Source organism: Silene latifolia, chromosome 1 (genome assembly GCF_048544455.1).
Source record: "Silene latifolia isolate original U9 population chromosome 1, ASM4854445v1, whole genome shotgun sequence".
Taxonomy (NCBI): domain Eukaryota; kingdom Viridiplantae; phylum Streptophyta; class Magnoliopsida; order Caryophyllales; family Caryophyllaceae; genus Silene; species Silene latifolia.
In genome coordinates this window covers 144,367,520-144,439,608 of record NC_133526.1, presented here as the reverse complement: position 1 = coordinate 144,439,608, position 72,089 = coordinate 144,367,520, and the positions used below count along the sequence as shown (strand labels likewise).

The window sequence follows — 72,089 nt, the reverse complement described above, 5'->3', positions numbered from 1 at the left end:
ATACAAATTAGGCATGAAAGAGTCGGATTAGACCCCTACCAACCAAGGTGTTCGCGCATATGATGGTACACGAGAAAAGTGGTAGGACTAGTTAACCTTACCATAGCCACATGGCCAATTGAACGAAAGGTTAACTTCCAAATAGTGGACATTGAAGCATCCTTTAATATACTTCTGGGAAGACCTTGGATTCACGCGTCCAAAGCGGTAACATCCACCCTCCACCAGAAAATCAAGATCCCACTAGATGGTAAAGTGGTGATGATCACTTCGTCACCCATCAAAGCGGTAATAGAAAAGAGGTCAAGTAACCAAGTACTCGCGGATCCAGTATATGAGCTTGGGGGCTTCCATAACATAAACGTCATAGAAAGCGAGTTGGCACCCTTGTACCTCAATCCCTACTCTAATTTAGTGGTCAACCACATACTGAAATCTCAGGAATACTTCCCGGAAATGCCTTTGAATCCTATCGGAAGAAACACCTTTGCACCTTACAAAGAAGGCAACTCACAAAGGATACCACTAAGACTAGGATACAAACCCACCAAGGAGGAAGCCCTAGAAATGCTCACTTAATTCCAAAACCGCAGGAATGTGGGAATCTAAATGCGGCCCTACCTCCCTACCCTAAATGGATACTTCGTTAGAGAAGGGAGTCAAGAACTCTTCCATGGGTTTCCCGAGCCTTGGCACTACATAGGAAAGCAACTGGCTGGAATCGAGATCTTTCACGATTGCTACTTTATTCCCACAGAAACGGTTCCTACCGTTAAAACTCGTCAAGCACCCTGTTTAGACGAACAAGCAGTTAGCTTACTGTTTGGGGAAGATCGATTTGTTAGAGCCGCGCAGGATGAGATCATTACCATGATACTTCAAGACGGTCACTTCAACCCTCCGCATTGATCACAGAAACCAGCTCGAATCAACAGAAAGGATGGAGAAAGTCGATCAAGTGGACAAACAACCAAGGAAGACTCTTCAAGCTCACGACTGGAGAAGGAGAGATGTTCAAAGGAGAACCAGAAGAAAATCAATTCGAGTCAGAGTCAGAGTCGGAGTCAGAGTCGGAGTCTAGAGAAGTCCCTAGAGAGTCTCCTCCTGTCGTCACTCCCACTCCCCTTGTTTCTCCTAGCTTAGCATCAAATAGTAACAGTAGTTCGGGAAATGTCCCAACAGCTGTCCCTTTACCGCCACTGACTACCAAACATATGGCTTCTTTGTTTCAACTTTTCTCAACTTTTAATATGAATAAATCAGGTTCTACTTACTCTTTGTGTTATTCTGAATGCAATTATGTCTACGATGATAATGAGGATGACCCAGACCCAGACTCAATCGAAATACCTCCCTACATAGCCAAAGAAATACTACAAGAGGGGGAAAGGGGACCAATTATAGAAAACACCGAACCCATCAATGTAGGAACCGAACTAGAACCCCAAGAACTTAGGATATGGACGACCTTGAGCCCCGCCGAGAGGGCCAGTTTTATAGACCTCCTACACGAGTTCAAGGACATTTTTGCTTGATCCTACAAAGATATGCCAGGGATCGACATGGATATTACAGAGCACAAAATCCCAATAAAACCAGGTTTCAAGCCCGTAAAACAGAAGCTTCGTCGAATGAGGACAGAATGGGCTCTTAAGATCAAAGAAGAAGTCGATAAGCAGTTCAAAGCCGGGTTCATCAAAGTTTCGGAGTATTCAGACTAGGTAGCCAACATAGTACCCGTACCCAAAAAGGATGGGAGAATCCGTGTTTGTGTTGATTTTAGAGACTTAAACAAAGCAAGTCCCAAGGATGACTTTCCTCTACCACATATTGACATATTGGTGGATAATACAACGGATGACGCGTTGCTATCCTTCATGGACGGATATGCAGGGTATAACCAAATCAAAATGGCCATAGAAGATATGCACAAGACCGCCTTCGTAACTCAATGGGGTACCTATTGCTACACGGTTATGCCGTTTGGGTTAATCAATGCCGGAGCTACATATCAACGCACCGCAGCTACACTCTTATATGACATGATGCATAAAGAAGTTGAGGTATACGTAGATGATATGATTGTCAAGTCCAAGGACAGAGAGGGGCACATTGGGCGTTCGCAAATTCTTCTCCAGATTATGAAAGTACAACATGAGGCTCAATCCTCAGAAGTGTGCATTTGGGGTAACATCCGGCAAACTCCTGGGATATGTCGTCAGCCAACGAGGTATAGAAATAGACCCTTCAAAGATCAAAACTTTAATCGAAATGCCGCAACCTCAAACAGAGAAGGAAGTTAGAGGATTCTTGGGTAAGGTGCAGTACATAAGTCGATTCATATCGAAACTAACCATGATCTGTGAACCTATCTTCAAAAAACTAAAGAAAATGGATCACACCATATGGGATGATGACTGTCAAAAGGCATTCAACCGAATTAAGGAGATACTAGCCAAACCACCAGTGCTCATGCCACCCCAACGAGATCAACCTCTTGGTCTATATCTCATGGTAACTGAAACAACCATGGGAGCTATGCTAGCCCAAATGGTAGGAAAAGAAGAAAGGGCTATCTACTACCTTAGTAAGATGTTCTTGGAGTATGAGTGCAAATACACACCACTCGAGAAGACATGCCTCGCTCTTGTGTGGGCAACGAAGAAGCTACGCCTTTACATGCTTAGGTACTCTGTCAAAATATACTCCAAAATGGATCCTATCAAATACCTCTTTGAGAAACCCGTCCTCAACGGACGCCTAGCAAGATGGACTTTGATGCTCTCAGAGTTCGATCTCAAGTATGTACCTCTGAAAGTTATAAAAGGGCGCGCCGTTGCCGAGTTTTTCGTAGAAAATCCCATCAATGATGCACAAACAATAGAGGCCTGGTCGTTCCGGATGAGGATATACTCCAAACAGATGTAGACTCCTGGGACCTCTATTTTGATGGAACATCGAACTTAAGAGGATTCGGAATAGGAGTGTTGTTCATTTCTCGTGAAGGCGAGCATACACCATTCTCTATCAAACTCGAATTCGAGGTGACAAATAATGCGGCATAATATAAGGCTTGCCTCATTGGACTACAAGCAGCAATAGGTTTAGGCATCAAGAATCTTTGGGTACATGGAGATTCATCTTTGATCATCAACCAAATTACGGGATCTTGGAAAATTCGAAGTGAAAGCCTAGCACCGTATCAAGCCAGGATAAACTAAGTTGCCCAATTCTTCGATCAAGTAACCTACCTACACCTACCTCGAGAAGAGAATCAATTTGCAGATGCTCTTGCAAAACTTGCATCTTTGATTAATATGCCGGATAATATGGTAGAAATGCCTTTATGCATCGAACGACGGTCAAAACCGGCTTATGTGCACCAAATTACAGATGAAGAAGAAAACCCAGAGGAACCTTGGTTCCAAGTGATCTTGAACTTCAAACTCAACGGCACCTATCCACCGGATATGGACAAGAAGGGACAACATGCCATACGCCTACTAGCTTCCCAATACGTCCTCATGCAAGGAGAATTATATAAAAGAATGCCTCTTGGCGTAATCTTGCATTGCCTTGATCATTCACAGGCACGGAAAATGATGGAAGAAGTCCATGATGGAGAATGTGGCCCTCACATGAGTGGACCAATTATGGCAAAGAAAATCACGCGTTTGGGATATTATTGGATCACAATGGAATTCGATTGCATCAAGTATGTCAGACATTGTCATAACTGCCAATTCTTCGGGAATGTACAACATGTCCCTCCTTCATTACTCTACACCATGACATCTCCTTGGCCATTTTCTACTTGGGTAATCGACATCATCGGAAAAATCACCCCATCCGGAACAGGAGGTCACTGTTTCATTTTGGTGGCTATCGACTATTTCACCAAATGGGTAGAAGAGGCTTCTTATACTAGTCTCACAGCCAAGAACGTGGCAAAATTCATACAAATCAATATCATCTGTCGATACGGTTGCCCACATGAGATCATCAGTGACAATGGATCCCATTTCCAAGCTGAGACCGAGCAATTGCTAGCCAAGTACAAAATCAAGCATCACCATTTCTCGCCAAATAGACCGCAAACTAATGGTGCAGTAGAGGGAGCAAACAAAAATGTTGTCACAATCCTCAAGAAAATGATTGACAACTATAGAGATTGGCGAAGCAAGATACCATTTGCCTTATGGGGATATCGCACATCTGTTAGGATGCCCACTGGGGCCACCCCTTTCTATTTGACCTACGGCATGGAAGCCGTGCAACCAGTCGAGCTCGAAATACCATCCTTGCATATTTTACTCGTAAGTCAAATCCCAGAAGTCGATTGGAAGAGGGATAGGTATGAAGAAATCATCCTCCTGGATGAACGTAGATTGCGCACGTTGCAGAATATGCAAACGTATCAGGCACGTATCAAACGAGCCTTCAACAAAAGGGTTAAGCCAAGGAATATCAAAGAAGGAGGCTTGGTTCTCAAATCAGTTAGAGCTCTTTTACCTGTCGATCCGCGAGGAAAGTTTAAACCCAACTGGGTCGGACCGTTTCTGATCAAATCCATACTCCTGGGGGGTGCAGTTAGGATCACAGACTTAGATGGGAATGAATTTTACAACCCAACAAACCTCGACCAGCTAAAACGTTACTATGCCTAGAATAGGAACAAAACGTGCCTCGCGTAACCTCACGTGTCGCTCCTGTGGCACGGAATATAAACGGCCCCTAGCCAGCTGAAATAAGCTAATGCCACCTTGCTCTTGCATTTTGACAAATCGTCATCCTCATATCATCAAATAAACTGAATTGTGCTTTAAGAGTAAGTAAAGCTCATGCTTATTTTCTAGTTCATTATAAGCTCTTGCTTAGAACAATTATTCTTTTACATTTACTTGAACTACACACAAGGGTTTGATTTCATTTTTAAAATGAATAGTAGGCAATCCTTCATAGGATACAACCCATTATTTTTTAAATGTAAATAGAAGGACATTTGCATATGCATTTGGAATTCGACAAGAATAATAAAAGAAAAATCACAACGGTTTCATAACCAATTAACCTTTTTATTTCATTTCTTTCCATAATAATAATAATACGCTACATAATAAAATAAATGCTAAAATAAATAGGCTAGGATTCTAAAAACCCCACCATATTGCAAATAATAATAATAATAATAATAATAAATAATATCAAAGACTTAGGCTATTATTCCATTTTCTCTTTGCCTTTGTCATTTTATCATATTTCTTGTCTCGACCACGAGCCGGACGCTCTTGCGCTATCTCAGACCTAATCACCAACGGTATCTCTCGTGGTCTAGCCTTGCCATTCTTATCTACCACCTTTTCCATCACAGGAGAAGTCTTCGGTTTCTTCGATGGATGAACAACTCGAAATCCGGCTTCTTCATTTCCCTCGGTCAAGTGCTTCTCTTTCTCCTTCTCTACATCACGAACCTTGTAGTCAACAGGCTCGCGTTTCTTTAGTCTCTCGCGCTCCTCAGGAGTAGTAACTTTCCTCCACTGTAAGTAGGAATCTGATACCCATAGTGCACTAACAAAAGAGTTCAGGAACCACATGTTTCTTTGAGCCCATTTGATGGCCCACTCTCTTCGGCTCTCAGTAGTAAGCGCCATGGCAGTCTGAGGAACAATATCAAGCTTTGGAATCGTCTGCTTCAATCGAACCTGCCTCATCAGCCTCTCTGGGAAGATGCATATCATGAATTCCAAGCCAGGAATGTGCACCGATCGGGTAGGATCCAAGAACGATACTCCAGTAACAGACTTGAGATGCCACCATGGTACGATCCATCTAATCAAGGGACCATCCTCGCTCTTCAGCTTGTTCTCCCAGGAGTTGCAGACTCGAGTAAAGTCCACCATGTAAAGCCTAGTCCTCATTGCAATTGAGCGAGCATGATAAGCAGGAACATTAACTGGGGGCTCGATCAATCGTAAGCGCTCCATAAGCCAAACCTACCAAAAGCAGGTATTAGTATCCGAAAAAAAAAACAACGAAAAAAAAAAAACGAAAAAAAAGAGAAAGAAAAGTTGTGTTCTTTTACCTGCAAAATGATGGGACTTCCCAAATAAGAAAGGTCGCGGTTGGCTTTCCTGTTATCTAACCCCAACAGGATCTCTCCTGAACATAGGCAAGCCGAGCTCCTGCGCAGCTCCATCTGCTCAACTAGGCTCAAATAGCGAGGGTCACCTCTCATATCCTCATCAACATGCCCTTGATGGACATAAACATGCAATAGGCAAAACCAGAATGCCCTACGCCCCGCAACATAGGAGATAGTAGGATCTGCCCTATTTATGAATCGATCAATGAAATGCAACATTCAGACTCCTTTTGAGGTCACAATACGGTCAACCTCAGCTCTTGTCAATCCAAGCAAATCCATAAATTTGTTTTTATACCCTTGAGAAGTAGAGGGTATAACAGGTAAATGTTCCGGGTCCCAACCACCAATTGCAGCAATTTCTTCAGGGAATGGGCAGATATCGCCTCCAGGAAAGGCAAATACGTGATAGTTCGGGTCCCAATACTCAAGACAAGCATCCAAGAATGGTTTGACAACCTTGATTAGCTTCAAGCTCAAAATTGATCCAAAGTTGTAGGCACCCATATCATGTTTCTCTACATTTGAGAACTCGTTTGTCCATTCTTTGAGACGGATTTCTAAAGTATTCATGAGGTATGATTAATTAGAGAGTTTTATGTAATAAGACGGAGAAAGACGGAAGAATTATGTGAATAAAACCTCCATCGACGTCTATATTTATACTAAAAGCTGTTTCCTAAAATCTGTCAGGACGGACACACTTAGGAAAGGCGCAAAGACTTGTCGCGCCTCTTCAAAGAGACGCAGCTCCTGCTGCGCCTCTTCCTCAGCTGTATTTCTGTGATTTTCCGCATTGGATATTTCCTAATTCCTTAAAGCATAATTTCCTATTCGCATGGGTTATTATTTTTGGTAATTCCGTCGAATTACTATATTTCGAGTTTCTTAATCTTACGGGCACACATTTCGAGGCGACATCGGCATTCTCGTCATTTCAGCACGCTTATCCATTTCTTTTTAATTTTCTTTTTTTGGGAATCATTTCACTAATTTAATTACTTGTTTTCAAACTTACCCGTTTCTTTTTATTTTTTTTCTTTTTTGGGGAATCATTTCACTCCCGTTTCATTTCAAACTTATATGTTTATGTTTTCATCTTTTTTTAGGAGATAACCCTCCCTACCGTCCGGTCATTTTCGATAAATTTTTTGCATTTTCTCGAGTCTTTGTCTTGCGCTAATTTAGGCCATGTGTACAAATATGTGCTTTATGTGCAATTTCTGTGTAAATGTCGGCAGCATGACGGCATAAACCGTTGTCTACCAAACCTGTTCAAAGCTAACCTATAGGTACAAACATACAACCCAACAGCAAAGGCACTCAGGCCATCATATATACAACCAAAAGGAATATGTACACCAAACTGGGGGCTCGAGCCCGAAACAAAGTGTATAAAGTGCAAAATGAAGGTCCTAAAATGTACAAAAGTGTGTGAAGTACAGCCAACAACAAAAACAACAAAAAGCAACAAACTACTGCTGGTCGCCGCCTAACTCGGTAACTCTCGCCTCGAGAGCAGCGATCTCGGTGTCGCGGGCCTCTAGCTCCCTCAGCAGGCGAGCCGTCTCCTCTCGAGACTGGGCTAGCTCTCGCTCCAAGTCACGCTCCCTCTGCAAACGACAATAATTGGCTCATGGCAATCATTTCAAACATAAAGAAAGTTAGAAAATTCAAAAATGAAGTAAACAGAAGGTTTATATCTGACGTCCTCGACCGCCAGCAATTGCCTCGATGGCAGTAGCCCGTAGCCGGTTGGCTAACTCCACAAAGCCACGAACCGGGATGTCGCAACCTACATTTTAATAAACAAGGATTCTCAATGATTGGATAAGTTTAAACAAATGTGTTCTTATACAAAAATTAAACAAATTGGGGAACATACCCTCCGAATCAGATGCTGCCACTCGTCCAGGCCGGCATCTTTCACCGTCGCGTCAAAGTCGCGAAGCTCGGAGATCGTCGTCATGCCCGTCGTATCGGTGTACTCGAGGGTCTCGGGGTACACTGGGGGCTCAATGCCCGCCACCTCAACCTCCTGCAAAATTCAAATGGTTTCCATTAATTGATGATCATTCATCATGTTTTCAAGACAATCGAAAGAAGAATAAAGCACTTACCACAACTGGCCAGTACGCCGAGTAGTCCTCACCAGGAAGAAGGAGGGCGTCGCCACCAATGTCTGCCAAGTCTGCCTCCCTCTCAGCATCGGAAGGCTTCCTGAACATCGTCTGAGGAGGATCGGCGGGGACCGTTAGGACATCACGAGAGCACTGACGAGTCAAACGCTCGCCCAAGTACCACACGGGACCCATCGACGTCCTCAGGAGCAACCGGCTCGAGCTCCTGGGTCGAAGGACCTCAGCTACAAAAGAAGGGACGCCAGTGTAGTCCGCCCAAGGCCTGGGCACCCACTATGAAAAGCAAACAAGAGGTCATTCTTATGATCAGTTATAAAAGAAAGCAATAAAGAAGTAAACAAAGAAGGGTGAGTCTAAGGTACTCACGCCCTCCAACTACAGAGCGTTCACGTCCCGTCGACAGACGTCGTGAAATGAACGCTGGCTCTTCGTGCGACACATCACCCAATCCCTCATAACGGGATAGGCTCTCTCCACTGGCTCCGTCCTCTTGGGCGCGAGACTCGGGAAGTAGGAGTATATCCACGCCTGCAAGACAAGATAATCAATAACGATCTTTCGTGATTCGATAAGAAAAGGAAATGATCTTTCATGATACAAAATGAAGGTTCATACCTCCAGTAACAGTCCAGGGCCAACGGTGGCAGGAGAAGTCCCCTTCTCTATCAGCTCCGGACGAACCATGACCCTCATATAGCGAATGAGGACCGCAAAACCAGCAGTGACCCAGTCCCAACGGCCTAGGCCACTCAGGTTAGAAAGGAAGGGAAGAAGCTTCATCGACAGCCTCTTTCCCTTGTCTTCGAGGTAGATCGAAGACAAGAACCACCAGAGCCACAAACGAGCTCTCTGCTCTGCGGTGCAAGGAGGAGGAGCCGTCTCCCTCCCATCGATCACCACCATCGCCGGTTTCTTCCCAGCAAAGTAATCCCGGACATAGGAACTAGGCACCAACCCGGGAACCGCAGCAGCCTTCGGCATCAGGTTCCAACCGATCAAGGTCCTAGCCTCAGCCGAGTCCACCCTCATGGCTGTCTCCGGCCACACCACAACCTCAGTCGCGCACGGTGGTCGGTTATTTTCTCACTCAGAGCTTTACTTTTCGGTTACTTGTCGTTAGGAGCACCTAGACCAAAACAATATTTATAACTTCACAAACAACTCTACTATTAGTAAAGAGGCAAGTAAAGGTCGGATCCCAAGGGACGGGTATTGATGTAGGATTTTCGATTGCAAGTAATGGTGTCTAGGGGTGTCACGATTTGGGGTTGAGATGAGAAGATCACTAAACTAAATAGCAATAAAAGTAAACAAGCAAGATGATTAAAAGGGATGTAAACAATTGATTAAAAACACTAGAGTGTCATGGGGTCATAGGGGATTCATGGGAATTGATCATACAAACATATTCTCAAATTATAAGCAAGCAATTATTGTTGTGATGGATCGAGTTGGTTTATATCTTACAATTCTAGGAAGGTTTGGGTCCCGGAGCCGAATCGATTAGATTGTACAACACCTATAAGTCGACTTAATCCTCCCTACTCAACTATATGCATGGTCTAATGAGACTCGAGTTGGTTTATATCTTACACGTATCATTGAAAAGGTAAGTGATCGGTAAAAAATGCAAGGATTCATAGGCTCGCATTTCATCAAACATAACATGGGCATAAGTTGAGATCACAACAAGCAAGCAAATAAACTATGAAAACATATTAAATTAAGCATGAATCATTCCCCATGTTGGTTTCCCCTAATTACCCATTAACCCTAGTTAAGGAAACTACTCACTCATTATCAAGTTTGACATGTTAACAACGTTGTCAATCATATTAACAAAGCAAAACATGATGAATAAATGAAGATGATTAACAATAATTAAAAAGGGATTAAAAGGATTATACCTACTAATGATTCCAATAATAAAGCAAAGAATAATAGAAGTACTTGATGATTGATTGGAAGGTTGTCAATCTCCCAATAATAACCTAAATAATTTTCAATTACTCAAAATAAAAGATGAACAAAAGAGAAATTAAGGAAATGAGATTTGTATTAATATTTGATTAGAAGTTGATTACAAGATTAAGAAGAGATTAGAATGATATAAACTGCACTAAGGATTGATAAGAAGAACATGATTATCTAATTAGACTAATGGGGTATTTTTAGTGGGGATTAGGTACACAAATTAGGGTTTACTAAGGGCTTAAATGGCGATTAAGTCCTTGAGGAATCGCTCCTCTCAAAAGAGATGCCGGTCTCCTTTTTGCCGGTCTTTCATTAATATGCACATCTTTCATGGAGCATGAAGAAGGGACGTATGGGCCTGTAAGGGAATCCGAGCGTCCAAGGTGTCGGGACGGGCGGATTTCCTGGTGGCTGGACGGGCGGATTGTTGGGCAGGACGAGCGGATTCTGGCGTTGCTGGACGGGCGTCCCTTCTTCAAAGGCGCTCAGATTCTCCTCGTGTTGGACGGGCGTCTTCTTGGTTGGACGGGCGGATTGTCTCACAGCTCCCTTTTCTTCTTTTCTTCTTCCAATAATCCTCCGGGATTTAGTCGGGGATGCAAGGATTTCTTCATCATTGCCCATCTACTATAATATGTACAAAGGCCTTCTAGTCTTGTCTTCTCTTTGATGCTTGGTCATTAGATTCGATCAATTTAGCTCCATTTTGCCATGAAAATGCAAGGTTTGCACTCCTCTCCTACCAAGGAAACAAAACCTCAAAGAATATGCAAAACAAAGGACTAAAGATAGTAAATGACCCAATTATGCACTAAAAAGGATAGGAACGAGGCTAATTCGGGGACTAAATATGCTCAAATAATGGTCACATCACACGGCAAACCAGAAATCATGCCGTAATCCTCCAATGTGACCCCAACCTCACCAAAAGGCATGTGAAAAGTAGAGGTCGTGTCCCAAAACCGATCAAGGAAAGCTCGAACCAGGCTAAGGTTAGCCCAAATCTTCCTTCCCTTGATGTCCCTCCAAGCTCGTACCAAGGCACCAAACGCTCCCCGCTCGATGATGGTCCGCTCCTCCGGCGACAACCTCCTGTAAAACTCCATCATCGTCGTGTAGCCCGAGAAAGACCTGATGTTCCCGGCCTCCTATTTTGATTCGAAGCAAGAGCTATCTTTAGCTCGAATGAAAGAGAAAAGGAATAGCGAATAAGAAAAAAAGAAGATAAATGAAAGAGTGATGAGTTCAAATTACCAAGCTCTTCACCGTCCTGTAGGACAAGTGACCCTCCACAGCCCAGATGTGGTGTCTGCTGTCCCAACTCTCAGCCCACTCGGGTGCTCCCCTTAGCTGATGACTACCTCGTCCGACGTTGGCCCGCCTCGGGGCCTCCTCTTCCTCGACAACCTCCTCCTCGACGACCTCGTCCTCAACAGCATACGAGAAGGGTTAAGAGCCGTGTCCACATCCATGAGACCCCTCCCTGATGTAGAAGCCTCGTCACCTACAAAATTAAAGTGAATTTAGGTCGCGTCAAATGACGACAAGCCTTAGTTAAGGGATTTTCGAGCTTTCAAAGCTACGAAATCGCTATTTTCTCGCCATCCTTGGCAATTTCTCCCAAAAACCCGACCGCTCATGTGGTAATATGGGCCAGGTCAAGTCTAAATTGAAGCCTAGTCATGGGTTCGAGTTGGAATTTCGACAGCATTCCGTTATAACGATGATTATGCCCTAGAAAAGTATCCTGAAAAAGCCGTCATAAATCAAAATTCTGAAATGGTAGGAAGTTTACCCATCGTACAAGGATTCTAAATATCAAGTTTCATCACAAATGGGCAATCCTAAGGCTATTTTCAAAGCAATTTACGGTTCAGCTGTGAGACCGTCTCAATTTCACTCAAATACTCAAAACTCAATGAAAATTCGAAATGAACATATGGTTATGATCCTTATATTGCCAATTATCCATCTACCAAGTCAATTTTGCAAGGCAAAATCGTTTGGGGGAAAAGCCCCAAATTTTCGACATTTTTAGGGTTGGAAACCCTAATGTGTCGATCCATATTGATCAAATATGGAAGATTAATCCAAAGATAATACACATACCTCGGTTAGTCATGGAAAATGCAAGCTTTTGATTAAATTTTGGCGAGAAATGGTTGGAATTTGAGAGATTATTAGACGGAATTATGTTTCGAAATTATGAATAAAACACGACTTTTATCGGGTTTTTACACAGACGAAGCCACACTCAGGAAAGGACGCAGCAGGTGCTGCGCCTCTTCCAAGAGACGCAGCTCTTGCTGCGCCTCTTCCTCAGTTTCCTTCCAAATTAGTTTTCGAAGATTCGTTATAAGTTCGTTATTTGTGGGCCCATCTTTGGTGCGCCTCTTCCTCAATACCATATACCATATATTTGGTCCGTTTGATGTTTATTCTTCGCCTGGACCCGCATTTTCAAACCAACTGCGAACTGTTGCGGTACGCTATCAAGACCTCGCTTGCCACAACAAGCGAGTACCCTCTGACAGGTGTTTCGACACACCTATATTACATTCCCCACGAGAGTTCGGGATGACAATTGTCCCTCTCAAGACGCGGAGGTCAGTCTCAATTATGTTCCCCCAACGAGAGTTCAAGACAGCCAATTGTCCCTCTCAACACGTGGAGATCAACATCAACCTCAAGTTTTGCCGAAGTTTGTTTGAAAACCGACCCGAGCAGATTTCCCCAGCAGTTCTTGCCGACGTCCTGCTGCCTCTTCGATTTCACGTTGTGCCTTCCTTTGGAGTCTCAAGGAATCTTAGGTATGGTCTCTTCTTATGGCTGGCGAGCCTCCTTACGTAGTCTAACGGACTTTAAATGACCCTCCTCGATAGTCGACAGACTCTAAAATGTTCCCGACGATAGGTCCTTGGCTCAGACCCCTTGAGCCGCCTCGCGTCGCCATAGTCGTCAGGTTGTAATCTTCGATTGACCTGATGGCTATACTTTGACTTTCGCCTTGTCCAAGCCTCAGTCAAAGTGGGGGCTCTGTAGATACCTTATTTCTGCACCTCCCGCAAACCACCCGGTGATGATTGGGCCGCATGTTTGGTACACGGAACGATTTATGACAGTTCGTAAGTTTATTGTCAAGTGATATCTCAAACACTCGTGTCTACCTCATAGTTGTCATCTACGCGCTGATACGGTCGTTTTCACATTAATTAGAGTACATTTGGAGTCCGGGTCAAAAGCCGTCTTCATTTTCTAATAACCGTTTTAAAATGCCGAGTCAGAATATTCTGGAATGTTCCGGATACTTCTATTCCATATTTTCAATCTTTTAATCTCTTTGGCAAATTATATCCCGGAAATATTATATAAAATATTAAGGAAATTGAGATCAAACCGCAATTCCATAATAGAAACGCAGAAATATTTCTTCCGCAGGAGGAAACCACTTGGGAAAGGACGCAGCAGGTGCTGCGCCTCTTCCAAGAGACGCAGTGGCTGCTACGGCTCTTCCCCAATTCCTTTCTGCGTATTTTCAAATCTTTTCGAGATTCACTTCCAAAGTTTCTCCGAAACCCTAATGCCTCCGTGTGATTAGTATAAATAGAGACATTCATTCCTCATATTTCTCACGCGAGTGTCCGCCCTTCTCTTCTCCCTTTGCATTCTAAGACAACGCTCTTGCTTTTTGGCGTCTACGTGTTTGAACTTTCGACCACGTAAGCTCGGATCCTTCTGAGTACCAGCCTCGTTTAGCATGCCGACCAATTTGACCAACTCCACCTCAATTAACTTTGTTTAATTTCCTCTTAGAGGGCACTTTCGTCGTATATTCGAGTCGAGCATCACTAAATTTAAACTTAGTCAATCTTGTTTCGTTAAACATGTAAGTCCGAGGGTGTAAATCCCATATTTTATTATTGTACTTTATTTTTGTAATCATTATTGTAAGGTTTACGTCGAAAACACATTCAAAACCGATTTATAAGACCTTGTTTCAAACCCTTTTTGCGGATTAACAGGAGACAGACGTCGAGAAAGGACGCAGCAACTGCTGCGCCTCTTCGAAGGGACGCAACATCTGCTGCGCCTCTTCCTGAGGTTGCCGCAGTTCCTGCTTCCTTTCTTCTTCCTTCGTCTTTTGTTCGTCTGTTTGTTTTGTTTTCAATTGTTCATGTTTTATTGACACGATAATTATAGTATAATATCTTTAACATGTAAATCATTAATAATTAATTCATCATTAAATTCCCCACTTAAATCCCTTATAATTCATATTTGCGGTTTTCGTCATAAAATCAATTCGGGTTTTTAGAGGTTCGATTCATCAATATTGAGTCTCTGGAATTCATCATTGATATATTTTCATCTGTTTATTATCATTGCTATCATTAGTTTAGCATTAATAACCTAATTAATTTGATTAGTTTGTTAATTTGTATCATTAATCCCGTAATTAACCTAATTGATTTGTCCTAATTAATTTTATCCATGTTTTATTGTTTTTATGACCAATTCATATGTAAATAACCTGCTAAATCACTTCTACTCGAGTCAAATATCAATAATCGATTATTAAAATCACCAACGAACATTAACAAACCGCGAGTCTGACTTTCACAGTCAGAATCCAACTGGAGAACAGACGCGGGAAGTGCTGCGCCTCTTCCAGAGGACGCGGCAGATGCTGCGCCTGTTCTGAGTTGGCTTCTGCCTCTGAACTCTTCTCGTCTTGACGTAGGGTTTCTAATTAGGATTCTAATCGACTATTATTCTTATTATTACCATAGTTTGACATATTGCCATATTATTTATTTCCATATTATTTATTTCCTTATTATTTATTTTCCTTATTTTTCAAATTTTCCTTATTTTCCAAATTTTCCTTATTTTCCGATTTTCCTTAATTTCCAATTTCCTTAATTTCTAATTTTCCTTATTTCATTTATTCTTTTATTTTATTTCTAACACTCTTTTGAACATGTTTATGACGTAAATTCAAATATCATTGTAATTTATTTCTTTATTTACTTATTGTATTTTATCATGGATGTTTACTTGTTTTCACATGTAATTAATCTAACCCCTAATTCGACTTAATGTATGCTAAATTACGTGTTAACCGACTTAGTTAATTCTCACATGCTAGGATTAATCTAATGGATGTTGCATTGCATGCATATAACCGACAACATATCAAATATAGACGATTTTTCCTAATCATTAGTAGAGGCCGCTATCGAGGCGGGCGGGATTAGGTGTTCGATCAAAAGAGCTTCCTAATACGTACCCTCACCCCTTACTCCAGATCTCTGTGAACATCCGTGTTCATTGGCATCCACGAGAGTTATTCTAGACATAGAATGCTAAGGGTAACGAGTTCTTAGTGTTCATGTCACTTCTTTGTGTCTTGACATGACACGAGGTATTCGAACGGTTTCCACTTTTCCACAATAAATTGGTGGCGACTCCACAAATGCAAAGCTTGCTCGCTTTTCCTCCCGATCGACCCCTGTGGGCCCACATCCACAAATAGTAAATTAATAAATATTAAAATGAAACATTAATATAATAATAACAATAGTAAATAAATTAATGTAATAACAATGGTAACAATAAGAATATAAAATAAGAATAAGAATATTAATCTTGAAATAAACTTATCTGAATTGAACTGAACTGAAATGAACTGATCTGAACTAAACTGAACTTAATAGAGCGGAATTTAATAGAGCTGAATCTATTAGAACTGAAATTAAGTTTAAAAGAATAGAGCCTTAGTCGTTAAGAATGGAGTAAGTGATTAAGAACAATTTTGGAAATTTAATTCTTCGAAAAAGGTGTTTTCATGTAACTTACATCTTTCATGATGAAAAGTTTTTGGCATGAGAATTGTGCATGCATGTCAAATAAAATTTTATCAATAAATTGCATGGTTACGCACTTTGACAGTGTTTATCACGTTTAAGGAACAAGTAAAATAAAATCCTATGTAGTCAATTTTTTAATCAATTTTTACTTAAATGACAAATGAATCTTTCAATTAAATTGTTTGATAAGAACTTTACTCTTAACACATTTAATATCATAAGTCGTTTGGATGATTCATTTTTTTAAAATTATTTTAAGAAGATTGAGAGTTTATTTATCATTCCCATTTTTATTAAATTCCATGAAATGAACAAGAATAGTACATACTCCGCAGTTAAATACAATCATTAGAAACACAATCACAAAATTAAAGAAGACCGTCTTATAGACCTGGTAAATAGATCGGGCCATATCGTGTTCGTGTTCGTGTCACATGTAAACGAGTCACAAATCCTTCAACCCAAACCAGACCCATTTAAATCTCGTGTCGTGTTCATGTCGACCCACTTACACAAATGGGTCATCAAGGCTCAACCCTAACCCGTTAATTTCGTGTCAGGTTTTCGTATCAAGTCAATATTTGGAAAGTATAAATACATGTATGTGAAAGATGATAAAAAAAATTAGGATTAATTTAGTAAACCAGTTATTTGTGTCGGGTTCGTGTTTAGAGAACTCAGCCCAAACCCGACCCAATTAATTATCGTGTCGTGTTCGTGTCGACTCACTTACATAAATGGGTCATTTAGATTCAACCCAAACCCGTTAATTTCGTGCCGGGTTCGTGTTATGTTTTCGTTTCGTGTCAATGTTTGCCAGCTCCACATGCGTCTTAGGTCCTGTTCTTTTGGACTGAAATTGTCTGAACTGAACTGAACTGAACTTAATGGAGCTGAATTGAATTGAACTCAATAGAGTTGAACTGAACTGAACTGAAATGAAATAATAATAAAAGGATTATAATAATAATAATAACAATAAATTTTATAATAACAATAATACTAATAAATATTATAAAAATATTATTCATTGTCAATATAATATATTAATATAATATAATAGTAATCTAATAAGATATATAAAAAATAAAATAGTAATATAATAATAATAATATATTAATAATATAAATGATAATATTATTAATAATAATAATAACAATAATAATAGGTCTAATATAATAATTTATTAATATAATCTTATAATAATAATAATAATAATAATAATAATAATAATAATAAATATGTTATTAATAATGTTCATAATAATGAATATATTAATAAATAATAATAATAATAATAATAATAATAAATATTAATACTACTAATATTGCCATTAATCATAATAATATAATAATAATTAAATATATTAAATATAAATATAATAATATAAACAATAATAATAGTAATAATAAATATAATAGTAATATAATAAATATAAAAAAAATATTTATATAATAATAATAATAATAATAGTTATTAAATTAATATAATAGTAATGATAAAAATAAGAATAATAATATTAATGTTGAAATAAACTAAACTAAACTAAACTAAACTGATCTGATTTGAACTGAACTGAACTGAACTGAATGGAGCTGAACTGAACTGAACTGAACTTATAAGAATTGAAATTAAGTTTAAAAGAACAGGACCTTACTCCCTTAGACGGCCCTATAAGTAATTAACACTCATTTCTTACCGTAACTGTATGAGATTTTTGATTTACAAAACCATATATGCCGTCGTAAAAAATAGTTACCGAAAACACCGAAACACATTACAAATAGTTCTAGTTTTGTTAAGATTATAGAGGGGGAGAGAATTGCATAAATGATTTGTATTGATAATCGTTGTATTATTGATATGAGTAGAATGATCGGTATTTATAATACCTTACATGAAACCCTAAGCATACCCTAGAGACAGCCAGACGTAGCCGTCACTACTAAACCCTAATGGGCCTAATATCATCCTAATACCCTCCCGCAATCGTAAAGGCAGTAAGTAGTACGAACTTTACGATTGGAGAAACACAAAGAAAATATAAAAAGAAAAAATGAAATCTTCATCTTTTTCGATCTTCATCAATCATCTTCGTCTTCGAAAAGTGGTAAGATAAACGAGTATAAAGACTCGCTAGAAATTTATTCGAACAAGAACGTTAATTTTTTTCGGACTTGTCGAAAATATGAGTTAATTTGCAGGAACCCTAATCGAACCTGACAAATTTCAATAAAACGGAAAATTATCCGTCAATTTTAAGATCTGGAGAACGTTGATTTTTTCGGACTCCAAATAAATCAAGTACCACCTTAAACACGACGTTGAATGATTTTAATAGAATTTCAAATAAGAGTAGATTATCACTTTTCTTGATCTCAGCAAGCAACATGGCAGTATTCATGTCCATGGATCTATCGTTAGTTTGGAAATTTCCAAACTCCATGAGATGCACACTTCAAACGTATAAGAAAATAGGGGAAAGTTTTTATTTTTTATTTTATTTTTTTTTGAACTAAAATAATTTGTGTAAACAATTGACAACGAAAATCCTGCCGGTGAGCGTCATAATTTCACCCACCGGCAAGATAGCGGAAGCGTATTTAGAGACCTCAAGAACGAGGCTCTGATACCATGTTAGATTTTATAAGGGGAGAGTCTTTCATAAACGTACTTTGTATTATTATCATAAACGACAATGGTTTTGCTGCAAGAATGACAGAAAACGAGTACGAAATTCTCAAGAGTAAGAACTTTATACATTTCCGCTGTCAAAATTAAATAAATTTTCATATACTTAAAATTTTGCAACGTAATGTTGGTAAATATTCGATGTTTTTTGTTTTTTGAATATAATGAAATAAAACAAAACGACTTACTACCTTACTTATTTTATACACGGGTTACGTTGTTGTGTACATCTAACCCGTCTAAGGCGAAACCTTTCAATGGTAGGTAAAAAGGAAGTGGTGTCGATCTTCCCAAGCAGAACACTAAAGCTTCAAACGACGAGATCATGGGATTTCTTGGGACTTCCATTACCGAATCATAAACAGCAAATTGCCGAAAGCAATGTTATTATTGGTGTTCTTGACACCGGGATTTGGCCTGAATCACCTAGTTTTTACGACGATGGTTTTAGTCCTGTCCCTAGGAAATGGAAAGGTGTTTGTCATGGCGGAAAGGATTTCACCTGCAACAGGTAAATAATCCTTCCTTTTATTTTCCAAAATCGTTTTAATCTTTATTCTCAATTTAAATTCTAAGTTTTTATAAAAGAAATCTGGACTTCGATTTTAAAACCTTAAGTTTACATTCTTTTGTATTATGTTTCAGTCCCTTTTTTGTTTTCCACTTTTTCTTTTCTTTATTTTCGCATTTTGAGTTGTGCGTTTACCCATAGACGGTTTTTCGTAAACCTGGCAAAAGCAACCCAACCCGAAAAAGCTGACCCGAGAGTCCGAGACCCGAACTACATCACCCGAACGTGACCCAAAAACCCGAATTAACCCGACCCGATGTAACAGCCCAAGGTAACCTGCTAGCGTGATATTGTCCGCTCTGGGAGACACAACTCCCTCACGGCTTTAAAACGCGTCACACTAGGAAGAGGTAGCCACATGATTATAAACCATGCTTTGTTCCCCTCTTCTACCGATGTGGGAAGGTCACCTTCCCTATCGGTAGAAGAGGGGAACAAAGCATGTTTTATAATCATGTGGCTACCTCTTCCTAGTGTGACGCGTTTTAAAGCCGTGAGGGAGTTGTGTCTCCCAGAGCGGACAATATCACGCTAGCAGGTTACCTTGGGCTGTTACACCCGACCCGAACATGACCCGAGCTTTCTTGACCCGTACTGGACCGACCAGAAAATGACCCGATCCAAAACCACCAAACCCGAAAATGACCCGACAAAATATAACTCTAATTGAACCGAAAAGACTTAATATGGCTATCTCTATTACTCATTGATCCGAAAATCGCCCGACCCGAAACAACCCGACCCGCTTGACCCGAAACAAACCCGACAGCAAACCCGAAAAGACCCGTCCCGACCCGAAAACCTGAACTCAACGAAAGACCCGAATTGACCCGACCCGTTGACCCGTTTTGCCAGGTCTACCCGTGACCTTAGTTCAAAACCCGTCAATAAAATCAAAATTGTCCTTGTACCTCATCCTCTTGCAAATTTTAAGGTAAAAATGGATGAAATTTGCAGGAAGATAATAGGCGCGAGGGGGTACTTGGGAAATGCAAGGGACGATGATGGTCACGGAACACACACAAAGATCAACAAAGCAGCAGGAAGAGCAGTAGAAGACATAGATTTTTTCGGAATAGCAAAAGGGACAGTAAGAGGAGGAGTACCTTCGTCGAGAATAGCAGTCTATAAAGTATGTGATACAAATGGGTGCAAGGAAAGTAGCATTCTTGCAGCATTTGATGATGCAATAGCTGACGGAGTCGACTTGATCACGATATCTATTGGAGGAATACCAACTGTATTTGATGAGAATGCTGTTGCAATTGGTGCCTTTCATGCTATGGAACGCGGAATTTTAACTGTACAATCTGCTGGAAATGAAGGCGATGAACCCGGTACTGTTGGAAGTATTGCTCCTTGGGTTTTCTCTGTTGCTGCTAGCTCTACTGATCGACAAATCATCGAAAAAGTCATCCTTGGCAACGGAAACATTATCCTTGTACGTTTATTTTATTCCCACCTTGTTGCAGTCATTCTTGTATGAGACGGTCTCACATGTGCAGGGTAGAGCTGGCCATCAGCACGGCCCGTCCTGGCCCGTTATTTCATGCAACCTGGCTTGACCCGACCCGACCCGGTCTTAGCCTGCCGCTAGCTCTGGCATGGCCCGAGTCCTAAAATTCCAGGCTGGCCCGTCCTTGGCCCGCCATTTTAGCAAAAATAAATAGGTAAGGCCCGCCAGCTCGGCCCGGATCACACATATCCCAATCCGGCCTGGCCCGGGTCTGACTAGGAGAACCCGGCCCGGCCCTAGCCTGACCCGAGTACAAGTCTAGTGCAGGGAAGTTAGTTCTTTGCCTTGTTAATCTCTCGTTTGTTGTTTTCAAAAACAGGGAACTTCTGTAAATGCATTCAAATTGAAAGGAAGCAAGTTCCCTTTAATATACGGAAAAGACGTCTCAAGTCAGTGTGACGAGACCAGTGCAAAGTAATCTTTCATTCTGGGAGAGTTATTTTTTTTTTATTTTTTTTTGCATTATTTCTGGTAAACATAGTTACTATTTTACGTATTGTTGCAGGTTATGCGAAGAAGCATGTCTAGATCAAAATCGACTGAAGGGAAAGATCCTAGTTTGCGATGAAGCTTCCAAATTTAACGTGGCTCTAAAGGCAGGCGCCCTTGGGGTGTTGGCACCCACCGAAACTAATAACATGTCGTACATTCTTCCTTTGCCTGGGGCCTCTCTATCCGAGACTGAATTCGCAACACTTCAATCCTACCTTAGCTCTACAAAGTATGATTTTACTATTAATCTACACACATTTTTATTTTTGTATATAATTTACGGTCTAAATCATTTTTTTTTTATTCCGTCTTAATGCAGAACTCCTACAGCCAATATCAAGAAAAGCGAAGCAATTTAAACGTAATCGCTACTTTGTTGTAGCCGTGTTTTCTTCTCGTGGGCCTAATAAAATTGCATCAGATATTCTCAAGGTTTGTAGTACTGTACCTACCCGAAATATTCATCTTTAATGTTTAATTTGAACCGTCTAATAATGTTTGTTTCGACATTTATGGATCCTACTAGCCGGATATTACTGCGCCTGGAGTGGACATCCTGGCGGCCTATTCACCGAAAGCTCCAATATCAAAGTCCCCTCTAGATCACAGATCGTTTCATACTGATATCCTTTTAGGAACCTCCATGTCTTGTCCTCACGTTGCTGGTGCTGCCGCTTATTTGAAGTCCGTGCATCCTCATTGGACCCCTGCAGCGATCAAGTCCGCTCTAATGACCACAGGTTACATCACATTTACGTGTATACTTTATTCCATTCTGGTCTGGTTAGTTTTGTCGGGCCTAGCTGCTTACGTGGCCTTTTTTTTGGTAACGAGGAACATTTCACATTAGCAGCCTAGGGCCAAACTGTTAATTAGACGCTAATATGATTTTTGTTTCGGGATGGTAATGCAGCTGAACCTCTAAACCAATCCCAGAACTTCGATTCAGAATTCGCTTATGGATCAGGACATCTTAACCCAGTGAAGGCAACAAATCCCGGGTTAGTTTACAACGCTAGGCGTAAAGATTACAACTTATTTTTATGCAAAGAAGGTTACACCAAGGAAAAAATTGCAACAATCACAGGCAACAAAAATGTGATATGCCCAAAGAAGCGTCATTTATCGCCAAAAGACGTTAATTACCCTTCAATGTCCGCTTTAATTGTTGCTGACGAAACTTTTACTGTGAAATTCCGAAGAAGAGTCACAAATGTTGGTAATGCAAAATCAACTTATACTGCTAAAGTTACAAATGGGTCCAAAATTAAGAAGATCACTGTGATACCGAGTGTGTTGAAATTTGAATCATTGAAGGAGACCAAGTCGTTTGAAGTGATTGTTTCCGGTGAAGGGCTTTCGTCTCAATCATTAGAATCGGGTTCTTTAGTTTGGTCCGATGGGGTTCATAGTGTTAGGAGTCCGATTGTTGTATACACTAATTAGTAGTGTCTCCTAAGCTTATGCTATGAATTCATTTTGCAACAATGATTGAAGATTTAGATTGACATGAAATGATTTGGAGGCGACTAACTTCAATATAATCGTTTATAAAGTTAATTTGATCACCCGCGTGACAGGCGGGAATACTTACCACTATACTACAACGACTTACTTGTTAACTTTAGCATATTTGTTGTTTTCACATTTATTTCGTTTCTTTTATGCCTTTCTTTAACATGTGCCCAGTTGACACATGTTAGAAAAACCGTAAATAAACTTCCTTGTTTTTCTTTTTGGATGATTGAGGTTTTCTTCCCTATTTTTTTATTTGAAAGCTTTGTGTAATCCAAATTTACATTAAGGTAGTTTATTTTGTATGGTTTATATTCACTTTCTTAATCTTATACACAAATAAAAAGGGAAGTTTACCTTCAATAGAAGGGAGTATGAAAATGCAAGATGAGCCTCATTTGAACAACATGTGATATAATCCGAAAACTTCACACTACCCTTTGGAGATCCTAAAATACTCCTCTAAAACATATGCCTTGTACATTTGGAGATCCTTAAATACTCTTTATTGCTCATCACTTGTTTCAGACGGGTATTTTTGGTCTGAAATAATAAGACGAGATTTTGTAACAATTTTAGAGTTAAATGTGACTACTATTGAAAAACCAGTTACCATAAGCTGTAACACTGCCTATACCATTGTGGTTACATTTAACTATAAAATGGTCACATACGCCCGTCTGAAAAATAAGACGAAAATTGTCCGTCTGAAACAAGAATTTGTGATTGCTCATAGCTTAACCATTGGAGATGCTCTAAGTCTTTTCTGCTAGTTTTTTTGGGTGAAATGTGACTATTCTAAAAAAATCAAAATAAAAGTGTCCATTTACAACATACTGATAGGCTATCGCACACCTATGCAAAAATAATAATTATACCCTATGTAACAAATTAATGTAGTACTTAGGGGTCGAACCAAAAGAAGACGGGAGTTATTAATTAATTGTTATGGAGCGAAGTTTATCTTGAGTCGATGCGGTTGATTGATTGATTGGTTGATTATGCAAATAAAATGAAAACAACAATAAAAAGAAATTGTCTAGGGAGGTCGGGTCACACATGCTAATTACGTAAATGTTTATGTCAAGTTAAGAAGTTGATTTTGCGGTAAATGTTTAGGCTTAGAGATACCCACCTTACGGCATCCTTACGGCATTAGTATCAACCATAGACCGGGTCCTAGAGAAACTCTCGTCCATGACTAGGTCGTCCTACTACATATGCTTAGCCTAATTCAATTCCGTGTCTTTCGACTTTAGAACGAATGAACAAACTTAATCGATGAATAAGGCCTTTAAACATAGATTAAACATTATGGTGCAAACATGTGATAGAAACAATTATGCAATATTAACTTATCCTTATTTTGACATTTACAAATTACTTAATCATGCATGGCTTCCTCCTAGACAAAGGTAAATTATTCTAACATTGTGAAAATATAAACTAAACTAATGCTAAATGAAATGATAAATAACATAATTAAAACAAAGATAAAATCACCTTGAATGGAAATAGAAGAACAATTGCAAATGGAAATAACTTGGAATAAATCTTGAACTTGATAATAAAAATGTTGTAACAAACTAATACAAGCTAAACTAAACTACTAATATTTAGAGAGAATTTTGGAATAAAAATATATGTGAATGGTGTCCCTAGATGTTGAAGTCTACACCCTTTATATAGGAAATAAGTGGTGAAACTTAGAGTAAATATAAGGGGTCAACCTCAAATATTTTCTTTTAATTATTTGAGTAATTGTCTAGAGAATCTCATGTTGGCCATCAACTCCTTCTTAATTGCACAATTAGCATCCAAAGAGCATCTTAAGATGAGCATCCAAGGCATTCTCCAATCTTCTTCTACTTGGGCTTTAACACTTGATTTTATACTTGGGCTCATTTCTTGACTTGTGTTGTGCATTTCCGGAGTTAATCCACCACATTTGCTCATGCAAGTCCATGCTTTACTTCATTGTTGGTACATTCTTCATTTCAACTTAGCGTTGTATCTTAGTGCTTGTAAATATGTGGAATTAAGCTCTTTAAAGCTTAAGTACCTACAAAATATGATAGAACGTGCAAATGCAACTAGAAATACAAATATTAGCTCAATATCACTAAGGTTAGTGCATAATGACATATAAATTGGAGCTAAAATATGGGGATAAAATGTATATAAATTGGACTTATCACATACACACGCAAATCATCATAGCTTAGTAGCGACACTTCAAATAAAAAAAAAAATTATCAATCCAAACATTATCTCCTTTCTGCTAGTTAATATTAATTATAGAAATTGATGTCACAAGCGAATTTGATTTTCGCTCCATCACGCCTTCTATCCACCACCTCACGCCTGCATTAATATGGTTGCTACTCAGGAAAAAGATCTACGACTTAAGAGAATGACGAACTGCCATCAAAGAGGGTAATTATGAGGAATAGTTCAAGAATTCTTTTTGGGTATTCAAAAATTAATAATAAAGGAAGAATACAAAAATAAAAAAATAAAAAAAGTTAAAATGACAAAAATAAAACCACTTTATAATAACAATAGTCGTGGCAAAATACTAATAAAATTAAAATAATTGTGACAAAATAGGACAAGATAAGAACAAATCGTGGCAAAATTATTCTACTTGTATTAAATGTGTAAATGTATTATGTTAATATACATAACATAAACATATCGTATGATCTGATCTTACAAATTTACTTGTTAAAACCTACTTACAGAATCGTTAAAACCTACTTACAGAATCGTAACATAATTTTACGATCGCTAGGTTTATTTGGACTACGAGATAATGAAGAAGGTTTGAAGGTGGATATGACATCAAAGAGACCTTGTTGCTCCATTATTGTACAACTACCATACACTACACCCATTATGTCCAAAAACTCATGGTCGAGGTGTGGTTAAATTAATCGTACATCTTCGACATCCACTACAATACGAGCCTAAGTACGTTGAAAAACAAGTTATTGAATCACTAACGAAACGTGTTGTGGTTGAATTAATCTGGATAGATACTCGCTCGATGAAGTCTACAAGGAACGATAAAGATTTGGAACACCTCTATAACATCATCATCGAATCAGCAGCTTATCTCGTTTATTTTCTTTATTCTCGGACTGAATTATATAGGATTGGTCGTAGTCGTGACTTGCAGGTTGGGCATTAGTTATCGAACTAACCTCGACAAACAACAAATACCATTTGGTTATAGAGGAATTCATTGCCGACATGCTCCTTGTAAATTTCTTCAATTTTGTCACTCTATGTTGCACCACTCAATTCATGATTGTTTAATATGGAGTCTATCTAACTAATTAATGTTATTTTCCACGTGTACGTACAGCAACATGATTTCACACGTTCTAGACATAAAAATCCTTGCTTACCATCCTTTCCGATATCTGTTTGTGAAATATTATGATCTTATTTCTTCACTTATCATTTGTATTCTTTAGAATACAAATGACAAGAATTATCTATGCTTTTTGATTCTTCTTTTTACTCTCTAGGTTGTTGCTGAAAAGAATAAGGTAATACTGTTGTTACCCTTATGTTTTGACCATGTATTCATCTTTAATGAATATGTTTAAATTTTTATGTTTTGTTCACTTTTGTTTATGCAGGATAAATTTTATAAGGACATTGCCGAGGTAGAATTCTTTTATCTTCTTTTTACTCACTAGGTTGTTGCTGAAAAGTGTGATACACCACTGCAAAAACGAGATATATGTTTAACCTCTTTTAGATGATATGTTCTCATGTATACCTATTTAAATTCTTGAATTACAGTTGAAAAGAAAAGTTGTTGAATGTGGTGCAACCTTTGACCAGCCTGTGCGTTATGAGATGTCTCGTGTAATAGTTGAAATAGTCGAAGTTGCCGAGATTCGTCGTGTAGCTGCAGGAAATCAGTTTATCGGCCGGAGCCATCTAATTTGGGCCTTTTATAAGTTGGGATATGGTAATAATACTAATGCTCTTATATACACAGTTGACCAATTAGCTTGACTCTTAATTTGTTTGATATTCTTCTATCACAAATTCTCATTTGTGACGGCGATACTCGTCGAAAGTTTGCGATGGGTAGAATACATACCATATTAGATTTCATATTCGGTAAAATGGGGGCAGTTGAAGAGCACGTGGCTCTGCCACTTTTAATGCTTTTTAATTATTTATTATTATTTGTCCTATCAAACCTCTAGTTGCATGTGAGACTGCTACTTTTTTGTGTATAACAATTCTATTCTAATAACGACCACAAATTCTCATTACTCATCTCATTCTCATCCACCATCTCATTTTTATTCATCTGCTTCATCTTCTTCCTCTATCAACCATTATTCATCTCATTCATCATCATCATAAAAATTATTTCATTAATTTTAAACAACATTCATATCTCATTCCAAAATTATGTTATGTTTTTCGTATTTGATTCATTAATTTCTTATTTAAATATTTAATAACAATTCATCTCATTATTCTTTTATTCATCATCTATTACATCTTCTTTATCCATCAACCATTATTCATCTCATTCATCATCACCATACAATTTATTATTTCATTAACTTTAACAACATTTATATCTTATTCCAGAATTATGTTATGTTTTTCATATATGTTTCATGAATTTCTTATTCAAAATATTTAATAACTATTCAATAATAAATGGTTACCGAATTCTCAAACATGAAAAATAAATCCTACTACTTCTCTATATTTTATTTATGTTATCACTTTATTCAAATACTAGTATAGAGCCCGTGCGAATGCACGGTATTTTAGAATGTCATGTGTATAGCACTTAACAATTAGAGCTAATAATAATAATATATAAATGAACTTTGAATTTTGTTTGTAGTTATCTACAATTGTTAATGTGTAAAAATACTAATAATTAAAACAGAACAAATTTTACATTTTTACTCGGAATAAGTTTATGATTAAAAAAGAAGATTGATAGTTTAATACAAAAACTTATGCTTATTTTTTTGCATTTAAAACATATAGCTATTTTTGTAATTTTGTTACAATATACGGAATAACAATTTAAACGGAGTAAAAAATTTAAAGAATAAAAAAGTGAAAAGCACACATTGATTTTAATAATATGCGTAAAATCTGTATATATTTTAAATAGAAAATTTATGACATTTAAAATACATATATTTGACTAATGAGATAATAATGAATAAAATAAATTTGGCCCAACTATAAAAGCTGCGTTGTTTGATAAGATACTTTGACACATAAAGACCATATATTGGTCCAATACATTTCTAGATAAAGTTAGGCCCAATTTCTAGTTAAAAGCATTTTGGCGGGAAAAATTTCAGTTTTCTTATTCTTTTAGTTTAAGGGGGATTACTCACATATATTCAAGAAGTGGAAACATCTTTAAAAAAAATTAGGGAGTATCAGATTTGAGCAAATATGTTCAATTAGTTGTGAAATATGTGAATATTTTCAGAATCATTTTAACATTGGAAACATGGTCACATATTAAATGATTACAGAATCACCAAATATGGGAACAAATACTAACGCCATAAAAATGTTGACATATTTCACCAATATGTTACAATTGCTTACAATTCCAACATAGTAACATATTATACAAATATGTCAACATACTTGTTTTATATTTTTACGCATATTTTATTAATTATTATTTCGAAATACTGAATTATCAATTGATTAATAAATGGTTACAAAAGTCATAAATATGAAAACATTTTGATGTCTGTAATATATTTACTTAATTGTGCAACATGTTGCCATTTTATTAAAATTTAAACACGGTCACATATTATACACGGACATGAACATAATGTAAACATCGTTTTCCTATCCATTTTTAGTCATAAGATGAAGAAAATAAAAGTATGAATAGTAATTGCGTCCTTTGTGATCTCATTTTCAAGAAATGCGTATTAGTACTATATATGAATTTGTAGTCATATACTCTAAGAAAGTTTATAGTTTTGTTCATTATGTCGCTTTGTCAACATACGTACTGATTATTCAGTGTATCTACTTGGGTTCAAAAGTATGTCTAGGAAAATATCTCAATATAAGTGTAGCCATGAAATATTTTTAAACATAATAATGTTATGAGAGCAGGACCATATGACACCATTTTTAGATGATAAGTTACCACTTTATTGCAATAATAAATGCAAACAGAAAGTTATAAAATGGTCACTAAGTTACACTACTTTTTACAAGATGCTAACATCAGGTGTAATATGTTACTAATTTAATGATTGTTATATTTTGTAGAAGCATATAAACATAGAGTTGCATAATGCTAACATATTACACATTACAATATGTGAAGTCAATGATCCAATATGTCACCATTTTAGGCTATTAATTCTTTAATGACTTTATATTTAAATTTTTATGTTTTTGTTTACTTTTGTTTATGCAGGATAAACTTTATAAGGACATTGCCGAGGTAGTCAAAGCGTTAGAACCACCTCTGTTAAAGGTAGAATTCTTTTATCATTATGTATCAGTTATATATATCACACTTGCAAGATGATTAAGTGCTCATTAAAACAAATTATTATTATTTTTCCAACACTTTTTAAATTTTCTTCTTTGTGCAGCCCAATGAATATACAGATTGGATGATGACGTTTCTCAGAGGAAACGCTTTCGATGTTGAGTTAAATATCCTGAGTAAACTATGGATGATAGAAATAAATTGCCTATATGCTTCTATGAATCCCTCTACCCGCTGCTTCATCAACTGTTGAATATCTCTAAGAAGTGGGTATGTTTTCTTGCTAATAAGTGTGATGCACCACTGCAAAAACTAGATACATGGTTAACCGCTTTTAGATGATATGTTATCATGTATACCTATTTAAATTCTTGTATTACAGCTGAAGCAAAAGCTGTTGAATGTGGTGCAACCTTTGAGTGAAATATGCCAGCCTGTGCATCATGAGATGTCTTGTGTAATAATTGAAATAGTCGAAGTTGCCGAGTTTCGTCGTATAGCTGCAGGGAATCAGTTTATCGACCGGAGCCATCTAATTTGGGCATTCTATAAGTTGGGATATGGTAAGAATACTAATAATCTTAAACAATTAGCCAACTAGCTTGACCCTTAGTTTGTTCGATATTTTTCCATTGTGTAGTAATTTCGTTTTGTATACACATCACTCCCTTTTGAAATAAGGAATTCTATAAGGCTTGACGTCCCAGATAAAAGCCATCCACCTTACCATATTTATATGGTTGCGGCAAAGTTGGCCTTAATGTTAGGTATGTTCTCTGCTTCCATAGTTTAGTACATGTTCAAAGTTATTTTTCGCGGCTATATATTGTTATAGACAGCAGTACAAGAATCTAAATACCATAGCTGAACAATTTCTTTACATCATACACGTATGCGTCATAAAGGGATAGGCCATAGGATAATAGCTCATAATTAAATGGCACTGCAAACAAACAAGCTTACGAATGCTTAATCGATGTCACTAATCTGAGATGGTAACGTAGTAATTCCAAATCACCGTTGATTCAGGCATTCAGCAAACTAAGTGTTTATAACAGGTTGATCTAAAACACCATGACCTATAAACACGGTCGGTTAATGAGTACTTGTATTTTGTGAATTTTGGGTTTTGGATTGTGTTGTTTTTAATTATGCAATTAATTATGGTGTTCTTTTTCACCTACAGGGGACAAGCGTGCCAAACTTTTGCACTTTATTTTTGCCGTCATTCACTCCCAAAATATTGGCTTTGATGGAAAGGGGTTGCCTGAATTTTATCTCTTTTTCAAATCATTCGAAAAAGGTATGCAACTTTCGATTCTAAATGCTGTTTTTCCATAATTTAAGAAAGTCTTGTGATAATTTTTATTGTTATTCATACGTAGCTTGTGAGAAAATGGAGAATGAAATTGAACCCAAACATATTGTGAATGTGAGGCCTTATCGCGTTGTTGATGCTATCATCCAAGAAATAAGGGAACGCTATGATAATTGATAATTCAAGGAATGATATGCCTGATAAAGAGGATTCGGAGAATAGCAAATCATCAGGTGACATGGGGTTCGAGATTTGTCGAAGTTATAGTAAATTTATGATAAAATAAGTCTTATTAATATTTGAAGGATTCAGGAAGTATCTCTCCAAATTAATTCAACCATAACATGTTTCGTTAGTTTTTTTTTTTTTCCAACTATAGGCTCGCCTTCTCCAAATGGAAGTGAAAATTGATATTTGCCTAGAATGTCCATAAACGAATCATCATCCTAATGATGACACTACATAATCAATAATCAATAATCAATAATCAATAATTAATAATCAATAATCAATTAATCATAGGATATTTAACAATTTAATAAAAAAAGGGTTAGACTCACCTTGAAGTAGGATAGAAAAGAATATGGACAATATCGACTCCGCATGTCATGAAGAAATGGTTCACCATAAAATTGTTCATATACAGCATCAAACTCATCCTCCCTCTTATCTTCTCAGTCTATAAATAACATTATTCATATTAAAATCAAACTAGTTCTATTACACCCGTGAAATTCACTGAGCTACTATATTGTGACGTTGGTGGTGTTATACATGTCCGGAGTTGCAATTGCATTGAGCATAAAAGCGGCTCATAAGACAAAAAAAGATTTTGTTAATCAATACGTATATTGTCATAACAATTTACTAATATTTTGCCACGAATATTGTTACTTTTATTAATATTTTGCCACGATTAGTGTTGTTGTTGTTGTTGTTTTGTACTCGTGAAAATTATGGGTGCGTTTAAGCTAAGTATGTAACCTCACTTATAAACATAGTCTTATTAATCAGAGATATGTTAATATTTTTGTTGTCTTTTGTTACAAACAATGATTGTTCTAACTTGTGACTGTTATAACTTGGTTCACTTTCTTTATTTTAGTGAGAAACAAAATAACATTTTAATATTCAATTTCACATAAATTAACTTATTCGACAGGTAAATATATGTAATAATTTATATGTTCTAACTTGGTTTCTCAAATTACTTATTTGAATATTGAAAATTGTGATGCAAAATTAACCATGTCAAGTTACGAATATTCGATACCTGCAAAATTATTTTCATCATAGACCAATATTTTTTATATAGTATATTATACAAATACCTAGGGGTATAGAGAAATAAAATGTTACAAATTTCATATTATATTATATAAATTTGAGAATATTATAATTTATTTTTGCGTTAACTAACATAATTATAAGGTTTGTTGAACTCTTATATGTGTTTAATGTATTAAATTTATTCAACTTTTTTTCATTTTTTAAATAATTGATGATGTGGTTCATAAAATATTCTTGAAAAGGTGAATGATGAGTTTTGGTGTTTGAATTATCTTTTTATTATATTTAAAGATTAAAATAAACGGCTTTTATACGAATATAGTCTCGGTACACTTTAACTTGATCTTGATCAATGTTGTTAGGATCGTGATTCTACTTTGGATCGATGGGGGTAGGACCGAATCGGTAGAATCGGATCGTATAATCGCAAGATTCTACAAATTCACTAAATGTAATTTTTTATTTGGTACATATAATTGAAAATCAAAACACTTACGGAGTATTTATTAATATTTATTCATAAAATATTGGTAATTAATGATTTTAGTATCGTTGTATGAACAACGTACACCAAATTTGGGTTTTACGGTGTCATTATATAAAAATATATATTATTATTTTTTATTATGGAATCGGATCGTAGGATCGTAAAATCGTAGGATCGTATTATGATCTCATCTGTAGAAATTTTCAAATTAATAGGATCGTAAGATTTTACAACTATGATAGAATCGTAGGATCCAGAATCGGTCAAGCATTTTTGGATCGTAAAATCGTTGAATCGAATCGCGATTCTGACAACAATGATCTTGATGAAAGGTCTCTCTTTTAAATGTAAATAATTATTCAACTGAAAAATAACCCCAATTATCGCACTTTGGATATTTATGATACAATGAGTTCAAAATTAAAGAGGCATTCTGTGGCACGATCAATAATATAAGGGTCACAAAATATACGTGAAAGGGTATGAAAGAGTGACCTCTCAATAACTTAGTGAATATCGTCTCTTCGAAATTTTATTGCTAAAATAGAGTGATTTATTCACAGTCTCGGTACACTAACTTGATGAAAGGTCTCTCTTTTAAATGTAAACTAGTATTGGTGCCCGGCTTCGCCCGGGCTACCTCTACTTACCATTATTTTTTTTTCATTAAATAAAATTACTTAAAGTTGCATAATCCGTAACTTTATCATTAATATCTTTTTCTATGACATATACTAAAATTACGATGAAATAAATTTTGAGACAAATTCACTACTCCCGCTATTAATATTTTACTCATATTAATGAAACAATAGTAATAACATTTCAGTACTTGCCCGTAATTATTGTTATTTTCACTACTCCCGCCGTAATTTTTGTTACTGTCACTACTGCCGCATTAATATTGATAATTTCACTACTCCCATCAAAATTATTGTCACTTTTACTACTGCCGCATTAATATTGATAATTTCACTACTCCCATCAAAATTATTGTCACTTTCACTATTGTCGCATTAATATTGATTATTTCACTACTCCCGTTGTTGTTTTTACCACTTTCACTAATCTCGCTGATAATATTGTTACTTTAACTATTCAAATGAGGGATTATTATCATATAACTATATCCATGTTAGTGATGTTACTATAATTCATTTCTTTGTTGACGAAATTACTTTTATTACTTCGGAATGCAATTTTAAGAGGATTATATATTTATATAAATATATTGCATATATGTATTAAATCAAATCGAAAGAATTATGCAATATCATATATTGTGGAATCTAACTTGAATTATTTATAACTTACTTATATTATATTTTTGTATGTTAAATAATTAACATCTCTATACATCTAATAAACTATAAAGTTTAATAAAATTGCACAGATTTTAAATTTAATATATAATTTTATAATGATAATACGTAATACCATAATTGTGCATGTTTATACAAATTAATTATTTAATTTTAAGGAAATTGACCATCTTCTAGTCCTCTATTAATATTTAGGAAAATTACCAAGTATCTTCTTTTTTTAGTCTCCTTGAAGTTGACCATTTTAATTAATTGTTTTATTTTAAGGAAATTGACCATCTTAATTAATTATTTTATTTTAAAGAAATTGACCATTGTTTTAATCTTTTACAAATGTTTAGGAAAATTACCAAATTTCTATATAATTTAATTTTAACCCAAACTATATAATATTTGCATTGAGATCCCTTAATCGGGTCCATCACACGGTGCTAGTGATTTAAAACTATATAGTACTTCCTCCGTTTTCATATGATCTACCCATTTTATTAAAATACTACACTCATATATTCAACAAATGGGTAGATCATATAAAAACGGAGGAAGTAAAATTAATTTGTATAACTTTCTTTAATTACATTGAAGTCCCTTGGTTTCTGGAATTAATATATAGTATTGATTGATAAATACTCCGTAATAATAAATACAGTATGATGTTTCATCTGAAAAAATAACCTCAGTTATCAAACTTGGAAATTTGAGTCTTAAATCAGGACAAATTATCAAACTTTGGCTACCCTGGTTTTAGGGTTATTTTTAAGAAAACAAGGGTATAGGTTAGGATTCGGAAAATAAATTTAGGTTTATAATAACTATTTTCTTAACTTGTGCCCTATAATAAGCTAATTGGAGAAAAATCATCGAGAATATATATCATGAAAAATTGATGTGCAAACTGATCATAATTAGCAAAATATTACTATTAACCATCCCATGGGGTACCCTGTAGAAATCTTAGAAACACAAAGATAGCACTACGTAGTAAGGTAAGAGTAATATCCTAGTCCATACCTTCGAAATACTTCCATCATCCTCAGCAGCCTGACGATCTAAAAGGACACAATATTATCAATAATACAAAGTACGTTTATGAAATACTCTCCCCTTATAAAATTTATCATGGTATCAGAGCCTCTTTCCTGAGGACTCTACAAAAATCGCTTATGCTACCTCGCCGGTAGGTTAATAATGTCGTAAGTAACCTACCGGCGGGAGTTCGTTATTTACCGTCAAATTTATCTTTAGTTGAAAAAAAAAAAAAAACTTCGTTAGAGGAATACCTTTTCCCTAGTTGATGGAGTGTGTTGTTTACCCTAGGTGATTAGGGTGTGTTATTGTTTGGTAATAATTAAAGTACGTATTGTTTGATATGAGGGTGATTTGGATTTGGAGCATCTAAGTCCCTTCTTTTCTCCTGCTACCGTGAAAGTATCTAAAGCACAATGTTGTGCCTATTGTTACAAGCAGTTTCGCTTGTGTGAAGTTGTCCGAGAGATTTTGTGGTTTCCGGCTCTCCTCGTATCGTGAGACGAGGCGTATTGTTTATCTATTTGTCGTAAGACAAGAGTATCTTATAAGCAAAAGGAGTATATATAAGCTACCGATTTGTAGCACGTTTCGGCTCTCTTCGTATTGTAAGACGAGGCGTATTGATTATTATATGTCGTGAGACATGGGTTTTTACTCATATGAGCGGGTAGGTTGTTACCCCTCGTATAGTAGTATTGTACTGGCGAGTTACGCACTTATTGACTGGCGAGTCTGATTACGCACTATTGTACTGGCGAGTTACGCACTTATTGACTGGCGAGTCGATTACGCATTATCGTGACCGGCGGGTCGTATACGCACCGATGAAGAAGAAGATAATGAAGACGAAGAAAAGTTGTCATATTTTTTTCTTATTAATTATTGTATTGTAATTTCAAACTCATGGAAATTTAGGTCAAATTACCATAAGTTTGAGGGAGGGTATTAAGAAGGAATAAGAGATATGGTATATTAGATTAGAATATATCATATATCTTACCATATAAGTTATATTATATTATGTCTTGCAGAATAAGATAGTATGAAATATATTCTAGATCTAGGGTTAAGGTTATAATTAGTACTATAAATATGGTCTCATGTATTCATATCATAACACAATATTATCAATAATACAAAGTACGTTTATGAAAGACTCTCCCCTTATAAAATCTAACATATACCCATACTATACTAAGCCTACGTGGTTAAAGACTAAAGTTGATAACTTGTCCTTTATAAGTACTAGTTGTTGTATCGCGCGCGTTGCGCGTGATACCCCAAGATATTGTGAATCGTTTATTTGGATTAGTATCGATTCATGCACGGGGTACGATTTTCTCGTGGACTATTATAGATGCTTATTAGTTTTATACCCCGTATTAGTTTTATTTCTTTGGTTGATCATGTTGTCAATGGTCATTGAAGTTAGCAAGCACGATAACCTTTCTATAGAAGAGCATTTTTGTGTGTGCCTATTACACGATTGCTGTCTTCGGTGCGTAAGTTCAATGGCTACTTTGCTTTTGTTTTAGCACATACAAGATATTTACATCAACGTAGTGTTATTCCTTGAGTGGATGGCGTAGTGTTATTCCTTGAGTGTATGGAGGTGACAAAAATAACTACAAAGAAACATGTGTTCTAGGAACCGTCTTAAGTATGTGATAATTCGCTAAATAACAAAGCTCTATTCGTCTAGTTGAGTGATTTCTTTGAAACCAAATTACATTCTTAGCTACTTTACAAGACTATAGCGAGATATCTAGATGATTAAAGTAGAGTTGTGAACACAGTTATTTTGAAGTTTATCTTTAGTTGAATCGGACGAAAAAATACCAGTTCCTACATGTGCAATTGAATTATGGAGACACTAAACACAATTACCATTATTTTGCGTACAAATAAGCAACATTTACTGCCTTGAAAGGTGAACGTTAATCAACATATCAACCTCTACGAAACCCAAGATAAGTATGCCGCTTAGGACTCTTTATAGCAACACCTTTACTTGTACATAAGCCTTCGCTACAAAATTCACATCTCGAATTTCTGTTGTAAGTAACAGACTAAGTGGAGAATAAATTACTTGCTCTAAAGAAGCCTAAACTTCTAATCCTAGCTCGTCGATCTTCCGGCTTCGGTCTCCCCATTTTGATGCCTCTCTTTCCAATTTACTTGGTCTTTGTAGTCACCTACCCAACAACACAACATAAAGGTGTCACAAACCATCAAACCAAGATAATTCGAAATAACTAATAAAGATCATTCTTTTTATCACGCAATCATTTAGCATATCATATAATCTCAATTATTCATAAGCAAATAAAAAATTAGGCTCTAAAATGATGAACTCACTATCTTCTCCTTTCGTTGGCTGTCATGCGTGTGTATTCTTTTATTGCGAACAACTTGGTGCTTGCCTCTCTTTCTTTCCCCTCCTCGCGCTATTGGGAAAAATAGTGAGGCGAAGAATATTCACTCAAAACTTAACCTAAAGCTTAATTATAAAGCTTGAGTATTTCATTTATTTGACCATGTGATTGACCTTGCCAATGTTGGCGCCCCCATGTCCCCCGAGACAGCCACATTAAAAGGTTTGAGTCGTTTATAAAAAAAAGAACTTCAAACACTATTCAGTTTCAGGCCCTCACCCAAAAGACTACAAACATGTCAAATTTGAACCAAGTGACTTATTCTTCGACATAAATGTCTTGTTTTCACAGTACTTAACTCATAATATATTGTATCTAACATTTTATTTTTTCAAATGACAATGTGACTTTCACTTTGTTTCTTCGATGTTCGGTTTCCATGTACTTATATGATTTACTTGGTTATCATTGCTTTCTGTATTATTAGTGAATAAACTACCTCTAACTGAAGAAAGCTATACTTAGACTGTAGTTAAGGAAATAACAAAAATAAAATCTACTGTTCTTCCTACAAAATAACCCTTTCAGCAAACAAGAGACCTATTTGCCCCCTTCCGTTATTCCTAAAATTAGATAATAAAATACTGGATTTGGGTTTTTATGTTCGCCTAATTTTGTAATGAAATGTGAGATTTTAAGTTCACTTGGTATGAATGGGGTATTTCAGCAGAGATGACAATGCGAGAAACGTATTCTTTTTCTGTCACCAACCTGAAATCCCATTAACAACTCTAACCCCGGATAAAAAGAATATAAGAAAAATGACATGTTATACAATAGAAGTAACTTTAAGAAGAATATAAGAATGTCCAAGGCATATTTCATGCTAAAGTCTGCGATGCAACATAAAATAATCTCCATAATTAGTATACATTTCCTACATTTCATGTTCAAGGCACTTGTATCCTCATACCTAAGTAGTTTGTCGCAAATTGGAGCTCTATAGCCTCCCGATAGTATGAAATGAGTAGCCATTATTCATGCATTGTTACTTCAAACAAATGACATATTAACAATGTGCTTCACAATGTTCAATCACATTAAAACCGGCTTTTCATATATCTCTCCCTCTTCTTCTTCCTCCCCCTCCCCCTCCCCCTCACCCTCCCCCTCTCTCTTTCATTTTTGTTCACAAAGTTACCTATTCCCTCTCCCTCTCCCTCTCACTTTCATTTTTGTTCACATAGTTACCCATTTCCTTTTCTTCCCTCGCTCGCACTCCATCCCCATTCCTTCACTTCTAACGCGTTGGTCTTGTGTGAGACCATTGAACGCAGACGACCAAGTCATGATCTCTCTTATAAAACGAGAAATGGGACCAACATCCCGTTTTTTCCTTTCTTCCTCTCCTTGCAGTTGTCTAGATATTGAACCTAGATATTGAACCTGAGAAAAAAATTATCTTCCGAGTTGACTTCCATATTCCATTTCATATCCCAATACAGTCTCATCTTGATACAGAATGGTAATATGGTTCATAAAATATTCTCTTTGCTATTACCACAGTCTGCATACACGTACATAAATGTCTTTTTTTTTGGTCAAAGGGACCTAAGTTGCTAACCAAACTATGAAAAATGTACATATGCCCAGTGTAGTGTGGTAGGTTCCTGGCAGGGCCTTTTACATGGATAAACTTTAGGCGGTCATTATTATATTTTAAGGGTAAGATTATTGGTAGTTTTGAGTGAGTCTTGTCTTAAGACTTAGCAAAGTCTTGTCTCAAAACTACCAATAATCTTACCCTTAAAATATAATAATGACCGCCTAAAGTTTGTCCATGTAAAAGGCCCTGCCAGGAACCTACCACACTACACTGGGCATATGTACATTTTTCATAGTTTGGTTAGCAACTTAGGTCCCTTTGACCAAAAAAAAAAAAAAAATCTGAAGACAATTGGAATTTTTTAAAAGGAAAAGACCGTAACTCCATTCCTCTCCTATCCCTTACTCCTACAAATTTGTTCAATCAATCCCTTAAATGCTCCACAATCTAAAACAAGAATGTCAAACAGTTTTACTCTGACTCTTTCTTTTTGTTATTACTATTCCTAATGAACAGTAACGAGCCATGTTACTATACTCATTTTCCCTTTGAAACTCTGCGTTTTATCCCCTCATATACAACTTACCTCTCCCCTCAATTATTCTCAAGAAGGACATGAGTTTTCAATTGAGGTGCCCCATTTCAATACAGTGAAGGTTTCTCTCACCTCTAACTCCTCATCTCCATCTTTGCTCCTTCCTTTGTCCTTTCTATTTCCATATCCATTCTAACCCACCTTATTCCCTTAATTATTCTCACTCTCAAACTAATTCCCCCTCTCAAAACTTAAACTATATCTACACACCTTACTACAGAAGGTCAAGATCCTCAAGATCCCATCCTCCCTCTCCACCTTTGGGAACTCTATCCTCTTCGTCTAAGCCGGACAATTCATCTCCATTACCCTCGACATCCAAAGGTTCAAAGAAGGCGTCGGATCAATTGATTGTATTTTTTTACACATTTACACAACTAATAAAAGTGGCTAAGGGGGGCACTATTCAAATGAATAGTGTTCTCGTGATGAATAGTTGAACTCAATTGGGCGGGTAATGGTCTTGTGTTGGCGGGTCTGTGCGATGAATTGCGTTTTAGCCTGTTTTCGAATTGTCATTAGCTTTGGGATTCCTTTTCTTTTCAACCTAATGCTCAACGAACTACACACTGTCATTCTTCACCCTATCCTAATTTCTCAGCCATTCATTCTCCTTCTGAGTCCTCTCTTCGTCTCTCCATTTCCCTCCTTCCTGTTTTACCACTCATTCACCTCTCCATTCCCTCACTTACCAACCCCTTTCTCCCTTGAACATCACAATTTGAATCTTATTTATCATGCTATTATTAAAGTTAAGCGTATATATAATATTAATGAAGAAAAGAGGAAGTGCAAAGGAGATTTACTTGCTTCACATCAACTTCCTGAACAGCGCCCATGGCCATCTTCAATCAAGAACTTTGTTGCTTCATCAAGTGAGATCAGCTCGACCTTAAAGTGAGATGACAATACTTGAGGCATATAATAATATAATATATTATTCAAGTACTACATAAAAATATAGTTCTAATCATATTATTAGAACAGATGAACAACTTGGCAAAGTTATGTGTCAGAAACACCAAAGACTTTTCCTTTCTGTTATCCGCCCAACTATCAATCAAGAAGCTATTGTTTCTATGAGCTAAACTTCAAGAAATATGTGCAGATTCACTTGCTAAAGAACAGTGTAATGAATTCCTCCTTCCATCCATTATTGTCTTCCAACATTAGCGCCAAAGTTAGGTACTATTGTAATTCTATCTTAATATATACTACAACTGCATCAAAAAGCTAAAGCAAAAATATTTGCTTTGAATTCAAATAGTACAAATTAATACCTCAAGGTGAAAGAAAATATTGTCCATATCAGGACTAACCCAAGCATTTGATTCTCACTACCTTAGCGCTTCGCCGATGAGGCAATGAGTGTGAATGTCACCCAGCATGTTATGCGTAACTCTATCCCTCCCTAGAAAATGATAAAAAGAATGAGTCATTCGCAACAAATCTAAATGAGATTATTAATGATCCATAAAACACGAGAGAGCATTTATTCTAAAACACGAGACAAACTATATCTTCTTCTGTGTACAACTCACCAAAAATATGAAACAATTTAACTACCCAACAAATGCATGGATTAGTTTTATAGCAAGGTGAGTAGGTGCCTTTGTTAGTTTGTTCCGTAATCCTTGCCGATCAGTTCCCAACCTATCATTTAAAACATGCTCAACAATATCATTTAGAACGGAAAACTAAATCACTGAATCCTTAATCTTTTGTAAGGGAACACGCACAACATATGCCTCTCGACATATTAATTCCACTCAAGTCTACATTAGAAGAGCACCATGAAATCAGGGTCAAAGTGGCCATAATAAACCTGACATACTAAGCAGACTTTATCCCAAGACCCACCCAAGACCAAAGTTGGGACTGAGCATCATACACAAGCCTTATGCTATGACAACGGATAAAGTAGGGGATTTTTTTTGGGCCTTCGAAATCCAGACCTCAACTTGAGACTCGTGGAATAGTGAAATGTGAGTGGTAAAGTGGATGGCTGGATGCTATATATTGTTATAGTCTATGGAGATTTTTTTAGTCTTAAAGGGGTACCGTGGAGGAATAAAGATAGTAACAACATAGGATAAAGATGAGAAAAAGAACCTTAATCGCAACATTTAATACATTTATGCTGCTCCGATATAGAACCTTTCACATTGTAGACAGATGTAGCACGTAAAAAAATTATATTACTACACCACCAATACGAAAAAGTTCAGTGATATATAGCTCACCACTTTCGCATAACTTCCCAGGCCCAATCTTACACTCTTCCTGGAAATGTAAAAAACTGAATTAAATTAAAAACCAATAAAAAGGCAGATAAATGAACAAGATCCAACACATATTTTCACTTAATGCATAACTAAAACAAATATCGTCGTTTGCACTATCAAACATGACAGTTTGACATTTTGAGCACATTGTCACAAGGTATAAGAAGCAAAAGTTATGAACACAATATCTTCACTAATATTTGATGTTGCTCTCGTGAAAGCTATAGGTCTCCTCCATGTATGGACCTCACCAAAGGCATAAATAGTTGGTCGAGGGATCAAATTATTATTATTATTATTATTATTATTATTATTATTAAACGTGTGGGTAAAACCGTAAAAACATTCTTATCATTGTAGATTTCCCATAAAAGTAAGACCCGGAAATCAGCCAAAGAAAGACTACTATTGTGAGTTTGTGGGTAGCTAGAAAGGTACATAACAAAACATTCGCGACTGTAATTGTGTTCCTAGATTATACATTTACACAACATAAACTCAACAATAACACAACTTCTTGTGTTCCCCATCCCACATTCAATGTTCAACTCGTCTAGCTGTCACACCGACAATCTAAAGAACCACTCTTTTAGTTGAATTTTCTATTGTCCGTTTATAAACTATTCTTATCGCACATTTTTTTCCAACTTACTTTTACTCCCCACAACTCCCCTAATAACTTCGAATCCTAGCTCCGCCACTAATCCAAAACCATTTACATCACTTTGCTCAACAAAAATTACAGCTCTCGACAAATCCATACAATACTAAACCATAACTAACAATTCAATACAAAATTAACCCAGTAAAATCAATAAATTAGAAATCATAAGTCATGAAGTAAGACAATTAAGAAAGATATATGGCATCTCATATTCTCATACCATCATAACTAAAAAAATCAATAAATCAGAAATCATACCATCATCAATTACTGGTAAGAATGGGCGAACTGAAGCATAAATTCTCCTTTTCCGTAACTTGTCGGCAATTCTCACATCTCAACTACACAATTAAAGGTCATAAGGACCCATCAATTAGAAGACAAAATAAAAACTACCAGTCAATTTAAATCAGACGATGATAAAAATAGATTACAAACTATCCTGCTATCTTAAAATCAAAAGGTACCAAATCAAAAGTGACAAACATTAACCGTTGTTGCCGCCGCCCTGTCCTCTGCCATTGATTTCGGTGTCTCTTCTAGCATAGTTTAGGATGTGGCCGTCATCAGAATTAGGGTTTGCGTAAGTGAAAGCAACTGGAAAACGTATGGTATGTGTGGGAAGAGATCAGAGAAAGTAAAGAGATGAGAAAAGGTGTGGGTACGTAGTATGGGGAGAGGAATAAGACGGAAATGAATAAAAAAAAGAGTTCAGTGTAGGCGAGAAGAGTGTTTGAAGTTTGAACTGCAGGTGGAATAACTAATAAGGCCAATGGGTAACTTGTATTAAGGCCCAAATTGTAAAACGCAGCACCATTAAAGGCCCAGCAATATCGGGAAGTTGAAACGACAGAGTTTAAGTCGTTTAGTACTGTTCATTTGAACAGTGTTAGGCCTTGGTGACTTTTAGTGTAAGGTGGGTAGATTAGAGGAGTTTTGTTTTACATAAAGTGTACAATCTTATATAAACTATTAAAAAAAGGAGAACACATAATATACGATCAAAGTTAAAAAAACAAAACAAATTACCATACAAATATAGGAGAACTAAATACCCCTAAACTACTAGAAGCGGAAATAACCGGGCAAAACTACAAGCGAAACTAACTGAAATTGAAAGGCAACATTTCTTAAAAGCTAAGGTGGATGAATAATCCTCGAATTAGAGCGCGACAAGTGAACCTCCTTTCCGTTTCTTTTAACAACAACGGCTTTTTCTGAGTACATGCAAAAAAGGGTAATTTGTTGACAGATCCCAATGATCTATTCCTCGAATTAGCACTAGACCTAACCATTCGACCTCGGTGAATGGAATGCTCCACCTTGCGACAATAGTCCCTGCTCGAGGAATTCTCCTTGACTTCAACAAATTGAAACTATACTATGGATACGTCAATAACATGAGATCAAGGAATCAGACCAAAGCCGTTTATTCGTCACAATATGCGAAACAACCTCCTCATGACCCAACCCATCACTGTCAGGCCCCAAATCGGAATGTTGATGGCGCACTTCATGTAAAGGATAAGGAATGAGAATTGCTGCTTCTCTTGAAATTTCTTCACGTGGAGTTCCCCTCGAAATAAAATTTGTAAAGATGAGGAGACGAACCCTCAAGGATGACAAAGATCTTGGATGAAAAAAAAGAAGATTCCTCCCGAGTAACAAATTCTCATAATCTTGGGACGACAATCGAAAATTATTTTTATGAAGATTTTTGTTGAAGAAGGAGTATTTTGCAGGTCTTGAGGTAAAAATATTGGAGGGATTACAATTATCCTTAGTTGGCAAAGCGGGGGAAGCCTCATTAAGGCTTTCAAAGTCCATAATAATGTCAGAACCAGTGGCCGGAAACAGGGAAGCAGTCACATTAGGGATTTCAGAATCAATAATAAAAGCGGAACTAGATGTAACATCAGCAGGAGGAGGAGAAACTTGATCCGTGGCCAAAGGAGCTGTACTATAAGACAATTCATTCAATTCAATACGGATTGCAAACTTATCAAACACATCATTAGATAGCAAAGGTTTCTTACATTTTCTAACACCCCTTTCTTACCCGGCCAAGGTAATTAGGAAATGTTATCATCTCGGTTTCCCGAAGCAGTGAAATCAGAATTACAATTAAGAAACTTCATTAAATAAATAACAAGTTTAGTGATTACAACATAAACTAATGAATAAATGTGAACTGTACAAATTACAAGTCAACTATCATCTATGTCATCTACACGATGCTACTCGACTCCGAGTCCAAAAGCGCGGCCCAAATCCCGATCACATCAACAAGCAAAACCTGTACTTAACCCGCTCCCCATATGATCGAAAATATCATATGGATCGACACAGGCCACTCCGGAAATAGGTGACAATTACACAGACACAACAAACGCCAGTTTCAATAAATAAAGTGTGACACAACTCAAAGTGTGTGAGTATGGAACAAGACTATAATATGAATGACATGCTATTAAACAACCACCATCATGGTACCAGGACACACCCAGACATACCGACAACCACACTGGTACCGGGACACGCCCAGACATACCAACAACCACAAACAAGTACCGGGACACGCCCAGACGTACCGGGTCCAGAAGCCAACCGGATCCCCTGCCAGACGTCATGTCTCAACCAAACGAGTCCCTCCGTAACTCAAGCCATTAATGTGCACATCCCTCTTGGAGTCGGAAGTTCCAAGAGGCGACTTAAGCGTAAGACGGCCTCCCAACCGTCTTACGTCTCCAAAACAACAACATCAACATCATCAACAAATCCTCCAACATATGTAATAATAACCAATACATGAACCAGGCCACACTCAACATATCATAATCATCCTCTTAATGATGTGATTACCCCTAAACATGCTATAATGAAAATGCCCTAATTATGTAAGACTAACTACAACATCAACATAAAAAACATCACATTATTGAAATCGAGTAGGATTAACCTACCTTTTAGCATACTCCATAAGCTAATCCAAGACAACAATAATCCATCTCATAAAACCATCTCATCCTACAATAATCACATAATAGCTATCATAATACATCCTAATCTATTATACAATACAAAACGCCTTATTAGTACCCTCTAATTACCCATAAACACATACTAATTGCTAATTAATCAACCCAATCGAAAACCCTAAAAGTTAGGGTTCATAAGACTAGAAAATGGTAGATCTTAACTTAAAAATCAAGAGGAAAGAAGGAGGAAGGTGAGCAATCCACTAAACCAAGCTTGAATCCCATGAGAATGTGTATATGGAACTTTTAGAGAGAAGGGAGAGGATTTGGAGTGAGAAGGAAGAAGATAGAAATGAATTGGATGAGGATTCACGATTTCTTTTTTACGGATATTGTTCAGTGCCAATCGGTCGAGTGACGAGTTCACTCGATCGAGTGCCACTCACTCGGTCGAGTGCTCGTCCACTCGGTCGAGTGCCACCCACTCGATCGAGTGACACTCCACTCGGTCGAGTACAACGCAAATCTCAGCAATGACTAGTTTTCGTAAAACAGTCATATCTCACTCGTTTCTTGGTCATTTTGGGCATGTGACCTACCGTTGGAATCGAAAGAGAACAAGCTATCACCTCCAATTGGAATCACATCAATATCATGTTTAGATCTTAAGTTATGATAGTTTTAAAATGACCCTTCTATAGACAGACATTATAACAACTCTACTAAGTCTAGTATTGGTTATACTTGGTCCACTTGGTCTACGCGGTGGAGTGAACGCCTTAGAAAATACGAGGTATTACAATCTTTCCTCCTTAAAAAGTTTGCAAAATGCATCAAAAGAAAAGAGGAGTAACAAAAATAAAAACTCTTATGCTTCAATTATAAGGCACCCTTGTTACTAATTGGGGTGACTTTGAAAATGTTCAAAAGAAAATGCAAAAGTTGAAAATTTATCAAGTATTGAAATGCCAAAAATCAAAAGAAATGGCAAAAATAAAGTGTTCTCAAATGTCAAATGCCACAAGAAATTGGGGAGAAAACAACAACAAAAGCAAACTCCCAAATGAAACTCAAATACTATTGATCCCTTTATCCATCATATCCATTTATGTGCATGGTAGAGAGGGGACAACCCTTCTTCTTGTCTAGGCAAGAAGGGGAATTCCGCGATCCTCCAGTGTTTCTAACACCATAGGGAGTCTATTCTTGACAAAAGCATTTAACGATTGAGGACAAAGGTACCCTAGCTTGACACAACTTGGAGGTGATTTATTGGTATCCTTCTAGACTTAGTAGTTTGAAGAAACCATATCTATGAAGGAGTGTGTACCCTTGAATTGCTTCCCCTTTAGATAATTTCCGCCACTTAGATGAGGAAAGTGGCTATTTTTTTTGTAGATGCATCCATTACTTGATTTTGTGTGCTTTAATGATTTGATGTATCGCCATTTTGGCAAGACCCACCTTGCCTTGCAAGAAGGCATCCTACCTCATGGTTGTCTTGTTGTGAGTTGAAGGGGCGGAGTGAAACCCGTTAATTGTCTCATATCGGCTATATTAGTAGGATAGTTTAAATAAGGGTCCTAGTTTTGTCACCTCTTTACTCGGGACGAGCAAAGGTTCGGTTTGGGGATATTTGATGTGATCAATATTTGAGCATATTTAGTCCCCAAATTAGCCTCGTTCCTATGCTTTGTAGTGCATATTTGGGTTATTTACTATCTTTAGTCCTTTGTTTTGCATATTCTTTGAGGTTTTGTTTCCTTGGTAGGAGAGGAGTGCAAACCTTGCATTTTCATGGCAAAATAGAGCTAAATTGATCGAATCTAATGACCAAGCATCAAAGAGAAGACAAGACTAGAAGGCCTTTGTACATAATGTAGTAGATGGACAATGATGAAGAAGATCCTTGCATCCCCGACAAAATCCCGGAGGATTGTTGGAAGAAGAAAAGAAGAAAAGGAAGCTGAGCCAAGATCCGAGCGTCTCAACCATCGGGACGCCCGTCCAGCAGCTCCCCAGGGCGCTCGTCCTTACCACCAGGCCGCCCGTCCAAAAGCTCCCCAATCCGCCCGTCCCGACCCTTGGACGCTCGGGTTGTACTCCAGAGGGACACGTCCTCTTCTTCCTCCTATTGAAGATGCGCATATTTTTGGAAGACTAGCTAAAAGGAGACCCGCATCTTTTCTTGAGAGGACCGATTCCTCAAGGACTTAATCATCATTTAAGCCCTTAGTAACCCTAATTTGTGCACCTAATCCCCACTATAAACACCCCATTAGTCTAATTAGATTATCATGTTCTTCTTATCAATCTTTAGTGCAGTTTATATTATTCTAATCTCTCTTTAATCTTGTAATCAACTTCTAATCAAATATTAATACAAATCTCATTTCCTTAATTTCTCTATGGTTCATCTTTTATTTTGGGTAATTGAAGATTATTTGGGTTTATTGGGAGATTGACAACCTTCCATCAATAATCAAGTACTTCTATTATTCTTTGCATTATTATTTTGGAATCATTATTAGGTATAATTCTTTTAATCCCCTTTTAATTATTGTTAATTATCTTCATTTATTCATCATGTTTTGCTTTGTTAATATGATTGACAACCTTGTTAACATGTTAAACTTGATAATGAGTGAGTAGTTTCCTTAACTAGGGTTAATGGGTAATTAGGGGAAACCAACATGGGGGATGATTCATGCTTAATTTAATATGTTTTCATAATTTATTTGGTTGCTTGTTGTGATCTCAACTTATGCACATGTTATGTTTGATGAAATGCGAGCCTATGAATCCTTCCATTTTTTACCCATCACTTACCTTTTCAATGAGACTTGTAAGACATAAACCAACTCGAGTCTCATTATACCATGCATATAGTTGAGTAGGGAGGATTAAGTCGACTTGTAGGTGTTGTACAATCTAATCGATTCGGCTCTGGGACCCAAACCTTCATAGGATTGTAAGATATAAACCAACTCGATCCTATCACAACAATAATTGCTTGCTTATAATTTGAGAATATGTTTGTATGATCAATTCCCATGAATCCCCTATGACACCCTAGTGCTTTTAATCAATTGTTTACATCTAATTTTAGTCATCCTGCTTGTTTACTTTTATTGTTATTTAGTTTAGTGATCTTCTCATCTCAACCCAAATTGTGACCCCCCTAGACACCACTACTTGCAATCGAAAATCCTACATCAATACCCAACCCTTGGGATCCGACCTTTACTTGCCTCTTTACTAATAGTAGAGTTGTTTGTGAAGTTATAAATATTGTTTTGGTCTAGGTGCTCCTAACGACAAGTAACCGAAATCTAAGCTCAAAGCGGAACGAATACTAAGTACATTGAGCTGCAGAGTAAGATGGTTACTATGCAACAACAATTTGACAAGTTGATTACCAAACCGAAACAACATTCAACATCGGGTTGGACTAGTGAGTGGAAGAAGCTTAGCCGGCTTGGAAAGACGAACCATTTGGAGAATGATGATGCGTCTGATCAGCCGCCACCAGAACAGACCAAGAAAACACCACATATGATCCAGAAAGGGGATGTCATGGGAGATTTGACAGTGCAGCCTGATCTATATGATGATATTCGAGGTAAACAGGTGTTAGATCCCAAGATGGTAGAGTGGAGAGCTGGAGTAGAGAAAGGGATAGCGTCTAGATTCTCTATTCATACAGATGGTAGTTTGAGATTTGATGGGAGGTGGTGTGTCCCTAATGATGAGGAGCTGAAAAAGATAATCATGATAGAGGCACATTGTACACCATATTCGGTATATCCAGGTGGTGACAAGCTGTACAAGGATTTAAAGAAGACTTTCTGGTGGCCTGGGATGAAGAAAGAAACATCTGAGTTTGTGGCTCGTTGTTTGACATGTCAGAGAGTTAAAGTGGAAGTAGGAATCCATTTCCATGGATTTTATCGTGGGTTTGCCAAAGAGCCAGCAGGGTAACAACATGATATGGGTTATAGTGGATCGACTGACCAAGTCAGCTCATTTTGTGCCAATGAAAGATACATGGACTAAGGCACAATTAGCTATGGCTTATCGGAAGAATATGCTAAGGTTACATGGGGTACCTAAAGACATAGTATCTGACAGAGATGCGAGGTTTATCTCAAGATTTTGGAAACAGTTGCAGGAGTCTTTGGGAATGACATTGAACATGAGTACAGCATTCCATCCTGCAACTGATGGTCTGACAGAGAGAAAAATCAAGACTCTTGAGGATATGTTACTAGCTTATGTGATGGATTTTGGTGGTAGCTGGGAGCAGAGGTTAGATTTGATCGAGTTTTCCTACAACAATAGTTATCACACTAGTATTGGCATGACGCCATTTGAGGCATTATATGGGAGGAGATGTAGGAGTCCGATTTGTTGGGACGACAGTGCTGAGGCAGTGGTTTTGGGACCAGAGATGGTACATGAGATGGCTGAGTAGATTAAGATGATCAGGGAAAGGATGAGAGCAGCTCAGGATAGGCAAAAGAGTTATGCAGATCTACATCGCCGGGATATAGAGTTTTAGGTTGGGGATAAGGTTCTTCTGAAAGTGTCTCCTATGCGTGGGGTCATGAGATTTGGGAAGAAAGGCAAGCTGAGTAAGAAGTTCATAGGACCATATGAGATCTTAGACCGGGTTGGAGAGGTTGCTTACCGTTTGGCTTTACCGTCTTCTTTGGATAGGGTGCATAATGTGTTTCATGTATCTCAGCTGCGGAAGTATGTGAGTGATCTGTCACATGTGTTAGAGGCAGAGAACATAGAGCTAGATGAGTCCTTGTCTTACCTTGAGGTGCCTAAGCAGATTCTTGACCGGAAGGTTAGGAAAATTAGAAATGGTGCGACGGTCTTGCTTAAGATTCTTTGGTCTAATCATGAGGTTAAGAAGGCTACATGGGAGGCAGAGGAGTCCACGAGAGAGTACTATCCGTTTCTTTTTTATCAGGTATGTATGGTTACGGGGACGTAACCTTGTTTCTTTTAGGGGGGTAGGAGATGATCGCAAAGTGTTTTTTTTCACCTTTTTAGGTTGTTTTTGGTATAGTTAGTAGTGAGTTGTGTCGGGTTGAGTTTGGGTTGGTAGCATGTGTCGGAGTTTTGTGTTGAGTTTTGTTTTGGTTTTAGTGTCGGGAGTATGGTAGTATGTTTTTATTTTTGTTGTGGTTTGAACTTCGGGGACGAAGTTCTTTTTAAGGAGGGAAGACTGTAATATTACGGTTTTACGAGTCTGTGGGTACTCTATCGAGTGGACCTTACTCTATCGAGTAAGGGTGTTTTGTTTTACGAAACAGTAGTCTGTCTGTAGAGTACTCGATTGAGTAGCCTTGGTACTCGATCGAGTAAGTGGCACTCGATCGAGTACGTTAGTTACTCGATCAAGTAGGTCGGGTTACGGGGATTAATTGACGGGTTTTGTTAATAAAGCGGATTAATATATAATAAGTTCGTCATCTTCCTACAACACTTTTCCTAAAACCTAATTCACTGTTTAAGAGAGTTCTCAAGTACGTTGCTTTGCTATTCCGCTTTATTGACAAATCCCGGAGCTTGAGAGGTCGGATTTCATCGTTCTTTATGTCCTTGTGACCCTTGCGTCGAGGGTAAGATCTACGTACCAATTTTATAGCATTTAATGAACCTTGTTTAAACCCTAATTTGGGGGATTGGGGGTTTTGATGGTTATTGTGATTGTTAGTAATTATATGATTATGTGAATAGGAGGAGGATTCGTAGAAGAGCGTTTTTGAGACAGCTGTTAGATCGTCTGCTGCTTGTGATTGCATTTCAGGTAGGGTTTTCCCTACTAAGTATTAGTTACATGATATGTGTGGTGAATTGTGCTGTAGTTAGTGTTGTTGATTGTTTCAGACGATTGTTGAGTTGTATTGTGATTGCTGATTGTCTGTCTTTGTTCTTCGGGGCGTGTCCCTGGCTTAGTGGAGTCACTTGCGGGAGTGGCTTCACGCCTATGATTCGCCTTCGGTGGAACCCGCCATATAAGGGATGTGCACATTAATGGACGTGGGTTATTGCTCGATGGAGATGAGCGGGGATTTGGTGGGTACGGCTGCGGTCCCCCACTAGCGGTGTGGAGTATCTGTTGCGATGGGTACTCTGGCAGGGCTACACACTTTAGTGTGTAGTCAGTTACGTGGAGATTGTTCATGGAGACCGGGGTTTGATGTGACGATTGTGCTGTTTTGGTAATTGTTGTATTGTATCTTGTTGTGTGTAATTAGTACTGACCCCGTTTAATTGTTTTAAAAACTGTGGTGATCCATTCGGGGATGGTGAGCAGTTATTAAGCAGGTTTGACTAGAGGCATTCGGGCTAGCTTGGATGTGTCACCACGAGCTGATTAGAGTCTTCCGCTGTCACACTTTAGTTGTTTAGACCTTTGGTTTTTGAGAGCATGTATTGTACTTTTTATCAGTTTGGTTTTGGACTTGTAATCACTTTAAACAGTTTGGCTATTTAATTTGTGTTTCTTTATTGTCATTTGATTATCATTGCCTCGGGAAACCGAGATGGTGACGTTCTTATACCTGAGTGGTCCTAGTAAGGCACTTGGAGTATTGGAGTGTCACAGTGTTTTGATTCGTCGTCGATTTCTTATCCTCAGTTCAAAAATGGTGGGAACTAGTGACGGAAGCGTTAATGGTCAACCTCAACCATTCGTAAATGGTAATGATCAAATCCTAGCTGCACTCATTCATCTCTAGACAAGTCAAGACCAAGCTTATGCACACCATAATGTTATTGAAGGCTGTATCGTCGCTGTAGAAGCTAGACTCCCTCCTGCAGAGAATGACATTCCCGACATGGTCGTACATGATAACCTTCCACCCTTTGTTGGACAATCAGAAGTCAATCTTCCTCCAGGTCCTACTGAAGCTGAAAAGCGACTCCAATATTTGGAGGAGCAACTAATGTACCTCAAGGGAGATGACATCTATAGGGAGAACAACCGCAAGTATGAGGCGGTAAATGCTCAATTTCCAACTAACTTCAACATGACTGACATCCCGAAGTTTAAGGGGCATGAAAACCCTTTGAACCACATTTGTGCCTTCAAAGATTATATGTCTATCAAAGGCATCAAGCCAAAGATATTCCTAAGGATCTTTCCTTCATCTCTTAATACCATCCCTAAGCAATGGTTCTACTCCTTGGATCATAAGAAGATTTCTACTTGGTACGATGCTGCAATTGAGTTCACCAAATAGTACGTAGATAATGCTGAAATTCAAGTCAATATGCGCACTCTAGAGGTTCTTACCCAAAATGAGAAAGAAGGATTCACAGACTTCCTAAGTAGGTGGAGAAAGACTAGCACGCAACTCGTCGAACGCCCAGACGAGGCTACTCTTGTTGAAAAGTTCGTAGACAATTTAAGGCCAATCTATGCGAACCATCTAAGGTACCAAAACAAATTGTCTTTCAAAGACTTAACTGTACTAGGAACGAGGATTGAAGACGACATCCGTAAAGGACTCTTGTCCAAAACGGTGGGTCGTGGATATCAAGGCACAACGAGTCGTTCTTATGGTTCCACCAGTAAGACCGACGAGGTTAACCTCGTCAAATCATCTAGGAAGAATAACCCGCAGAGGAAGTTCACCGATGTTGGAGACTCGTACTCCAATGCTCTAAAAAGATTGATGAAACTAGGTAAGCTCCAACCCATAGGACCTACACCTGACCCAGAGAAGAAGTCTAAGTTCTGGGATGAGAATGCCTACTGCGAGTACCATAGAGGCAAGGGACATGATACAGAGAAATGTTTCAAACTGAAACATGTCATTCAAGATATGATTGAAGATGGGCGCCTGCCCATACCTCCTTCAAGTAAGCCCAACAATACTCAGAATCTTCTTGGAATTCTGATGATCACGGATGAGGAATTCACCTTAGATTGCTCACACCCCATTTCCCCAACTGAAGACGAGGTTAATACACTGGAAAATGAGGAAAGTAACTCCACCGTCTCTCCTACCATCGCTGATTTTGTCGCATGGACAAAGAGCGTAAGTAGACAAGTCTCAAAGCTAGAAGCTGTAGTGGCATCCCTACGCAGCCTAGGCACTATGCCTAGAGAAGACGTGCCAGTGGTTCCAATATTATCTCAAGAATCCACAATGCAAGAAGTGATCGCAGTGATCGACAATCTGGTCGAGCAAATAATCAGCTTAGAAGCTGAAATCATAAGCTTGAGGGAGCTCCATACCATCAATGGGATATGGGCGGATAGCAAGGAAGATGTCTACCTCCAGGATCTTCCGTTGATCAAAAGTGCCGAAAGTCTTACGGATGAGATCATTACCATGATACTTCGGGACGACCACTTCAACCCCACAGCATTGATCACTGACACCAACCCAAACCAGCAGAAAGTATGGAGAAAGTCGATCAAATGGACCAACAGTCAAGGAAGGCTCTTAAAGCTCACAACTGGAGAAGGAGAGATGTTCAAAGGATAACCCGAAGACGATGAATTCGAGTCAGAGTCAGAATCAGAGTCGGAGTCGGAGTCTAAGTCTGAAGAAGTCACTAGAGAGTCTCCTCCTGTCGTCACTCCCCACCCTTCTATTTTTCCTAGCATAGTATTGCCTAGTAACAGTAGCTTAGGGAATGTCCCTGCAACTGTCCCTTTACCGCCACTGACTACTGAGCAGATGGCTTCTTTGTTTCAGCTGTTTTCATACTTTAATCTGAATAAATCTGATTCTGCTTACTCCTTGTGTTATTTTGAATGCAATTTTATTTACGATGATAATGAGGATGATCCTAACCTAGACTCAACCGAATTACCCACATCATACTTAAATGAACTCATAAATTCCAAGGTAATAAAAGGGTAGGACTTCTTATGGAGGTGATATAACCCCTCCATTCCCAAGATTTCGAATATATGCACTATATCCAACTCAATTCCCAAGTCTTTCAAGACTCCCAGATCTACACATCGGGTTGGCCTCATGGTATGACCCATTAAGGCTACAAATTCAGCCCATTGCTCAAAGTTAGCAAATATTACCGTCGGATATTTGTCAATCGGAGGAACAAGTGGCTCCTCACTCGACTGTCCTTGCTCCATCATGGTATTGGCGCGGGTTCTCTTCTTGGGAGGTGCTCTAGTTTTTGGCATGCTGCAAGAATACAAGTTCAACAAGAAATTTCCGGAATTCACACAATATTAAAAGGCATTTTCAGTTTTTGTTCTCTTTTAAGACGGAGTTTAAGACTATCAAAAGACACAAGGTAGTCATTTGGTAGAGAATTACTAGCACCAATGAAACTTCTATAGGCATCCCACAAGAATTCAAAGTGGTAAAAATCAAAACCTTGGGGCAAACTCTAGAAAATTTTCGGTACAAAATTGGGAATTTTGGGCTTTGAAATCATCTTTTCCATATGTAAACTGATTCATTAAAGTAATTACTACCAATTTAACAACATACAAACATGAATCCTTGAATTTAAAGAATAAAATTCCTAAAATTAGGCGACTTACACAATCGATTTTAATGAAAGAAATTTTTTTTTAAAGATGCATTACCTTAGATCGGAAATTGATTGAAAAAGTGAAAGGCAAGAGAATGAATCCGAAAGCAAGATAGAAAAATCATCAAGGTTTATGTTGTGAGAGAAAATTTGAGATATTTGTGTGTATAATGAGGAGTAGGAGGCGTGAAATAAGAGAGTTGTGTGGTTATAGGGTTCCGAAAATCTTAACGATGAACCGGTTGATTTAGACGTACTCGGTCGAGTACTGGACTTACTCGGCCGAGTAGCCTCTACGTTGGCATAATACATCACCTACTGTCTTCTGAGTACTTGGCCGAGTGGCAACATACTCGGTCGAGTAAGGCGTACTCGGTCGAGTACCCTATGTAATCAGTCAAGTACCCTGAATTAATAACGGAAATTGTAAATTTTACATAGAATTGTCCCTGCAAAACTTATTCGGAACTCATCACCTTTAGGTCCTATTTCTATCTTTCACCAAGCAATTTATCAACTATCTTCACCTATTCGACTTACTAGCACAAAATACCTCATACCCTGCTTTACTCTTTTCGCAAACTTACCATGTTATGCCCTCCCTATAGCATAAAAACTTGATTAAAGCTACTACTGCTATTATATGCACACAAATATCCACTCCATTTACTTCATAAAACAATATCACAAGTCATTCACATATAATATAAACACCTTTTTCTACCATACCGTTGAACCACCCGTTCCTTCTTTTGTCATAACCAACATGCATAGAACTCAAAGCTAATCACACAAGTTCATTCACGTGCACCATCACATACCATCTCTTGCATCATAACCGCTTCAACTTCTATACTAAAACACAATATGCCATCCAAGAGGACCACACATCATACACTCAGCACACACACACACACATAATCCCACACATTTACCCCATGCGAAGTTGCTGGCTTAAGCATGTTGGGGCCGGGATTCTGAGATGAGGGCGCCTTCTCACCCAAAACCGACTTAAGAGGGCTCCCAACACACAAACACCAGGTTAATTTTAATTTGACACCCTACATTCATTTGGTTCATTGGTTCAGGTTCCAAAATTATCGCTCTGATACCACTTTGTAACATCCCCACTTAGCAAGGAGCCTTAATCAGGCCTTCCCCAATAAGTAAGGGCGTTACCATCTCGGTTGCCGGGGGTAAGTATATCAAATAGACCATAAAAGAACATTTATTAAATGTAATCTACTATTTAATCAAATACAAAATCAAAAGGAGATACAACTCTGAAAAGAAATGAAAAGAAAAACTAAAGTTTAAAGTGACAGTAGAAGCTACCTAAAATAGCGTGATGACTCGGTCCTGTCCATATCCCGCACGCCACATCAGCATCCAATATCTGCAAGGCAATTACTCATCATCCCCAAATGGATCACCACAGTTTTGAAGACAATAAACGGGGTCAGTCAACTGCACAATCAAAATAAGAATTCATAATAACGTAATCCAATACACACAGTAACCAATCAATCCTCCAAACTCCATTAATCCTCAGTGTAACACCCCGTATTTTATTAGTTGGATAAAATTCTTTTAATTGCTATTTTGAATTTAATTACATCATTTAACGATTTATATATTTATGCTTAGCTAATTAATTAATTTCATCATAATTCGATACGTTAATTTTAATAATCATTAATAAGTTTATTTAAAGTTAGTTCGAGTTTATTGAAATTAGTTCGAGTTTATTTATTTAATAATTTCCGTTTCTTTACGAGTCCTTATGAAAGTTGTTTTAAGTGAACCCGAGATGGATTTTGGGAACAAAACCGTCCAATTAGCTATTTTGAGCTTATTTCACTAAATTAGCAAATTTTTATTAATATCCGTTAATTTCGTAAAAATCGCTAATAATTCCGTTTCAAGCCGATTTCTTATTATTTACGTTAACTAGCTGAGTTTATTTTATTTTCACTCATTAAATTTATTTATTATTGATTCCGTTTTATTACTGAAACTTTTACTTAAATCGGTTAAATTTAACTCGAAACGGTTTTAATAAATATCGAAGTTACTTAACGATGAAGAAACGTACGTATAATAAATAGCAGGCAGGCAAGCTGCTCCCTCATTTCTCACGCATCCCTCTTCTTCTCCCTTCCTTTTTCTTCTTTTCGTTCTGTTTTAATTTTTATCAGATTGTAAATTGATCCTGCCACTCCGTTTGTCATCCGTTATCAATTATTTTCGTTCCATATTGCTCCTCTCATCGTTCTCGCCATTCCGATGTAAGTAACATTCAGTTTCGTCATGTATTTTTACAAACCCAATTTATATTTTCAGCTTTATTTATTATAAGACGGTTGTATGTACTAAAATAGACGGTCTTGTAGAAGATGTGTTAGTCATAAATGATTAGTTCAATCGGAAAAAGGTAACAATTATGGATTACTCGATATTACTTGTAAAATATGTTTATTTCAAATGCTGGTTAGTCTGTTTTATAATTAAGACGGTGTATAATTATATATAGGGATCCTTATGGATGTTAATTAGTCAGTTGTATAGTTGAGACGGTGTATACTGATATGTGGAGATAGTTGAGACGGTGTATACTGACCTCTAGGGATCATTTGGGATGCTAGTTAGTAAGGGGTATATTTAAGACGGTGTATGCTGACATGTATGGATTGTTTTGGGTGATAATTGGTGTGTTTTATAGTTGAGACGGTGTATACTGACATGTAGGGATTGTTTTGGACTGATTTGGACTCTGTGTTGGGGCGATTTTTGTAGTCTTTAGGGTCTGTTTTTGAGTAGCTTAGAGTTATACTCTAAATGTTGAGTAATTCCTTTAATGGAATATTTGACAATATCGATATTGAAATTGAGATGGAAATCTGGTTAATATGGAGTATTATATTATGAGACGGAGTAATGAGTAGGACGGAGTAATGAGAGAGATAAGGTAGAGAGTTGAGATTGAATTATTTTTTGGGACGAGAGTAACTATTATAAGGTTGGCCGTGGCCTAGGCAGTGGCCTGGCTAAGTCGCGAGTTTGGGCCGTATCTCTAAATTGTTTTGACGCTAGTTTGGTTTATTTAAAATATGATTAAATAACCGTCTCGTATTTTATATAACGATAATTCGTTAATATCGTCCTTTCACATAATTATTTTAGGTGACTCATATGTGGTTGAAGATGAAGAGTAATTTTGGGTTTTAGAAACTTTCTCAAGTTATTACTTGTCTCTTTGCTAGCAAGGTAACTATTCCGAGTTACTCGACGAATTAATGTCACATTAGTAGTTAATGTGTGCCTGTTGTTTGTTAAGTGTTTAGGTGATTGATAATGTGTTACTTTCGTTTTTCACATGATAGAAATTAGAAATAGCATGAGAATAATTTGCGATAAAATTTGTAATTTGGGCCAAAGCAGGCCAAGACTACGAAAGTGGGCAGTTATTGACCGAACGAGTTTGGTCAAACTAGGTTTTAACCAGTCAGCCTCGATTTGACCGATGACCCGTCGCGGGACTCGGGTCGAGGGTTTGTCTTTGAGGTAAGATTGGTTGTTATTGGAGGTTTTATGTTATGCCTTGATATTTGTAATTATCATTTCACATGTTGGTTGTTGGATGAATTGGTTGCCTTATACTTGAGTCTTCTTGCCTTGTTGCCATTTTAGCTTGTTCTCATAAATTATGAGATTAACGGTTAGCTGGAATTTGGATTATTATTGATATTGAGGATATTGTTGGATTGTCTGCTGAATAGACATTTATATAGCCTTTCACATGATAGAATGTTAGCATTTATGTTGGTAAGTTGGACTCTTTGCCCTCTTATGGTTAAGTGGGTGTCTTACTTGTCTTGTGTGGTGTAGGCTAAAGTATTCAAGCTGGGACTAGCTGGGACTAGGTCCTAGGTGAGTATTCCGGCCTTCATCATAGATAGGTCTTTATAGTCTTTGACGAGTGTATGTTCACTGCTTAATAGCCTTTGTGTTCCTGGCTTGGCGGGTTTATATCCAAGTTGGGGCATGACCTCGTTACTTATTTTGAGAGTAAGTGGTCAGCTTAAGTACTAGCCAACCCTTTGGTGGACTCCTTAGGGTACTCACTTCATGGTTTTAAAAAAAGTTGTGGGTCTTGGGTGCGGTGGTGTGTATCCGCATGTCTAGGTCTCTTGTGATTTTAGGCTAGGGTTGTGTTGTGTCTTGGCCATGTTTTATTAATATTAACCGCTGAGCCAAGATACCGGTTCGATTACCTTCCCTACCTCGTGGTATAGACTCGAGTTACAGAGTGACTATTGACCGTGCTAAGAACTTATGCCTGTCTTTGATATATTGCCCTTTCTTGTTTGATGATTCTATGAATCATAGAAGGTGAGATGCAAGCCGGCTATGGTTGATAGAGTTTGGATTCCTGGATGTTATGTGATTCACATGATAATGTAGTATGAGTCGGTCTAGTATTCACATGCTAGGACTATGTGTTGTTATATTGTTGTTCACATGATAAGCACGATTATCTAGCATCTATATGCTAAGGCTATGTGTTATGCATATTCATATTCTTATGTTTACATGTTATATTAATTATGACATTTCGTGGCTGGGAGAACTCGGAGTTACTCCCCACTGACTGTGGCTTTCGTATTTGTATAAAATGCGAATGACAGGTAGGTGATGCATATATGGGGTACATGGACGAGCTAGCGAGCAAAGTAACCTTGGGACCTAGACTGGTTTTATTTTATTGTGACCCTTAAACCCTTTTTATGTCACATACATTTTAGGGACATATGTCTCCCTTTCTCATATTTGGTTTGTATAACTTTGTTTCGCGACTTTAGCGATATTTCATTCATGAGATTTATTTTGGACCTTGCATGTTTGACACCTTCTCTTTTGGATATCTTTATAACAGGTTCAGGTTTTAAAAATTACAGGTTTTCACTATAATGAACCTATTACAAACATATCCATGCACTTTTATTCTAGAATTACGTGTTTACTTTTCCGCAATAATTGAGGGTGTCACACTCAGTAACCGACTACACACCGAAATGTATAGCCCTGCCAGGTTACCCATCGCAACAGGTAACCCACACTGCCAGTGGGGGACCGTAGCCTTGCCCACCAAATCCCCGCTCATTGAAACGAGCGAACCCAGATCATTAATGTGCACAGCCCCCTTGTGACGGGAGCCACAAGGGGTGAACATGGGGTTGGAACCATCTCCCGAAAATGTTGCCATAACAACAACCAATCAGCAGTATAATCTCAATCACAGTCCAACCAATAAATCAATACCACATCTTATAATTAATTACACAATCAATTGAGTAGGGAAACCTTACCTTTTTGCTGTTCTATAAGAACGCGTCAATCACACAACGTCAAGCATGACTCCACATCGTACCCTACAATCAACAATCATACCATATCACTAAGTTATTCAAGATCTACTGCAAGATAACCAATTATTCACAAACTAATCTTGAAGAGCAAATCGATGCCGAAGGTGGCGAAACTCGACTCGGCGACCTCATGTATAGGCTATGTCCCTTCCTTGATTGTTGAAGGCTACTCAAGGCTGGTAGAGAGAGATGAGAGAATTGAGAGAGAGGGAAATTAGGTTTAGAAATGGTAAAATGAATCGTGGAAATGAATTACGTTTTAGTCACCGCGTTTTATATTAACACGCTGTCAGACGTGGTACTCGGTCACATACTCGACCGAGTACGCCGCACTCGGTCGAGTACCCGGTTATTCGACCGAGTGACTTCTACTAGATCGAGTATCGAGTTATGATGACAACGTAGACTCCCTTATCTCCCTTACTAAGGGCCTCTCATGGTCAACAGGTCAGTAAACGGGTCCCTAATCAGGGCTGGTATTACAGTACCGTACGATGATCTTATGCCTTGTTCTTTTGGGCTTAACAGAACTGAATAAAGGTGACGTGTAGTGAACTGAATAAAAGTGAGCTGAATCGTGGCTATAATCGTAGATTAATATCATAAAACGAAAACAAACAATGAAATTGAAAACAAAAATATAAGATACGCGCATACCAATTAAAAGGAAAAATGATGAATACTCTGTGATAAAAGAAGGATTTAACTTCTTGATATCTGAATGCCTATGGTGGTTGGTCGCCGCCCTCGCTGGTCATCATTACCGTACAATCTCAGTTTAGGTTTAGGTGTAGAGGTGCGTTTAGGTTAGAGGAGAGTTTAGGGTTGATAAATAATGAAAAGAAGTAAAATGGAACGTTGTGTCTATGTGTTTGTTACGATAAAACTTAGTTTTTAAAAAAAAAAAATATTATACGGGTCTACGAGTCAGATCGGGGTCCCATACATCAGACCTAGAAACGGGCCCGAAATAATTGATTGAGACCCATACCCGACCCATACTCGTTTGGTTCTCAAAAATTCAGCCCGGGCCCCACCCGAAGGGTCCGAGTCGGGTCACTGGCCCACTGCCATCCCTAATCATAACAACAAGATACTCTTACTATTAATATCTTTATTATTATTAATGAATAATAATATTATTATATTATTATTAATGAACACTCCCTCCCATCTACTTCAAAGGTAATATTGACCCATTTTAATGAGGGAAAAGTGGGCCTATGTTACCTTTGGAGTGGATGGGAGGGAATAATAATACTTAGGGCGATTTACATATTATTACCTATTAAAATCAAAAAAAAAAAATTACTACCTAATATAACTAATTATACAACTTACTATCTACAACCCTACAACTAAGTTCATCCTACTACTAGATTGGCGGAAAATGGGACTAAGTAATATTTTAGTCACCTGGGCATACTCCCCTTAATGTCTAATGACTATTATGCCCTTACTTAATAATACTCTTTAACATTAATTCATTCTAACTCTCACTCTCATCATTTTAACCTAAATTACCCAGATTTACTATCTTTTTACCCTCTCCATCAAAATCCTCTATCTTACACCATTGTTGAGCCATATTTCGTCTTTAGTTCTGCTAAGTATTTTCCATTTCTTAATTTGTTATGTTGTTTATTTTTCTTATTTCTTAATTTGATACCCTAATTTCATAGTGAGTATGTTGTTAAATTTGGAGTTTTTTATGTGCTACATAATTTCAATTGGAAAATTTGGTTTTTTTTCATACTTAATGTACACTTCTCATAGCGTTAAGTCGTTGCTGTTGTGGTACACCAAAAACTTAGCGTTGCTGCTATTCATGTACACCACTTCGGTAGTCAGCTGTGACTTGGTTTCAAGAATACAACACGCGATACGACAATTGTTTAGCTCTGTTGTTGTCTGGTATAGTCAAATAACTCCACTGTTCTTTCACTTTATTTATCTATTGTCTACTGTGTTTATTGTAGGATGTCACTTTGTATGAGGTATTACCATGGTGGTAATTTCGTATACAAGAAGGGGAAGACTGAATATGTGGGTGGGGGGTTGTTGTTAGATCCTGGTCTGTCTTTGGGGGATATTGGCTTTGTTGTGATAATGGAGAAGGGTAGAAAACTTGTGGGAACGGATAGGTATGAAGTTTGGTATAAGTTACATGGAAAGAACTTGAATAATGGTAGAAGGATGTTGATAGATGAAAGGGATATACCATTGGTGTTAGAAAGTAAGGATGCTTTTAATATTATGTCTGTGTGGATCATAGTCCTACCAGGTCAAAGAATTAATTTGTGTTTGAATTAATTAATTTTGAGGAATTAATTTGTGTTTGAATTAAATTAACTCGAAAAATTGCGTCAAATTTTGCCAAAATTGATTTGCAAGTAGAATGAGATTCAACCCGTCTTTTGAATTTAAGACGAAGTGAAAGTAAAAGGAGAGTTTGTAAATGTGTTGGTTTTGTGGACATGGGCCACCTGCGACGCCGAGCCGATCTTTGGACATAACAGCGGTCTTTTGAAAGCCACGCTCGGAGGCGTAGAAATGATTTCCACCGGATCGTTTTAGATACGTCGGTTTCATCTCGGCAAGGGTCTCGAAATGATGCTAGAGATGTTCAGAGTCGCCACCAAGCATTTGTGTGATGCTTGGAACCCGTTCGAATCCACTTTATACCTAGGTCAACCAAGGCAAAAAGCGGTGTTTGACAGAGGTACTAAAGATAAGGAGTCGTCCCTCTTTAGCATCCTATCTTTAGAATGACCCTCGTTCGCTCTGGATAAGGTCGTCCACTATCCAAAGTTTCAGAGTAAGAGGTGAAGGTACATGTTGAGAAGCCCTTTATTTGGACACCCAATTCAGACCGCGGTAGCGGCCTTTACTGATCGATCTTGGTTGGTTAAATGCAAAAGTTGATAAAACGGGTAAATGCATGAATGAGCATCCACAAGTTTAAACCTAACATGTGAGCTTTCTATGTCGGTAGTTTATCTAAATATCAAGTAATTGATGACGATTTGGATTTAGTGTTAATTTACATGCAAGACGGAAATTAAACATCCATTTACCGAATTAGGTTTATGGTGCATAACGTGATCCATTTGTCTTAGAAAGGCGTTTTACAAATACAAAGTAAAAGGGCAGGCTTGCCATCTGGTCTGTCCTGTATTCTGGTTAACCGAAGTCGGGATCATCCTAGACAAGTACTGGAAAGGAAGCAGGACCTGCATCAGGCAGCCTATTTAGGCGCGGGTCGTCAGGCGGTGCAAAGGGACCTGTCCTGGTTTGAAAACTGGAAAACAGTTGGCCTGTTTAGGCCCGAGGTAGCTGACTGTTCAAAGGGACGCCTTCTAACTGTTGAAAACGTTTATAAAACGGTTTGTAAGGGGGTGTTTGATCCCGTCTTTGTTGAAAAGGTCGCTTAGACTGCTTTGTGTTAATGTGAGGAACGGGGCTTGAATAATCATCATTGTATTGACGATATTCGATGTCGGGTTCGGTTTTTCAAGCTTGACATGAATAGTTTTGAAAAATGATTATGAACTAATTGTATTAAGTTCATTTGTTTGTATTTAGTCAATGCTTATCATCGTACTCGGGTTTAAAACCGACGTGGTACGTAAAACCAAGGATGATTTTGCATGCATTACTAATATGTTGGTTTTGAAATGTAAAGAAATGAATAAAAAGGTTTTGAAATGCCCTTTTAAATGTAATTAGCCAAATATTATCACCGAAACACGGATTAAACCGTCATGGTATAAGGAACCAAGAGTGAAAATGTTTTATGGCTAAAATGTTTATCATAAAATTGATTTGAAACGGTAAAAAACGGTTGTAAAATAAAATGAAAAATTGAAAGAATGAACTCAAACACGTTTGAGTTCTGACCCGGACACCTCATTGAGGCGCGAGGTACCGAGTGGTGACTAGGGCCATATGTTTTCGGTCAAAACTCGGTTTTGGCTAATTCGATCCATATTTTAGACCATGTTATCCATGTTTTAGCATGTTATGGTCATAAAAACAGATAAAAAGACATAAAAGAAGAGGATTATTACACCCTCATACTTACATGCTAGGTTTGAGACGAGAATTCGACGGAAGTGTAACAATTTGTTAGGTCGGAAAACTCTGTTGAAAACCGTTTTCGCAATGTAAAGTGTGTTTTGTTTAGTTTAGTGATTGTGTAGTTGGTCGAAGTGGTCGGTCAAGTGGTTTAATGCACGATGACGGTAATAAACATTGTGTAAGGCTTGTATTTTCGATCGGTAGGTCGAAAACACGTGTCGGTTTGTGACTTAAGAAGTGGAGTCTAGAATTTTAAGGGAGAAATGAGGAGGCGGACGCTCGCGTACCTTCAAATTGTGGCATTTGAGGGGTATTTATAGAAGATTGAGTGGTTGTGTACATTTTGAGCGACGTGGCCACATGAGCTACTCGAAGAGGCGCGAGCCATTTCGCGGGTCTTCGAGTTGTCTTGTCACTATCATGCAATTAAAATCATGATTTGTTCTATCCTAGGTTTTGGATGGCATGATTGTAGTAATTGACCATTCAAGTTTACTGGGTATACTTAACATGGAAGCTTTGTGATGTTTGTTTTTTGTGTTTGACTCGGTTTGACTCGTTGTTGGAGTCGGGATTTGAATTTTGAGTCGGTTTTTGGTCCGGTGTCTATTTTTACTCTAGTTAGTGTCATTGTGGCCCCGTCATTGTGCATTAAATTGTAACACCCTGATATGTCGGGACCCTTCCTCTAGGCAATTCCCGTCACATGAAGATGTCACAAGCCTTGGTTTCCCAAGAGTGTAGTGTGAACAACAAGTAAAGAAGTAATTTAGATAATATAAATAGTTAAGTTGTAGAGTTACGTGATCACAAGTGAGGGATATCAAAATCATCCCATTAATACAACCAAATCGAATGAAGTCTAAATGTCAAAAACTAGATAAGAACAAATGACGACAACGAGGTAGACCGCTCCCAAGCCCGCTACTCAACACATGCACCTGTCGACACTGCTCCTCATATGGGCAGAAATCACCATATGGTTCATCACAGATATTCAAACCCAAGTGTTAGCCAATGATATGAATGTTCAATAATAAAAAAGAGATGCACTAACTTACTAATTTAATGAGTTATGTAACATGACCACATCCACTGAACTCATCTCCTCCATCCGTGACCGGGACATGCCCACGACGTCACTAAAACCACTAAGATACTCGAAACACGACCGTGGGTCCGGGCTCGAGTGCAACTCGAGTCCCCTGCCAGACGACATGCCTCACCGCATGAGTCCTTCCATAACCCAAGTACTAATGTGCACATTTCCCTTGGAGTGGGATGCTCCAAGAGAGACTTGAGCAGAAGAAGGTTTCCCAACCGCCATCCGTCTCCAAAACCATCACCAACATCCTCCAAAAATCTCCAATGTCAACAATTCACCAACAACAAGAACAATCAACCAAACAAGCATGCCATTAAATTCATACAACAATCAATTCATGCTCATAACTTCATTAATTCATTTTCTCTTCTTTTAATTGCTTGTTAACATGTTATAGTGCAAGATAATTAATGCTAGAATCATTCACCATACTTATTCTTCCCAAAATCATTATGAGACCACAATATGTACCAAAACCTAATTATCCAACACATGTTATAATGCAACTACCATGAGATAAATGTAATTAATGATAGTAAATACATAATTAAACACTCATAACACCATAGCTAAGTAGGGAAACCCTCCCTTGAGCTTATCTTCACAAATCCACAAGCTAATCCCTAAAAATGCTCCTCAATGAAGCTTCCTACACATATTAATTACTATAATCAATACTACAATCTATTGTAACAACATACTAACTAAACTCCTTGGATTCTTACAACATAATTAAGTAAGGAGTAACTCATTAACTAAATAAAGTTGTTAAGACAAGAAAGAAGAGAAGAAGAAGTGTAGATCCACTTACAATAAAGGAAAAAGGCTAAGGAGGCAAGAACTCTTCTATGCAAACTTAGGGTTTTGAGAGGATTTGACGGTGGAGAGTTTAGAGAGAAGTTGGTGGAGTTTAGAGAGTGGTGAATAGTGAATGAGAGGGGTTTTGGTGTAGGAAATCTGAAAAGATAGGGTTACGAAAGCGACATTTCACCAAACATTTCCCGTGTAAAACTCACTCGACCGGCACTCGGTCAAGTGGAAGCCCACTCGATCGAGTGGAGGTACCACTCGGTCGAGTGGATGGTCACTCGGTCGAGTGACCGACTTTCCAGGTTTTCCAGCTACTGCATTGGATCACTCGGTCTCCCACTCGGTCGAGTGGAGCTGCACTCGGCCGAGTGGGTTCTCTATTCGGTCTAGTTATACTTAAATAAATACAAGGTATTACAATCTACTCCCCTTAAAAGAACTTCGTCCCCGAAGTTCACTCCCGACACGGCTTCCGCATTTCCTCCCATATAGAGCCTGAAATGGGGCCATACCAATACTTGCGTGGTAGCTATTATTGTAGGAGCATTCGATCAAGTGTAACCTCTCCTCCCATGAACCTACAAATTCTAGAACACAAGCCCTCAACATGTCTTCCAACGGTTGAATTGTCCTTTCCGTTTGTCCGTCCGTCGCGGGATGGAAGGTCGTGCTCATTTTTAATTGAGTACCCAAGGAACTTTGAAGCTCTTGCCAAAACCGTGAGATGAACCGCGAGTTATCTGTCAGGAATCCGTGAAGCTTGACCACGTACTTGCAATATGCATTAGCTAGTTCCACCTTGCTCCAAGTATCCTTCATTGGAATGACGTGAGCCGACTTGGTTAGTCTATCCATGATAACCCAAATCATATTGTTCCCTTTTTGAGTCCTTGGTAAGCCCACTATAAAGTCCTTGGAGATTGACTCCCATTTCTACTCCGGCACATCTAAAGGTTGCACATTTCCTTGTGGTCTCTTGTGCTCCCCTTTTACTCTTTGGCAAGTCAAACATATTGCCACAAATTCTGCCACTTCTCTTTTCATATTTGGCCACCAAAAGGTCTTCTAGAGATCTTTTTATAGCTTGTCACCACCCGGGTGTACTGACTATGGTGTATTCTGAGCTTCAATCATTATCTTCTTCTTAAGCTCTTCATCACATGGCACGCACCATATCCCCTTGAACCTAAGGCTCCCATCCATATGTAACTCAAACCTTGAAGGCTCCCCTTTGTCTAATACTCCTTTCCATTATTGGATCTTCACATCACTTACTTGTCTTTCCCTAATTTTCTCATACAACTCGGGTTCTAGTGTTAAGTCTCCAATTGACTCTACCTTCCTTATCATATGTATGCCCATTTCCTTTACTTCTTCCTTCAATCTTACCATGGAAAAGGCGGTACACAAGGAGTGCACCGACTTCCTACTCAAGGCATCGGCCACCACGTTAGCTTTCCCTTCATGGTAGAGTATCTCCATGTCATAATCCCCAATTAGCTCAATCCATCTCCTTTGCCTCATATTCAATTCCTTTTGGGTGTAGATGTACTTCAAACTTTTGTGGCCGGAAAACACCTTTAAAGGTTGTTCCATACAAGTAATGCCTCAAAATCTTTAATGCAAGAACAACGGCTCCCAATTCCAAGTCGTGAGTTGGGTAATTCTCCTTATGGGTCTTCAATTGTCTTGATGCGTAGGCTATGACCCTACCATCTTGTATAAGTACACACCCCAAGCCATTCTTTAATGCATCGGTGTAAACCTCAAAATTCTCACTTCCTTCCGGTAAGGCTAAAACCGGGGCCGTGGTTAGACGCTCCTTTAGAGTTAAGAAGGCCGTCTCACAACTCCCGTCCCACTTGAAATGGCTCTCCATCTTCATTAGCGATGTCAAAGGTCTTGCAATCTTAGAAAAGTCTTTCACAAACCGACGATAGTACCCTGCTAGACCTAAGAATCTTCTAACCTCCGATACATTCTTGGGTGCTACCCACCTAGACACGGCCTCAATCTTGGTGGGATCCACGACAACTCCTTCCTTTGACACGATATGGCACAAGAAAGCCACTTTCTCTAGCCAAAACTCACACTTACTAAGCTTTGCATAAAGTTGGTGCTCTCTCAAGGTTTGCAATACTATTCTTAAGTGCTCCTCATGGTCTTCTTTGTTCTTGGAGTAGACCAAGATGTCATCTATTAATACCACCACGAACCTGTCCAAGTACGGACTAAACACCCTATTCATAAGATCCATGAAAGCGACCGGTGCATTGGTTAGTCCAAACGACATTACTACAAACTAATAATGTCCTTATCTTGATCTAAAAGCGGTCTTTGGGATATCCTGATCTTTGATCTTCAATTGGTGATAGACCGAACATAGATCAATCTTAGAAAACACTCCGGCTCCACTAAGTTGGTCAAACAAGTCATCAACCCTTGGTAGAAGGTATTTGTTTTTGATGGTAACATTGTTCAACTCCCTATAATCAATGCACAATCTTAACTTTCCATCCTTCTTCTTCACAAATAGAATCGGTGCTCCCCATGGTGAAACACTCGGCCTAATGTAACCTTTGTCCGCCAATTCCCAGAGTTGTTCTTCAATTCTTATAGCTCCTTTGGACCCATCTGGTACGGGGCCTTAGAAATCGGTTTCGCGTTCGGTCTCAAGTCTACTCCGAATGCCACTTCTCTTGGTAGAGGTAATCCGGGCAACTCCTCCGGAAATACATCCTCAAAATCTCCCACCACCGGTATATCCCTAGCTTGAGGCCCCTTCACACTAGTGTCCCTTATGTGGCATAAAATCATGGGGCACTTCTTCTTAAGGCAAGTCTTTAGGGTCATTACCGAAACTAGTTTCACCTTAGGCTTGACTAGATAACCTTTGTATGACACCCTAATACCCTTAGGTCCTTTTAAAGCGATCTTCTTCTGGTGACAATCTATGTTGGCTTTGTGTTTGCTTAACCAATCCATCCCTAGTATCACTTCAAACCCCACTAGAGGGAATTCAAAAAGGGTTGCCAGGAAGTTGGTCTCATGCACTATAACTGGTACTTCCTTATGGGTTTTTGTACACAATATTGACTCTCCCGAAGGTAAAGATACGCTATCATTGGCTAGTTCTCCCTCCCCCAATCCTATGGTTGACGCATGCCTCTTAGACACAAAAGAATGGGTAGCCCTCGAGTCGAACAAAACAAAAGAAGGGTGAGAGTTAATAAGAAATGTACCGGAGACGATGTGGGCATCCTCCTCGGCACTCTTCCTACCCATGGCAAAGAGCTTGCCACTCGCCTTGGGTTCTCCTTGAATGGTACTCGCGGATTGAGTAGGCCTACTTCCTGAGTCGTTGCCTCCCACAAAGCTTGTCGCTCGAGATGGAGCACCCCGGTTAACGTTTCCCCGAGCATTACCGCCGTTGAAGTTGGAGTTGGCATTTGTTGGGTTGCTCCACGCTCCCGAGCCCCGATTGTTAGTCCCACTTTGTGAAGGAGTGTAGTAGGAGCCTCCTTGACTGAACCTCCGATTGGGTCCCCTTTGAGTACTTGTGCATTCCATATTCTTATGGCCCAAGCCACCACATTTATAACATCGGGGTCCTCCTCCTTCACACACGGTCCTCCCGCCGTAGCCGCCCGTCTTTCCATAGCCACTTGTAGGTGCTCCTCCCGAGTAGGATTTAGGTTGGTTGAAATTAATCTTCTTGGGTTGATACCCTCCTTTACCTTCATTCCTCCTTTTCTCCCCAGACCTCTCCTTAGCATCCTTGGTGATACCGAGTAGCATCTCCGCGTTACCGGCCCTAGCATAGACTTCTTTCACAATGGAAAAATCACCGGGTGGGAGCTTCTCTAAGAGCTTGACGGTCAATCCTCCCTTAAAATTTAGAGCCAAATGGGATTGGCTAAGGTGAAAGTCCTCCACGTAAGTAGCGAGCTCACAAAAGAGGATGTAGTAGTCTTGCACGGTCATAGCATCAGGCATAACGAACCGGTCGAATTCCGCTCAAAGCTTGCACCTCACGTGTTTGGGGATGAACTCATTCCTCATCTCTACCTTGAAGTCGGCCCAAGGGATGGCGGCCTCTCCCCACTCTTCATAGAAGTTCTTCATAGCTTCCCGTTCCTTATACCACTAACCTCCCGCAAGTCCTCCTAAGTAGAAGGCGGCTTGCTCCACCTTAAGCTCTTCCGGGCACCTCACCACCTCGAACATGTTTTCCATCTCTCTTACCCAATCACTAAAAAGGCAAGGCTCCCCCACCCCAAGGTACTTGGTGGGGAGGTGGCGTGAGATGGCGGTGCTTACGGCCGAGGCATCCATTGCCGTATCCCTCTCCTGGGTGACATTCCTAAGAGCTTCGGTGAGGGCCTCGTTTTGAGCAATGAGCCGCTCCATTTCATCCTCAGACACACGAGGGGGAGGGGGAGGAGTCCTTACACGGGGTCTTGGCATAATGTCTCTTCAATAAGTATAAAAAACGTCAATACATGCTTTAAAACACGAGCCAATAGGTATTGACCACTATACAGGTACACTTGATCGAGTGAGGAAAGCCACTCGGTCGAGTGGTGTCCCACTCGGTCGAGTACTCAACAATCAGAAGGTTTCCCAAAATCTCCAGGGGTCCACTCGATCGAGTGGTCTCACAGCTCGGTCGAGTGCCATACACTCGGTCGAGTGAATACTTCACTCGGTCGAGTGCCACCATTGTCAGAATGTTTCCAGAATTCTCCGAAAATCCATTTTGTCAAGTGGACACAATACTCGGTCGAGTAGGACACACTCGATCGAGTGAGACCTTCACTCGGTCGAGTGTGTCAACTTACAGTAGCTCATTTGATTCTGGAAAGACGTCCACTCGGTCGAGTAGGAGGAGTACTCGGTCGAGTGCTATCTAGTCGACCGAGTTCCTCTTTTCACTTGGCCGAGTACACTACATAAGTGCTATTTACTCATTCTACTCACACAAGTCCACATATAATCCTATTCACATGCTCCTATACGCAAGCACGGGGGAGAGTATAAACATATGCACAATATATAACACACGTATGGCGGTACTTAACACGTATACTCACTTTTATATATATTTCTCAAAAGTCTACCATTATTAAGAACCTTATCATGTAGGACATCACCAAGCATACTAAATTTCACAACATCAAGAAAGAAGTATGCAACAACCATATGCACCAAACACGTCCCATTACCCACGCGTAGTGACCAACTCAAGTTAAGAGGATAAGTATTCAACCTTAAGACGTCTCCCAAGCTTGTCACAAACCCTTTAAAACGCAAACCGGGTTCATGTTAAATTGACTCACCCTAGTTCATTGGTTAGGCTCCAAAACCGTCGCTCTGATACCACTTTATAATACCCCCATATGTCGGGATCATTCCTCTAGGCAATTCCCGTCACATGATGATGTCACAAGCCTTGGTTTCCCAAGTGTGTAGTGCGAAGAATCCTTGTTCTTCCATTTAAGAGGAAAGCTCAAGAACAAGTGAGTAGGAGAACTCATTTGTGCCTATATATCCGAAAACTCAAAGTAAGGAAAACAATTTCTTCTTTATTCTTATTCATGTTTGCATGCATAAGATCCAAATTTAATTTTATGACTAAATTAATTGTCACATATATGAATATGTCGAAATATGAGATAATGATTTCTAACAAGCGGTATCAAGAGCCTTAGGTTGTTTGC

The 72,089-nt window shown here is 38.2% G+C and overlaps 1 long non-coding RNA gene and 1 pseudogene across 8 annotated transcripts; one reads left to right on the top strand and one right to left on the bottom strand.

Annotated features, from left to right (window-relative positions):
• Positions 1-18,829: 18,829 nt before the first annotated feature.
• Positions 18,830-22,956, top strand: LOC141605657 (subtilisin-like protease SBT4.13; annotated as a pseudogene).
• A 13,546-nt stretch (positions 22,957-36,502) lies between these two features.
• LOC141610094 (uncharacterized) lies at positions 36,503-43,085 on the bottom strand. 8 transcript variants are annotated; one of them, XR_012528027.1, is made up of 8 exons: positions 42,914-43,085; positions 42,686-42,768; positions 41,591-41,761; positions 41,020-41,131; positions 40,759-40,889; positions 40,285-40,369; positions 37,261-37,349; positions 36,503-37,097 (listed from the first exon to the last, which is right to left on the bottom strand). It is a non-coding gene; the product is annotated as an uncharacterized LOC141610094 (long non-coding RNA). The 8 variants fall into 8 exon arrangements; XR_012527998.1 differs by lacking the exon at positions 37,261-37,349 and having other exon boundaries at positions 36,684-37,097; positions 41,591-41,635; positions 41,722-41,761; XR_012528004.1 differs by lacking the exon at positions 37,261-37,349 and having other exon boundaries at positions 36,508-37,097; positions 42,895-43,085.
• Between the last annotated feature and the right edge of the window lie 29,004 nt (positions 43,086-72,089).